This window comes from Elephas maximus, chromosome 27 (assembly GCF_024166365.1).
Source record: "Elephas maximus indicus isolate mEleMax1 chromosome 27, mEleMax1 primary haplotype, whole genome shotgun sequence".
Classification (NCBI taxonomy): Eukaryota; Metazoa; Chordata; class Mammalia; order Proboscidea; family Elephantidae; genus Elephas; species Elephas maximus.
The window spans coordinates 27,371,459-27,443,547 of record NC_064845.1 but is presented as its reverse complement, the minus strand read 5'-3'; the positions used below and the strand labels follow the sequence as shown (position 1 = coordinate 27,443,547).

Genomic DNA, 72,089 nt, shown 5'->3' with positions numbered 1-72,089 from the left:
TTTCTCTTTGTTAAAGCCGTCTACTTGTAGTATTTTTGTTATAGTGGCACTGGACAACTAAGGCACCTCCCCTTTCCATTGTTCCCTCTTATCATCAGGATCCTTAGCCTGATGACTAGTCAAGTCATGCCAAACAGCAATTTTTTGTCTACACTCTTCAATCAGTAAATTGGTGGGTGTATCTAAAGGGCAGTCGCTGCAAAGGTGAAATTTGTTATGAATGGAGGATTTGTTGGGACAATGTCAGTAAGAAGGGCTATCGAGGTCCGAGCGATAAGCACTCAGCATCATAAATGTTCTTGACCTGTAAGAAGATGTGGAGCTAAAAGATATGTTGTTGGCAGTGGACTCAAAATGTCCCCAAAAATGCCGTTCCAAGAAATCAATGAGGCTTTCCCCAGGCAAATTGATCTTCTCGATTAAAGAGGCTCAAAGTAAGGGGACATGAAGGCAAGGAACCAAAACAGAATCTGTCCACAGGACCAGCCCACAAGCATATAGTAGGATCCGGATAACATTCGTTCCATGCCCATTCCTTAATCTCTTCCTCAGAGGTCAGCTGCTGATATTTACTAAGGACGCCCAAGAAATCAGGAAAACAGGAAAGATCAAAGGTTTGAGTTAAGTTTTGCCAGGCCCAACTCTACTTGATTTATCTTTCTTAAGAAATTAGACTTTGAAAAAGTGAAAGAAGACCCCCATTTTATTTACCTAATTTCCTTTTGCCCTCCTTCTCGTCCTGATCGCAACTGAGGCCGTCACAATCCAGAGGTAATTGGGAAGCAGCCTGTCTGGCGGTTGTGTCAGCTAAGATATTCCCTTTAGTTTCTTTGGTCTGGGAACATTTTTAGGTTGGTGTGCCTGACTTTTTCCAATAATAGCATATGCCAGGAACTACTGATTGAGGAACCCTGGGTCTATTCCCAAACTGGGGTTTGAGTCCTTTATTACAACCTGGAGATTGTAATTGTTGTAACTGTAATGCCATTAATTTATTCTGCCAGGTTTTATCCTTCTGCTCCAATTCCCCAGCTCTTTGTTCTAAGGTTTGGGCTAATTTATAAGCCAAGATCAATCCTGAAGTTTCAACATTTCCTGATTTAATTGATGATGTCTAATTGAATCGGACAGTTTGGGGGGGAGCCCTCCAAAAAAATAGAATTGAAAGAGATCTGGCTCCAGCATCTTCTAAATTTAACACTAATGATCCACAAAAAGTTTAGTTAAATAATCCCTATAGTTACAAACATTTTCATCTTTGTCCTGTTTATAAGGTTGAACCTTAGCCCAGTTTATCTTCTGGGGAAAGATCTGCAAAAATAACTTTATTCTAAGTTAGTAATTCTAGACCTGGGACATTAGGTTGTATAGGTAATGGTTTCTCAGGTTTTTTCTATTTAGCCTCACACCTTTGATGGAGCCCTGGTGATGCAGTGGGTAAGAGCTTGGCTGGTAACCAAGAGGTTGGTAGCTCAAATCCACCAGCCACCCCTTGGAAACCCTATGGGGTGGTTCTACTCTGTCCTGTAGCTCGCTATGAGTCAGAATTGACTCGATGGCAATCATTTGGGGTTTTTTGATCCACTTTTGAGCATCCCCAGGGTTCTAGTAACATGTGTAATAGATTACATAAATCTGCTCATCCAGATTCGTAAGTTTTTGACAAAACCTTAAACTTCTGACAAAACTTTTGATGCTCTTCGCAAGGATCAAGAAATTCTTTCACAATGGCATGAGGTTTCACTTTAGTCCAGGGGGCAAAAGCAACCTCAGGAGGTTTTCCCCCTGCCTTTGGATATTTTATTTTGAAAGGCATCTCAATGACTGCTTTAGTCTCTCTTGTAGCTACTAGTTTGGTTTCTTTTGAGGATTCCCTGGAGTAACAAGGAAGCTCACACAAAGTATTATCAGGACAAGAAGGTATAGATGGATACAGAGAAGCAGCCTCCAGAGGAGCAGTGGGAGGAGGAGAAAATGCTGTAGTGACAGTAGAACTTTGGCATTGCAATTCTGTAATTTATTTTGCTTGCCTGAACACTGTGTCTTGGAGTAGACAAAAGTGTCATCATTTTGCCTCTTGGAAGCTTCCAAAAATGAATTAAAATAGTCTTCCCACTGGTTCTGATTGGTCCAAGAGCCTTTAGCCTCTAACTCGCTGCTCAGAAAAGTTAATTTAGTGAGCTCAAAACTCCCCCAAATTGGCCAGGGATTTTCTGTAGTAAGCACATGCTACCACCAAAGATACTGAACTGAAATGGGGGTCACAGTTTTTGGCCATGTAAGTGGCAGGAGTCACAGAAAGAGGTCCGCTATGGTCTTTGGAGGTGGCATTCCCCGTCTTACTAAACACTTGTACGTGCTGACAACCAAAGAGTGCGTTAAGCTTAATACACCTTTAGAGGAAAAAAAAGGAAACATTTGCACAGGGAGTTATATTTTTCATCCACTAGATGGTGGACTTGTCATGCTCAAGATTTCTGCAAAATGTCCAGACCATGAAAAGAAACAACTGACCAAAAACTTAAAAGGTACACTGAGAACTTCGACACCTTCAGGGTTTGAAAAAAATCTATGGACTTGTCATGCTCAAGATTTCTGCAAAATGTCCAGACCATGAAAAGAAACAACTGACCAAAAACTTAAAAGGTACACTGAGAACTTCGACACCTTCAGGGTTTGAAAAAAATCTATGAGTATTTTGCTGCAGTTGAGATGTGTTTTCTTGTGGCATTTAAGAGGTTGAGTTGTGCCCTAATTTTATTTATTTGTTTATTTTTTCAGCTTGTAAAATCCGAAAGCACCTCAGTAGACAGTCATTCAAATCATGAATTAGATTGTAAATGAGACCAAATGGGCAACACCTGCCCAAAAGCAAAGGCGAGAAGGCAGAAAGTGTCAGAAAACCGGGATAAATGGAAACGGGAACCCAAGGTGGAGAAGGGGAGACTGTTGACACATTATGGGGATTGCACCAATGTCACAAAACAATTTGTGTATAAACTGTTGAATGAGAAACTAATTTGCTCTGTACACTCTCACCTAAAGTGCACACACACGCACACGAACACACACACACACACAAATCAAAACTCATGAATTAGAAATAGGCAAACAGAAAACAAAAGAAAGATGAGCATGAATACACTTAACAGAATACAGCCAGTAAGTGGCAACTTCGTAACACCCGAACTGTAGTTGAAAACACAATCCTCCAACAAACTTGTTCAGTAGCAAATGGGAAAGTGGAAGTTGAGAAATAGCTTTGATAAATCCCAAAGATCCATCCCGAAATCCTTGGGGCTCACTCTTGGGAGCTCTCACGTCTGGACAGGTCCCAAGGGGTCCGAGAAAGCAGGAGCTTGTCAGTGCCTGACTCTGGCTTTTCAGCTCCTCCTGGTCCACTGGGGAAGACATCACCGAATCCCACCAAGACTATGCCAAATGTTGTAGAGAAAATACTCTCCGATTCTGTTAAAGTAAAATAAAAAACACGTATTGAAGGCAGTATGTCATTCGAATGGAGATCATGAAAACCTCAGAGTTTGAAGCTCACAGATCCAAGGGAGGGGGTACAAAGCACATATAGGCATAGTGTCATAGAAGGAGATAGAAAACACAATATTCTGATTGGTTTACAGTGACTGAGGTTAATCAAAGGTGAGACAAAGCAAAGCATGATTTTTAACATCACTGGTTACATTAACACAACTGGAATACGTTGGCTAAAGGACAAAATTGCAAGGTATGTGTTTGCAGAGGGGGGTCTCAGGACCGTCAAAAAATGATGACATGATGATGGCATGACAGATACTGTCAGGAATAGGTTGTTAAACATTACCTCACTCAGAATATAAGATTTTCTGAAGAGATCTAACACAAAGCATTTCGATAAGGTTTGGTTACAGACCCCAGGACACGTAGTATCCACATCCTTAGCCGGACCACAGAGAAAAGGATTTCGTTAATGACAGGGTTGGTTCCTAAGCAACAGGGTTTGAATCTATGTGAAAGGTCATACTGAGCCTTAGCATTAGTTCAGCCATTTTATTTTAGGTCAGGTGCGTCTTTGGATTTTATGTCCCACGTCGTGCTTTAGGTTGTTAAGTGAATACAAGTTGAAGATTTTATGTTTTCTTCGTGACTTTTTCTTTTTACAATTACTACATTCCACCCCTTTATCCTACCAATCCTTCTTAACTTAAATTCTTATGCCTGATATTAATGTCTAATTCATTTATATTTATAGTGATTAATATACTTGGACTTCTTTCTACAAACTTATTTGGGTTTTTCTATTTACCATGCTTTTAATTTGCTTCCATTTTTCTTCTTTCTTACGTGCTAATCAATTCACTAAATTTTCTCTCTGTAATGTTTTTATTCTGTATAGGTTTGGAAATTACACATTCTATTTTTCTTATTTTGGTGAATACTCTTAAGTATTTAGCATGCGCATCAGTAATGAAAAGTGCCTGAGTGGCACAAACAGCTTGCACTTGACTACTGACCTAAGTCACCCTCTGGCCCTGTGGAAGAAAGGCCTGGCGATACGCTTACATAAAGACTACAGCCGAGAAAACCCTATGGAACAGTTCTGGTGTGTAACACTGGGGGTTGCCAGGAGACAGGGGCTGCCTCAACGGTCACTAACGAGAACATCAGTAGTGGACTCCTGTCATATTCAGGACTGCCATAATCATTTAAACAGCCTTTCTATATTTGCGTTATTGATCCCACCTCTCTAGTATACAAGTCAGAACTCAGATTTTCTGCGTCCCTTGCAGCTAGGCTGCAGAGCTATAACTTAGTCTCTGGTAACCAGAAGCACCTGTCAGAGAAAGCGATGTAAGCTATGCAAGCTGTGCCTTCGGCTTCCATTTTCCTGGTAGAGGAAGAGGAATTCAGCTCGCGGAGGTGGCCGTGGTTGCAAGATCGACCTCCTGATGCAGAGTTGACATTGATGCTGACAGCAGGGGCCGATGAAGAAGAGTTGAGCTCCTGCCATTTGGTGTTCCATGGGGGCAGTAGCAGTTTCTTAATCACGCTCATTCTGTTGCATGGTTTAGGGCACTTCTAGGACCTTAGCCAAAGCTTTGTTTTTCTAGGCCTTCCAATGACTCAGAGAGCTGCCAAAGAGAATTTTAAGAAATTCCTTCATGGATTCTGTTAATTGCAACAAAGAACCTATAATAACTTGTTAAAATCAAAAGTTAAGGAATATTTCACTCCTCCTTCTGAATAAAAGGAGGCTACCACCAGACGAGTTGTGGAATGACATCGAGGACATCATAAATGAAGAAAGCAAGAGGTCGTAAGGAAAGAAAGAAAAGACCAAGATGGATATCAGAGGAGACTCTGAAACTTGCTCTTGAACGTCGAGCACCTACAGGAAAAGGAAGAATTGATGAAGTAAAAGAACTGAATAGAAGATTTCGCAGGGCCTCTCGAGAAGACAAAGTATTATAATGACATGTGCAAAGAGCTGGAGATGGAAAACCAAAAGAGAAGAACATGCTCGGCGTTTCTCAAGCTGAAAGAACTGAAGAAAAAATTCAAGTCTCGAGTTGCAATAGTAAAGGATTCTACGGTGAAAATATTAAACGACGCAGGAAGCATCAAAAGAAAATGGAAGGAATACACAGAGTCATTGTACCAAAAAGAATTAGTTGATGTTCAACCATTTCAAGAGGTGGCATATGATTGGGAACCGATGGTACAGAAGGAAGAAGTCTAAGCTGCTCTGAAGGCATTGGCGAAAAACAAGGCTCCAGGAATTGATGGAATATCAATTGAGATGTTTCAACAAACAGATGCAGCGCTGGAAGTGCTCACTCTTCTATGCCAAGAAATATGGCAGACAGCTTCCTGGCCAACTGACTGGAAGAGATCCATATTTATGCCTATTTCCAAGAAAGGTGATCCAACTGAATGTGGAAACTATAGAACAATATCATAAATATCACATGCAAGCAAAATTTTGCTGAAGATCATTCAAAAACGGCTGCAGCAGTATATCGACAGAGAACTGACAGAAATTCAGGCTGGTTTCAGAAGAGGACATGGAACCAGAGATATCATTGCTGATGTCAGATGGATCCTGGCTGAAAGCAGAGAATACCAGAAGGATGTTTACCTGTGTTTTATTGACTATGCAAAGGCATTCGACTGTGTGGATCATAACAAATTATGGATAACATTGTGAAGAATGGGAATTCCAGAGCACTTAATTGTGCTCATGAGGAATCTGTACATAGATCAAGAGGCAGTTGTATGGACAGAACAAGGGGATACTGACTGGTTTAAAGTCAGGAAAGGTGTGCGTCAGGGTTGTATTCTTTCACCATACCTATTCAATCTGTACGCTGAGCAAATAATCCGAGAAGCTGGACTCTATGAAGAAGAACGGGGCATCAGGATTGGAGGAAGACTCAATAACAACCTGCATTATGCAGATGACACAACCTTGCTTGCCGAAAATGATGAGGACTTGAAGCACTTACTAATGAAGATCAAAGACCACAGCCTTCAGTATGGATTGCACCTCAACAAAAAGAAAACAAAAATCCTATCAACTGGACCAATGAGCAACATCATGATAAACAGAGAAAACACTTAAGTTGTCAAGGATTTCATTTTACTTGGATCCACAATCAACAGCCATGGAAGCAGTAGTCAAGAAATCAAAAGACACACTGCATTGGGTAAATCTGCTGCAAAGGACCTCTTTAAAGTGGAAGAGCAAAGATGTCACCTTGAAGAGTAACTTGCACCTCACTCAAGCCATGGTATTTTCAATTGCATCATCTGCACGTGAAAGCTGGACAATGAATAAGGAAGACTGAAAAAGAGTTGACGCCTTTGAATTGTGGTGTTGGAGAAGAATACTGAATATACCATGGACTGCCAAAAGAATGAACAAATCTGTCTTGGAAGAAGTACAATCAGAATGCTCCTTAGAAGCAAGGATGGCGAGACTGCATCTTACACACTTTGGACATGTTGTCAGGAGGGATCAGTCCCTGGAGAAGGACGTCATGCTTGGCAGAATACAGCATCAGCAGAAAAGAGGAAGACCCTCAATGAGGAAGACCCTCAATGAGGTGGAGTGACACAGTGGCTGCAACAACAAGCTCAAGCATAACGACGATTGTAAGGACGGCTCAGGACCGGGCAGTGTTTCATTCTGTTGTGCATGGGGTCGCTATGAGTCAGAACCAACTCGGTGGCCCCTAACAACAACAACAACCCACCAACCACTGCTGTCGAGTCGATTACGACTCACAGTGACCCTATAGGACAGAGCAGAACTGAACCATAGAGTTTCCAAGGAGCACCTGGCGGATTTGAACTGTGGACCTCTTGGTTAGCAGCCGTAGCACTTAACTACTATGCCACCAGGGTTTCCAAAAGGAGTTTAGAATGTTTTAATTCAGAACTCCTTCCTGCTACCATCTACCATATTTTTGATGACTAATACTTTTATTTCACCTTGTTTTTACATTCTAAAATACTGGCTCTTAAAAAAGAATAATACTTATTTGGATTAACCAGGATGTTTGCTAATTTATTGGTTCACCCTTTCGTCTCCCATCTCACTTGTTCCTTTAGGGTTCAGTTTGTTTCTGGTTCAGGTATGTCCTTTAATATTTCTTTCAGTGAGGGACTGTGAGTCCCAAATGTGAAAATGTATTTTGTCCTTCCTTCTGAAATACAGCCTAGCTCGGTATGGAATTGTTTCTCAGTTCTGGTTTCTCAACACTTTGAAGATATTTTCCATCTTCTGTCACGTCTTTTCGCTGATAAGTCTGATGGCATGTCCCTGTCATTCCTTTTAGGGTAATTTGACTTCTTTCAGGGGTAATTTTTAACATTTTCTTATTGGGTTTGGTGTCCTGTAGTTTCGCTGTTATGCGTAGGTCTCAGTTTTTACAATTATTCTGCCTGAGACTTAACGTCTACCTTCGATCTGATGACTCATGCTTTTCTTCAAATCTGAAAAATTCTCAGCCATGATCTCCGTGAATAGTAGCTCTTCTTCATTTTCTGTTCTCTTTCCAATGAAACTTTTAGATCTATGTTGGATCTTCTAATTTTATCTCTTAAGTCTCTGAACTTTTGATTTTTGTATCTCCTTTTTCTCTGTGCTGCTTTGGCAGTCTATTATATCCATTCTCCATGTCTTTCAGACTCTTTATAAAGCTCATTTTATTAAGACAGGTAGAGGGTCAGTGGATTGACACAGTGGCTGCAACAACGGGCTCAAGCTTAGCAGCAATTGTGAAGATGGTGCAGGGCTGGGCACTGTTTCACTCAGTTGTACACAGGGCTGCTAGGAGTAGGAACTGACTCGACCGCACCTAACAACAACAATGGGGATTATCTGGCTGAAAGGCATCAATAGTTGCCTATTTCCTACTTTATTAGCTACCCTTCTTGGCTTCCAAAGCCCTCATGAATCCAGGCCTGCCATTTACTAGCTGGGTAACTCTGGGCACACTTCTGAGGCTATTGAAAACTGAAATGAGATAAAGGATATACAGTGCAGAGCAAGTACCTGACGTGGTAGTATCCAAAAACCTGCTGCCATCAAGTAGATTCTGACTTACAGTGACCGTATAGGACAGAGTACAGCTGCCCCATAAGGTTTCTTAGCTTGTAGTCTTTGCGGAAGCAGACTGCCACATCTTTCTCCCCTGGAGCGGTTGGTGAGTTTGAACTGCTGACCTTTAGGTTAGTACCCAAGCCCTTAACCACTGTACCACCGGGGCTCCTTATGTAGTAGTATCCAAACCATACCAAACCCATGGCCACTGAGTTAATCCCAACTGACAGCGACCTACACAACAGAGTAGAACTGCCCTGTAGAGTGTCCAAGGAGTCCTGGTGGATTTGAACTGGCAGCCTTTTGGTTAGCAGCTATGGCCACCACTACGCCACCAGGGTTTCCATGTAGTAGTACAGGAAATAAAATTTGTTGTGATTGTCCAGCTCACAGCAATTCTGTGTGATATTTGTCCTCAAACCATTTTAGACATGGCTTCTTTCAAGACCTTGCTTCTCTGGCTGTAGTGATTGGCTAAGACATGGTCATATGACTCTAACCCAACCAGTTAATCATTCCTTTCTCCCGTGCACTGGCTGGTGGCTTGGAACCCCCGACCTTTCAGTTAGCAGCCCATTGCTTAACTACTGTTCCACCAGGCCTCCGCTTCAAATCTGAGGTCAGGAATATTGGTTTTTTTCCTTTATCATTGCAGAGTACTTAAAATGTGTTAGTAGAGGTCTTGGTTGTAATAAAGGAGAATGAAAGTGACCTGGAGAAAAGAGGAGGTAGGTAAGGGTGGCAGACAGAGGGATTACTGACAACATTCAAGTTTCTAGTTTCACTGGCTTTGATGATACGGGACTTTACTTTCAGTATTATAAATTTCTTTCTTTTTTTTAATTGTGCTTTAGGTGAAAGTTTACAGCTCAAGTTAATTTCTCATACAAAAATTTATACACATATTGCTATTGGACCCTAGTTGCAATCCCTAAAATATGACAGCACACTCTGCCTTTCCACCCCGCGTTTCCAGTGTCCGTTCAACCAGCTCCTGTCCCCTTCTGTCTTCTCATCCCACCTCCATACAGGAGCTGCCCATTTAGTCTTTTGTATCAACTTGAACTAAGAAGCACCCTGTTCACGAGTATTATTTTATATTTTATAGTCCATCAGTTCTATGTCTGAAGAGTTGGCCTAGGGAATGGTTTTAGTTCTAGGTTAATGGAAAGCCCAGGGGCCATGTCTTTGGGGGTCCTCTAGTCTCAGTCGGACCATTAAGTCTGGTCTTTTTATATGAATTTGAGTTCTGCACCACACTTTTGCTGTCAGAGACTCTCTGTTATGTTCCCTGTCAGGGTGGTCATTGGTGGTAGTCAGGCACCATCTAGTTCTTCTGGTCTCAGGCCAATGGAGTCTCTGGTTTATCTGGCCGTTTTGTCTTTTGGGTTAATATTTTTCTTGTGTCTGGTGTTCTTCATTCTCCTTTGCTCCAGGTGGGTTGGGACCAATTGATGCATCTTAGATGGCCTCTCGCAAGCTTTTAAGACCCCCAGATGCCACCACCAAAGTGGGATGCAGAACATTTTCTTTGTTATGCCAATTGACCTAGATATCCCCTGAAACCATGGTACCCAGACACCTGCCCCTGCTACTCTGTCCCACGAAGTGTTTGGTTATGTTCAGGAAACTTCTTAGCTTTTGTTTTAGTCCCGTTGTGCTGACTTCCCGTGTGTTGTGTGTTGTCCTTCCCTTCACCTAAGATAATTCCTGTCTACTCTCTAGTTAGTGAATTCCCCTCTCCCTCCCTCCCCACCCTTGTAATCATCAAAGAATGTTTTCTTCTGTTTGACTTTCTTCTTGAGTTCTTATAATAGTGGTCTCATACAATATTTGTCCTTTTTTGACTAATTTCACTCAGCATAATGCCTTCCAGATTCATCCACGTCGTGAGATAATTTTCAGACTCATCATTGTTCTTTATCTTTGCATCGGATTCCATTGTGTGTATATATCATAATTTGTTTATCCATTCGTCTGTTTATGAGCACCTAGGTTGTTTCTGTCCTTTTGCTGTAGTGAACAGTGCTGCAGTGAACAGGGGTGTGCATGTATCTGTTCATGTAAAGGCTCTTATTTCTCTGGGATATATTCCAAGAAGTGGGATTGCTGGATCATATGGTACTCCTTTTTCTACCTTTTTAAGGAAGAACCAAATCGATTTCCAAAGTGGCCATACCATTTCACATTCCCACCAGCAGTGTATAAGTGTTCCAGTCTCTCCACAACCTCTCCAACATTTACTAACTTGTGGTTTTTGGATTAATGCCAGCCTTGTTGGGGTGAGATGGTATCTCATTGCAGTTTTGGTTTGCATTTCTCTAGTGGCTAAAGATCGTGAGCATTTCCTCATGTATCTGTTAGCTGCCTGAATGCCTTCTTTGGTGAAGTTCCTGTACATATCCTTTGCCCATTTTTTAATTGGGTTATTTGTCTTTTTGTTGTTGAGGGTTTGCAGTATCTTGTAGATTTTAGAGATTGGATCCTGATCAGATATGTCGTAGCCAAAAATTTTTTCCCAGTCTGTAGGCTGTCTTTTTAACTCTGGTGAAGTCTTCTGATGAGCCTAAGTGTGTGATTTTTAGGAGTGCTCCCAGTTATCTAGTTTCTCTTCTGGTGTTTGTACATTGTTAGTTATGGTTTGTATTCTGTTTATGACATATATTAGGGCTCCTAGCATTGTCCCTATTTTTTCTTCCATGATCTTTATCATTTCAGATTTTATATTTAGTTCTTTGATCCATTTTGAGTTAGTTTTTGTACATGGTGTGAGGTATGGGTCTTGCTTCATTTTTTTTGCATATGGATATGCAGTTATGCCAGCACCATAAGTTAAAGAGGCTGTATTTTCCCTATATAATGGACTTTGGACCTTTGTCCAATATGAGATGCTCATAGGCAGAAGGATTTACATCTGGGTTCTCAATTCTGTTCCATTGGTCAATCTGTCGTTGTATGAGTACCAGGCTGTTTTGATTACTATGGTGGTATAATATGTTCTAAAATCAGGTAGTATGAGGCCTCCCACTTTGTTCTTCTTTTTCAGTAATGCTTTACTTATCCAGGGCCTCTCCCTTTTCCATATGAAGTTGGTGATTTGTTTCTCCATCTTGTTAAAAAATGTTGTTGGAATTTGGATCAGGATTGCATTGTATCTGTAGATCGCTTTGGGTAGAATTGACATTTTTAAAATGTTGCGTCTTCCTATCCATGAGCAAGTTATGTTTTTCCGCTTATGTAGGTCTCTTGGTTTTTTGCAGTAGAGCCTTGTAGTTTTCTTTGTATAGGTCCTTTATGTCTCTGGTTAGATTTATTCCTAAGTATTTTAAGCTCTTGGGGGCTACTGTAAATGGTATTGATTTGGTGATTTCCTCTTTGAAGTTCTCTTCGTTAGTGTAGAGGAATCCAACTGATTTTTGTCAGTACTGTACATTTCTACATTTCTTTAATATTTGAGTATTTTATAATAAGCAGGAGAAATCTTATAATTTTTTTTTAAATCAGAATTCAACATGAATTTTATTTTGTTGCTCAATTCCTTAAATTTTTTATTTCTATGTTGTAGAATAAATGGTTATTACCCTCTTGCCAGCTATGGAAATGTAGTTGCTGTAATAATAACATTAAATTTGTACAGCCCTTCAGAGTTCCCAGAGCCTTTCATGTCATCTTACTTGATTCTGGGAGATAAGCAGGCCAGGTCAGGTAAGGTTAAGTTTAGATTTTACGAATGATGTTCAGAGTCAGGAAGGGTGAGAACCCAGCTCGGTCTTAAACATTCTCTGGCAGGAGAGTTGTCAGATTTGGTGCATTATAAAACATAGTCATTAATTGTTGGTAATTAGAAAAATTCAGAGGAGCCCTGAAAAGTTTCATTAGATCAATCACAAAACCTACAAAAATACATACTTGGTCCATAATTTTAATTCATGTTCTCAAAAGCACTTACGTTTTCCCAAAAGTTAATCTTCACCATGTTCCTAATCAAGTTCCCACTCTGCTTTTAAATTCTAGAACTTTAATCTAGAGGAGGGATGATTGGGGGGAATTTATTGACTTCTGACTAGACATCCACAGTGGTTAACAGGTTTATGTATGCATGAAGCTAAATTCTTAAGGTAGAATTCTGTATCCCACATAGCACATGGGGAACTATTTACAAAGGTGACCTGTAATTACAAAGTGCTTTAGTAATTTTCTTTTTTTTTTTTAGTAATATTATCAGAACTTTGATTTGCAGAACTCAAATGCTTTCATAACATTAACTCATTCACTTTCACTGAACAGATAGGGAGAGGTTGGGGGACAAATAGCATCCCTATTTTGTCTGCTGGAGTTGATGAAGTAAAGGGAAAGGAGTGAGGTACTGAAGATAATACAAAGCAAGAGCAGTTGGACTTCTTCTTTAGTTTTGTCATGATTGTTGCATTCACTGTTATGAGAATGTCTGCATTTTAAGTAGAAAATGTAATTTATGATGACGAATGTAATTTTAGGTAGAAATTGTTTCTAGAGCACCAAGGCACAGATATGTCAAAGAATACTGGAAGGCTTGTACTATTAATCTGCATTGTTTTTGATCTTTCAGATTCTGATATTTTCATTTTTTATGGGGCTAAGGATTTTTTTTTTTATTTAAGGATAAGCTTTTTGTTTTTTAAGGATAAGCTTTTTGTTATAAGTGAAGCATTATAATAATCTGACAGTTCTGGCGTAGGTCCCCTTTCCTGCATCCAGACTGCCCTTGGACTGAAATCGATCCTCTAAATATGAAGTCTATGCCAAGAGATACAACTGATGTGGGGAAAACGGGACTTTTAAAAACCAAGTCTGACGTCACACATTCGTGTTCTAACCATCTGTACCTTTTATTAACCGGGGGCTGGTCCCCCCTGGGAGGACAGACGCAAGCATCTGTACCTTTTATTAACCAGGGGCTGGTGCCGCCTGGGAGGACAGACACAAGCGCACAACAGTCTTCTCCCACACAATCCTGGAATGGGAACAGTGTGCAGCTGCCTAAGAAAGAGAAGCAGTTTCAGAGCTGTGGGGTGGCGTGGAGGGGCAGGGGGTTGGGGGGTAGGGAGTGTATGTGTGTGTGGCAGGGTAAGGGAGTTATTCCTCTTCTCCATCCAAGGACGATACGTATTAGAAATTTTGCACATCGTTTTTTATATTTAATTGATTTTTCTCGCGTGGGAGACAGAATCCTTCAGGTGCTTAAGAAGAATGGGAGAAAAAAAGCAAGCCTGGCAGGGGAGCTTTCCGAGAGGGGGTCCACAGCCTTGCTTAGGATTGGGACTGCAGGCAAAAAAAAAGCTCAGGCGTCCACAACCTGTTTGGCTGCAAATACACCTCCCTTCCTTCTGGAGAGCCAGTATCGTCCCTCTCCCCCTGGATTGCAGCCCCCAGGCGTTACCTCACACCCTTCCAGTGCCTCCACCATCCTCCCCAAATCCCGGACCTTTGGGGTCGGGGGAGAGGGGAGACAGAAGGGTCTCCATTCTACCTCGACATGCAAGTAGCGGCCAGTTCGCCTTCCCCATCTCCCTCTGGCCTTGGTCACCGCCCAGGTGAGGGCAGCAGCCCCCAAAACCACTTCTCACCCCACTCCCTGGGCTCCTTCGACCCTGCCCCACCCAAGCCCAGGGGCGCATCCTCACTCTTCTCCAAATGCGAGTCCAGGTCACCCCCCAACCCAGGCCGCTATGGAGAAGGCAGCAGCCCCCACGTTCCCACCCCTCACGCCTGCCCATTCCCGCCCGTCACCCAGCTCCTTCATCCTCCAAGGCTGGAGGCGCATCTACACTCTACCTCCACGTGTGAATCCCGGGCCGTTAGCCCCACCCCCTGTCCCCTTCAGCCCCGGGCTCCGCCCACCGCACTAGGCCGCGCGCCCAGGAGCCCGTACACCTGGCCGTCCCACTCCCGGCTCCGCCACGTTCCCGACTCCCCCGCCCACGGCAGCCGCAGCTCCGCGCCCACCCCTCGCGGCTTCCTCCTCCCCGCCCTCTCCTCTCCGGCAGGCGGGAGGGGCCACCAGCGAGCGCAATGGCGTAGCCAATGGGCGCTCAGCTTACTCTGGACTCTCGGGCGGCGGCCAATCGCGGCGGGCGGTGGTGGCAATATTGGGGAGTGGAGTGTGGAGCCGCTGCTGTGTTGCTGCATTTTGTTTTCTTCTAGTTTTGTAAAATACAGCCTAATATGTACAAGCTGTAGATGGGTAGTCGTCATTTTTTCATTGTGCGTTTAAGCATCAGGAGACTTAGAGATGGTTTAAATATAAAATCACTGAGCAAATAAAGCAGTTTGTTCAAATACCGAATCAGTAATCTGAATGAGAGCTTTCCTTCATCTTATGCCAGTACCTAATTATGTGGGTAAAAAGTTATTACTTTTACTGTGTATTAATTGGTGAAAATAATTTAAGACTTTTTAAACTAAAATTAATTTCTTATTCTTTGTACAGTAAAAGCATGAACTTTTCCCCCAGATTATTTCGCTTTAGTTTACACAGCATGAATCTGTAATAGTTGTAGGGTTTTATTCAACAGGTGTTGCTGTCAGTATTTTTCTCTTTGAAGTTAATAAAAATGTAATCCTACATGACTGCATTTTAACTTATTAGTGGTTCATAGGACATTCATTATAATAAGAAAGATAGACGATCTTTGTTTAGATCAGGGATCACAAATTCACATGCCTGTAGGGACTACATTAGGGAGTGATGTCTGGAGATCACAGCATATAGGAGCAGGTATGTTACTTGCTGCCATTGTTAACTGTGCAGGTATGCCTAGTGTCTTTAGAACTCCTTTTTTTTTTTTTTTTTTAAGGAATTCAGCACTCTGGATTCTTAATACAAAATCTCTGTATAAGAATTTAATGCTATGGCTTTAAAAACGGGCTTGTAGGGAACTAGCTTGCACCCTGTAGTTTTAATCAGCTTGAGAAAACAAAGTCCTAAGTAAGATTCCTATTAAAAAGTTTTCTTCAAGGTAAAATGACCAAATTGGTCATTGGTCATAAACTTCAAAAAAAAATTGAGATATAATTTAAAAAAAAAAAACATTGAAAGCTATATATATATTGACTCGTGGTGACCCCATGTGTAGAGAGTAGAACTGTGCTCCATAGGGTTTTCAAGGCTCTGACCTTTCAGAAGCAGATCGCCAGGCCTGTCTTCTTAGGCTCCTTTCGGTGGGTACGGACCACCAACTTTTGGCTGGTAGTTGAGGGCTTAAACATTTGCGCCACCCAAAACTGTGAGATGTAATTTATATAACGTGAAACTCACCCTTTTAAAGTGTACAGTTCAGCGATTTTAAGTATATTCACAAAGTTGTGCGGTTATTACCACTGTCTAATTTCAGGTCATTTTCATTACTCTGAAAAGAAACCCCATATCCCATTAGCAGTCACTCCCTATTTGTTCCTCCCTTCAGCCTCTGGCAATCACTAATCTGCTATCTGTCTCTACGGATTTCCTTATTCTGATTATGTCACATAAACAAAGTACTATAACATGTGGTTCTTTCTGTCTGACTTCCTTCATTTAACATACTATTTTTAAGGTTCACGTATGTCGTAGTATCAGTCAGTTGGTTGTAAACTTTTATATTATGTTTCCATTGCCATCGAGTCGATTCCAACTCATAGTGACCCTATAGGACAGACTAGAACTTCCCCATAGGGTTTCCAAGGACTGGCCGGTGGATTCAAACTGCTCACCTTTTGGTTAGCAGCCTCTGTAGCTCCATATCGTGTTTAAAACCAAACCCAGTGCTGTCGAGTCGATTCCGACTCATAGCGACCCTATAGGACAGAGTAGAGCTGCCCCATAGAGTTCCCAAGGAGCGCCAGGCAGATTGGAACTGCTGAGCCTTTGGTTAGCAGTCGTAGCACTTATCACTACGCCACCAGGGTTTCCATATCATGTTTAGGGGTTCCTAAAAAAGTTCCTATATTTGTATGCTATTTCACTGCTTCCTGTAGTGTTTGTTGATGTTGTTGTAAGGTGCTGTCAGATCAGTTCTGACTCATAGTAACCCTGCGTACAACAGAACGAAACATGTCTGGGCCTGTGCCATCCTCATGATGGTTGTTATCCTTGAGCCCATTCTTGCAGCCACTGTGTCAGTCCATCTCATTAAGAGTCTTCTTCTTTTTTGCCGGTCCTCCCCTTTACCCTGGCAAACAGGTTTCATGTCACCTTCCAGACTAAGACAGACTAGGAAGAAGGACCTGGCAGTCTACTTCTGAAAAGAATTAGCCAGTGAAAACCTTATGAATAGCAGCAGAACATTGCCTAATATAGTGCTGGAAGATGAGCCCCCCAGGTTGGAAGGCACTGAAAAGATGACTAGGGAAGAGCTGCCTCCTCAAAGTAGAGTCCACCTTAATGATGTGGTTGGAGTCAAGCTTTCAGAACCTTCATTTCCTGATGTAGCACGATGTCTTACATACTTTGGACGTGTTATCAGGAGGGACCAGTCCCTGGAGAAGGACATGATGCTTGGTAAAGAGAGGGTCAGCAAAAAAGAGGAAGACCCTCAATGAGATGGATTGACACAGTGGCTGCAGCAATGGGCTCAAGCATAAAAATGGTTGTGAGGATGGTGCAGACCGGGCAGTGTTTCGTTTTGTAGTACGTAGGGTCACTGTGAGTTCAGAGCCGACTTCACGGCACCTAACGACAGGAATCACTTTACCAAGCATGATGTCCTTTTCCAGGGACTGGTCTCTCCTGATAACTTGTTCAAAATATGTGAGATGAAGTCTCATCATCCTCCCTTCTAAGACGCATTCTGGCTGTACTTCTTCTAAGATGGATTTGTTCATTCTTTTGGCAGTCCATGGTATAGTCAACATTCTTTGCCAACACCACAACTCAAAGGCATATATATACACATAAAATGTATATATTGCATATGTAATTTGGGAAGTTGTTATGTATGTTTTCTGAATCTGTTTTATAACTGGGGCTCCCTTCTGGGTTAGTGGTCATTAGGTGAGGATTCTTGATATGTTGAAGGTTTTTATGAACAAGCTTTTTAGTTATCTAGTGCTCCTATGACAGGTACCATAAGTGGATGGCTTTAACAGGCAGAAATTTATTCTGTCAGAGTTTATGAGGCTAGAAGTCTGAATTCAGGGCTCCAGCTCCAAGGGAAGGTTTTCTCTTTTTATCAGCTCTGGGGAAAGATCCTTGTCATCAATCTCCCCCTGGTCTAGGACCTTCTCAGTGCAGGGAACCTGGATCCAAAGGATGCACCCTTTCCTGTCTCTTCTTTTGGCGATAATGAGGTCTGTCTCCTCTCTGCTCCCGTCTCTCTTTTATATCTCAAAAGGGGCAACCCAATCCTGTAGATCATGTCCTGCCTCATTAATATTGTTGTTTTTGTTGTTAGGTGCCGTCGAGTCGGTTCCAACTCATAGCGCCCCTATGCACAACAGAGCGAAACACTGCCGGGTCCTGCGCCATCCTTACAATCGTTGTTATGCTTGAGCTCATTGTTGCAACCACTGTGTCAGTATGCCTCGTTGAGGGTCTTCCTCTTTTCCCCTGACCCTGTACTCTGCCAAGCATGATGTCCTTCTCCAGGGACTGATCCCTCCTGACAACATGTCCAAAGTATGTAAGACGCAGCCTCGCCATCCTTACTTCTAATGAGCATTCTGGTTGTACTTCTTCTAAGACAGATTTGTTCATTCTTTTGGCAGTCCATGGTATATTCAATATTCTTTGCCATCACCACGGTTCAAAGGCATCAGCTCTTCTTCGGTCTTCCTTATTCATTGTCCAGCTTTCACGTGCATATGATGCAATTGAAAATACCATGGCTTGGGTCAGGTGCACCTTAGTCTTCAGGGTGACATCTTTGCTCTTCAACACCTTGAAGACGTCCTTTACAGCAGATTTGCCCAATGCAATGTGTCTTTTGACTGCTTGACTGCTGCTTCCATGGCTGTTGATTATGGAACCAAGTAAAATGAAATCCTTGACAACTTCAGTCTTTTCTCCTTTTATCATGATGTTGCTCATTGGTCTAGTTGTGAGGATTTTTGTTTTCTTTATGTTGATGTATAATCCATACTGAAGGCCGTGGTCTTTGATCTTCATTAGTAAGTGCTTCAAGTCCTCTTCACTTTCAGCAAGCAAGGTTGTGTCATCTGCATAACGCAGGTTGTTAATGAGTCTTCCTCCAATCCTGATGCCCCGTTCTTCTTCATATAGTCCAGCTTCTCGGATTATTTGTTCAGCATACAGATTGAATAGGTATGGTGAAAGAATACAATCCTGACACACACCTTCCCTGACTTTAAACCAACCAGTATCCCCTTGTTCTGTCCAAACAACTTCCTCTTGATCTATGTAAAGGTTCCTCATGAGCACAATTAAGTGTTCTGGAATTCCTATTCTTCGCAGTGTCATCCATAGTTTGTTATGATCCACACAGTCAAATGCCTTTGCATAGTCAATAAAACACAGGTTAACATCCTTCTGGTATTCTCTGCTTTCAGCCAGGATCCATCTGACATATCGTAGCAGTTAGGATTTACGACACATAGGATAATCACATCAGATCACAAAATGGTGGGCAATCACACAGTACTGGGAATCATGGTTTACCCAAGTTGACACACGTTTTATGGGGACACATTTCAATCCATAATAGTAGGGTTGGCATATCTCAGTGAGTAGAGAGAATAACTTAACTACTATTTTAGTGAGTTCACAGTTGATCTAGTACCCACCAAGAGGGTAGAACAGTGTACTTTGAACTTTGTTTATGGAGGCACAGGGGAAGATGATCCTTGAAAAATCTTGTAATTTGGCATACAGAATGCATGAAGTGTCTGAAGAACACTGAGGCCCAGATATTGAGGTACTTTATATCAAAGGTACTCCTTTTCTGCTGGTGACTGTGGGACACCCAAGAGTACATTAGCTACTGTCTCTGCCCTTAAGGATCTTATTGGCTATGAGAGGAGACAAGATACACATAAATACAGAGTGTGTGAGATACTTCACATGAAAAGCATTGTGGAGGTCGAAGGCAAACATAAAAAGCATATTATTTGACAATGTAATGAACAAGTGTATTTTATGTTTCCTAACTTTATGAGTAGCTTGTATAATACAAGGAAACCCTGGTGCTATAGTGGTTAAGGGCTATGGCTGCCAACCAAGAGGTTGGAAGTTCTAATCCACCAGGTGCTCCTTGGAAACCCTATTGGGCAGTTCTACTCTGTCCTATAGGGTCACCATGAGTCAGAAATCGACTCGACGGCAACAAGAGTTTTGGTATAATACAAGGTAGAACATGGTGAACTCTATAAGAGATGTAGGTAACTTGTTTCAGAATTCAGAAAGGAGCAGATGATCTGATCATTGACAGAGGGACACCGTCACGGCAGGGGAGGTTTTTTAGGTTTACCTGGAAGTATTTGTAAAAAGCAGACAGTTGTGCATTTAAGCAACAAGAGGGAACCATAAGGTCAAGCCAGAAAGAGGATGGTGTGCCTATGCTGGGATAGTAAAGAGAGAGAGAGCGCCCTGATTGGTGCATGTAGTTGAAAAAGAATGGGAGATAAATTACCTAGGTTAACTGTGACTACATTATGAAGTACTTTAAATATCAGGCTAAGAAGTTTGGATTTGATCGGTAGGCAATGAGAAGTCATTATAGCTGTGCTTTCTTAGAGTCTGTGAAGGACTTGGAGAGAAATGTGCATATATGTACTTAAGAGGGCCCATAACTTGCATTAGATTCTCAGAGGGGCCTATGACCCCTGAAAGTTAAATTACCACTGTATTACAGGTTTTAGAAGAGTAGATTACAAAAGACAGATAAACACCCAAGGCCAGTTGGGTGGCTATTGCTGTAATTCAGAGTGTATGTAATATGTTTGAGTATAAACTGAGGACATTAAGTACTAAGCAAAAGTTTGAACGGAAGTGAGTATATGTTTAAAGGTCCCACATAGCCATATTAATGGCTCACTTGTAAGTACAATTGAGAGTACTATCATATATTTTGGAAACCCTAGTGGCGTAGTAGTTAAGTGCTATGGCTGCTAACCAAAGGGTTGGCAGTTCGAATCCGCCAGGTGCTCCTTGGGAACTCTATAGTGCAGTTCTGCTCTGTCCTATAGGGCTGCTATGAGTCAGAATTGACTCGATGGCACAGGGTTTGGTTTGGGGTTTTTTTTTTTTTTTAATCATATGTTTTTGTTGTTGTCGTTGTTATTTAGTCCCAGTAGGATAAATTAAACTTTATGAAAATGAAGTCAAACATTGATTATGGCAGTAAAAAGGAATCAGAGAATCCAGGTGTTTAGATTTGGGTTGTGTTAGGTTTTTCAGCATTTTATCTTGTTATTTGGTTTTTATTATTCTAGTCTAACATAAAATTGATATTTAGCAAACGTACTCTGGGGTGAAGTGACCCTGGAAAAATGCCGTGTGTCTGGACAGAGTAGTTCGGGATGAAGTCTTTTTGTTTTGGATAATGTTCCTCGTAGACAGCCACATGAAATCAAATCACTCACACAGTAACACTTCTGATTGAAAACAAAATTTAATGAAATCTCTGGTTACTAGTATGTTGTGTGCAAATAAAAAGTTAAAATGATTACAATTATCAAATACTTTCTAGTTTTTATTTCCACCATTCCCCATTCTTATTTATATGATAACTATCCTCCTTATTTGAAGCTCATGAAAAAAAAAAAGAAAGAAAGAAAAAAAATTACTAGCATGCTTCTCTGTATTTGCTGATTGGCATAGAAAATAGTCTGGATACAGTTATTACTTCACGGCTTTAGGGAAAAGGCCACTTAGTTTATTAGTTTATTATCAACTTAAAAGTTAATCTTTTGTACTTGTAAGGATTTAAGGCCACAGATAACATTAAAACATGCAGCATAGGATAATTAAAATACTTAAGTAAAATCAGGTAAGAAATATTTGTTCTAAAACTTAGAATGAGAATTATTACAATTGAGCGCTACATTTAACTTTATTTCCTGTTATCTAAGGTATAAAAAAAAAAAGAGATTGATTTTATATTTTATAGTATAAAAAATAAATAAAAGTTTTTAAATATTTTATTTTTTTTAATATTTTATAGTAGGGAGCACAAATTACATTGGAGAGGTAGCCTTTTCCCTTGCATCAGTTTCTGGATTGAAAAATTTGATCACTTTTTCTTTTTTAGATAGCTTTATTGAGATATATTCACCTACCATATAATTTACCAATTTAAATTATACAGTTCAGTTCACAGAACTGGACAAGTATCATTACGATCAGTTTTAGAACATTTTTATCATACCAAAAAGAAACCCCTCACCTCTAAGCTGTCACTCCCTAAATCCGTATCCTCTCCAGCTGTAGATGACCACTGAACTGTTTTTGTCTGTGTAGATTAGCCTTTTCTGGATATTTTGTATAAATGGGATTAAATAACATATGTCCTTTGTGATTGTCTTCTTATCTTTGGAGATGTATCTATTAAGAGCCTTTTTTCATTTTTTAATTGGGCTATTCGTCTTTTCATTATTGAGTTGTAGGAGTTCTTTATATATTCTAGATACAAGTCCATTATGCGATACAACATTTATCAGATTTTTCTACCAGTCTGTAACCTGTCTTTTCACTTTTGTGATGGTGTCCTTTGAAGCATAAAAGTATTTAATTTTGATTAAGCCCAATTTATTTTTTCTTTGGTTACTTGTTAGTTTGTTGTCATATTTAAGAAATATTTGCCTAACTCAAAGTCATGAAGAGTGTAGTGGGTTGAACACTGGTCTTGAAAAAGACACGTCCAAGTCCTTACCTGAGAATCCTGTAAATGTGATCTTACCTGGACAGAGGGTCTTTGTAGATGTAATTAAGGAAATGATCTCGAGATGAGGTCACCCTGATTAGCATGGGCTCCAAATCCAGTGGAATGTCCTTGTAAGAGATAGAAAAGGAAAAGACTGAGAGACCTAGAAACACATGGGAGAAGGCAATGTGAAGATGGAGGCAGAGACTGAACTCACGTACCCTCAAGCCAAGGAACGACTGGAGCCTGAGATGCTGAAAGAGGCAAGAAAGAAGTCTCCCCTAAAACCTTTGGAGGGAGGGCAGCTGTGTGGACACCTTGATTTTAGACTTCTGGCCTCAGCTGTGAGAAAATAAATTTTTGTTGTAAGCTACCAAGTTGTCATTTGTTATGGCAGTCCTAGGAAACTAGTACAAAGAGTTGTGTAGTTACAGCTCTTACATTTTGGTCTGTGATCCATTTTGAGTAAGTTTTGCATATGCTATGAGGTAGGAGTTTAACTTCATTTTTTTGTGTGTCTAGACTATTCTTTTCCCATTAAATTGTCTTGGTATCCTTGTCAAAAATCAACTGACTGTAAATGTGAGGATTTATTTCTGGCCTCTTAATTCTGTTCCACTGGGCTATATCAGTACCATACTGTCTTAATTACTTGTAGCTTTGTAGTAAGTTTGGAACTGAAAAGCATGAGTCCCCCAACTTTATTCTTCTTCTTCAAGATTATTTTGGCTTTCCTGGGTTACTTGCATTTCCACATAAATTTTAAGATCAACTTGTTAATTTCTGCCAAAAAGGCTGTTGGACTTTAATGGGAATTGTATTGAATCTGTGGATCAGTCTGAGGAATACTGCCATCTTAGCAATATTATCTTTCAGCCCATGAACATGGGATGTTTTTCCATTTATTTAGTTTTTTTTTTAATATTATTTCTTTCAATGATGTTGTTTCCAGAGTACAAGTTTCTTAATTTTATTTTCAGATTGTTTATTGTGTATACAAATACAGTTGTCTTTTGTATATTGCTCTTGTACCCTGCAACTTTGTTGAACTTGTTTATTAGTACTAATAGTTTTGAATGGATTCCTGAGCATTTTCTGTATATGAGATCATGTCATCTGTGAATAGAGAGAGTTTTACTTCTCTCCAGCCTAGGCTTTTATCTCTTCCTCTTGATGAATTGACCTGAGCAGAATCTCCAGGACAGTGTTGAATAGAAGTGGTGAGAGTGGACATCCTTATCTTGTTCCTGATCTTCTGGGGAAAGCATTCAGTCTTTTATTTTAAGTATGATGCTAGCTGTGAGTTTTTCATAGATGGCCTTTATCAGTTTCAGGAAGTTCCCTTCTATCTCTAGTTCGTTGACTGGTAGCTTCTTATACATGGATAAGAAGTTCCCACCTTGGGTCCATGATGTAGCCATATAACTAGAAGGAAAGATCCCCTGGCTTTAGCCAAGGTCGTATATTGTCGGAACTTGTCCATTCTCAAGACTTCTAAATATTGCTTTTTTATTAGTGATTCTCAAATTTGTGATTCTGGTTTTGAATTGTCGCCTAAGTTCTAATCTCTCTGACATTTGCTTATTTGATGGTTCCAATTAGCTACCAGTCTGCCATTCCAAATTCAGCACGACTTTATTCATGCATTCATTTGATTGATTCATTTACTGTACATTGAGTGCTATTCCAGACTCCAAAGGATACGAGAATATGTTTGGAGAAATGTCTGGGGTAACAATGGCTCTAACACAGAGGACCTGGCGTGTCAACAGAGGACCCTCTTGGAGATATGCAGGGGCCGTATCACGAAGATTCTGTGAGCTAAGTTCTAAGGAGTTAGAACTTTATTCTGAAAGTAGTAGTAAGCCACTGAAAGATCTGAAGCAGGAAATCAGTGTCAGATGTGAATCTTGAACAAATCGTGAGGAAGGAGAGCTGGTGTAGAATACATAGATTGATGTTGAAAATGAAGCTGGAGGTTGGGGAACTGGTAGTTCTATCATTTGAAAAGAAAAGAAAGCCTGAAATAAGACAGTGGCAGTGGAGCTCTGGTGGCACAGTGACTAAGAGCTACAGTGAGCCGTGGCTCCTAACCAAAAGGTTGGCAGTTCAAATCCACCAGCTGCTCCTTGGAAACACTGTGGGGAAGCTCTACTCTGTCCTATAGGGTTGCTGAGTCAGAATTAACTCGATGACAATGTTGGTTTTTTGTTTTTTAAGTGGGGATAGATCGTAGATTTTTAGGAAGTCAAAAGTGGATAGTACTTGGTAACTGGATTATAGAGGCTGAAGGAGCAGGACAGTACCTCCATGATTCCTATGGTTTTAACTAGGCGGCCTAGGTGGTTAGGGAACAAACAGAGGGAACTGGTTTGGCAGGAAGATGAATTCATATTTGGATATGTTGGGGTACTAGCAGGACATCTACATTGGAGAAGTGTTATAGTTGTTGTTAGTTGCCATCAAGTTGATTCCGACTCATGGCGACTCCATGTGTGCAAAGTAGAACTGGGTTTTCAAGGCTGTCGTATTTCATAAGCCGGTCATCAGGCCTGTCATCCAAGGCACATCTGGGTGAGTTCAAACTGTCAACCTTTCGGTTAGTATTCGAGTGTTTTCAGCGTCTGCACCACCTTGGGAATCCTAGGCAGTTAAATGTGAGGCTGGATTCAGAGAAAAATGTTTTAGGTGATAATTAATGTGAATGAGGTCACTCAAGGAATGAGCAGAGCTCGTGGTCAATGAGAGTGTAATGGAGACTATAGGATGAATAGAGGAAAGGAAACCTGAAATGAAGCTACAAGAGGTAGGAAGAAAGCTACGAGAGGCTGCTGTTACAGGCCAAAGTAGGGAAGAATTAGCTCAATTTTTCGTTAGCCTCTAGTTTTCCTTTTATCTAGTACATTGTTTTAAACTTTAACATGAAATTTTTTTGTTTTGCTTTTCCCATTTGCCTCATGGTCTTTACTACCTAAGCCAGTGTTTCCTAACTTGGACATATATCAGAGTCACTTGGTGAGATTAAATGCAGGTTCTTTGGGTCCTGGTAGACCTACTGAATGAGAATCACCTGGGATGATACCTTAGAATCTGTATTTTTTAAAAACTTCTGTGATAAAGACTTGCTCTTTACCAAGCTTGTTTCTTTGTATCCCTGATGCCAGCTAACCTATATTTACTAGTCCCTTTGCTGTTGGGGATGGCCATATGATTGGGATCTTTCCATAGGAAATTAAGCAGAAGTGTTGAGTGTCACTTTATCCACTGCAAATATGAAGCCCCCTTGATCGATCCTCTCTCTTCCCCACCTGCTATCTGGCAGTTGTAGGTATGACAGAGCAACATTGGAAACGAGGGGTCAAATAGAGCTGAGCATCTGTCAGCCTGCGTCGTCTCCACCCTCCTCAAACTGATCATTAACACTGATTTTGGTCTTTCTGTATGCAGGGATTAAAAATAAACTATTGTGTTATGCCACAGTTTTGGAATTTACGTATTATACCATCCATTGTTACATTAGCCAGTATGGTTTCTTAGATTACTATTGAAGGATCAGAGTTTGGGAACCATGGCCCTTTGTCTATGCCATTTGTATTTTTAAACTCATTTATATGGTAGGGTAGTCTTCAGTTTCAAACAACATATTGCATTAGGCAAATCTGCTGCAAAGACCTCTTTAAATTATTAAAAAACAAAGATGTCACTTTGGGGACTAAGGTGCACCTGACCCAAGCCATGGTATTTTCATTTGCCTCATATACATGTGAAAACTGGACAATGAATAAGGAAGGCTGAGAAAGAATTGATGCCTTTGAAGTACGGTGTTGACGAAGAATATTTAATATACCGTGAACTGACAGAAGAGCAGACAAATATGTCTTGGAAGAAGTAGCAGCCAGAATGCTCCCTAGAAGCGAGGATGGTGAGATCGTGTACTTCTGGCATGTTATCAGGAAGGACCAGTCCCTAGAGAAGGATATCATGCTTGGTAAAGTAGAGTGTCAGCAAAAAAGAAGACCCTCAACAAGATCGACAGGCACAGTGGCTACAACAGTGGGCTTAAACATAGCAAGGGTTGTGAGGATGGCACATTACTGGACAGTATTTCATTCTGTTGTACATAGGGTCGCTGTGAGTTGGAACTAACTCGATGGCACCTGATGACAATAGTCTTCAGTTGTTGACTTACAGGGACTGCAGGTAAATATTGTGTTTTTTCTGTAATAATTTTAATGGAAATGGTTTTGTTAACATCCTGATAATTTTATTAAATGACAAACATTTGCATGCTTACTGCCTCCTGGTCTTTGATGCTGGAGATACATCTATATATAAAACAAAGGGTCTGCCTTCTGGTATGGAATAAGGTGGACTCAGATAAGGGCAAGTGTCTTACCTGTACTTTGGAGCGCCAAGGGAGAAGTGGCTAATTGAACCCAAGGTGGAGTGGGTGGAGTCCTTCTCGATGTTTATATCCCTTTTGTAATATTGTTCTCTTTTGTACTCGTTGGACAGGAGTCATACATAACCTCTTTAAAATATCCCTTTAAACGAAAAAAAAAAAACCAAACCTGCTTCCATTGAATCGATTCCAACTCCTAGTGACCTTATAGGACAGAGTTTCCAAGGAGCGCTTGGTGGATTCCCTTTAGAAGATCAAAAACCACAAGGACATGTTTGGTAGATTTGTGTTCCGTGGGGTGTGCCGAATATGTGCCTTTTCTTAATCTCCATCACTAAGAAAATTATTTAAGAGAACTATAAATTTTAGTCTTGATGCAGATTATATTGTTAAATGTTGCCTGCAATTAACAAAGAAAAAAATGTAAAGAAAACCTTATTGATGATATTTACTCTTTCCCTCTTCCTTTGTAGGGAAATTTTGGATTGGGAATGGTGGAAGTCAGAAAGAACCTACTTTCTTCATAAACATGGTATGCGAAATCTGTGTAAGTTCCATAGGGTAAAATCACACAATTAATCAAACAGGACTTGGAAAGATCTATCTATCTGTCTCGACAAACCCATGGCTGTCCAGTTGATTCTGACATGACGACTCCATGTGTGTAGAGTAGAACTGCACCCTGTAGGATTTTCTCGGATGTAGTCTTTATGGAAGCAGATCTCCAGGTTTTTCTTCCGTAGTGCCACTGGGTGGGTCCGAACCTCCACCCTTATTTTTTTTTTTTAGTCTTTATGGAAGCAGATTGCCAGGTTTTTCTTCCGTAGTGCCACTGGGTGGGTCTGAACCTCCACCCTTAAGGTTAGTAGCTGTGTGTGTGTGTGTGTGTGTGTGTATGCATGCATGTGTGTGTGTAGACGGGTGCATTTGTATATGAATAAACAAGAGTCTTCTATATTGCATAGTTCTCTAAATACTTAAGGATTTCCCCCAGTTTTGAAAGCTTACACGCTAGGCAGTGTGTGGTTGCAGTGTCAAACTGGATCTTTACCAGCGTGTGGAAAGTGTTCCCAGGAGAACTATAAAAGGTTGAGCAAGTGAGAGCCACAACCTGGAGAAATAGGCGTGGCATGTTCTTGGAGTTTGTTGGACTTGTTTGTTAACAACAGTTGGCTTTTAAAGGGTATGTAAGCGACTGCAGCGTCAGTAGGGTTGAAACCAGGTGACTAGATCCAAGTAGCAAGTGTAATATTAGTTAGGCAAGACAGATAATTAGCCTAATCCGAGGTACGAGCAAGTAGTTAGAAACTAGCGTGTCTGTGAGAGCCTGCAGGATTCAAATAGGGAAGATGTCTGGGATCGAGAGACTTGAGTAAACGAGGCCAAGGAGCTATGTGACCTTGCAGACATTTTCATGTGATCTTATAGCAGGGACACTGAGAGAGAACCTGGTTAGAGTATTTCCTAATAGAGAAGCTAGTCAAGGGGGAAAATGAAATATGGGCCGTATGTCCTATAGAAATGTTTCTGTGTGATTGTGTATATGTTCAGTAACGGCGAATCTACTCACTTAACAATGGATGAACTTGTTATTTTAAAGAAACTTACTGTAAATGATTTAAAATATGAAGTCCTTTAATAGAATAAGTTATCTTTTAGCTTATCTTTTATCATAAAACTGAATTTCTGTATATCACCTTCACTTAAATTTAGCTGCTCTGACGGTTTGACTGTTAGAGTTGATCACTACGGAGACTATTTTGCATGTTCTCATGAATTACTGGAGTCCTGGTGCCATAGTGTTTAAGAACCCAGCTGCTAACCAAAAGGTCAGCAGTTTGAATCTACCAGCCACTCCTAGGAAACGCTGTGGGGCAGTTGTGCTCTGTCCTGTTGGGTCGTTATGAGTCAGAATCGACTCGACAGCCTCAAGTTTCAGGTTTGGTAAGTTATTGGCTTTAGAACCACCTATGTATTGGCTGTTGAACTGTTGCTTTTTAAATGTTCGTAATTAACTCGTTTGTATTTTCTCCTTACTGACAATATTTCACCTTCTAAGGCTTACAGATTCAATTAATTTTTTTTTTTTTTAAGGCTTAGAGATTCAATTAATGTCAAATGAGCTCCTTACCTGCTCACCTTGTGCCTCTCTTTGCTCCTTGGAGCCGCAGTTCTGAACTTGAAATTTCTTTTCTCTGACCACAGTTTCTTTCATTCTTGGTTCTTGCAGTGAACCTGAGCTTTGCTGTATTAAGCCTACTTCACTTAGTCGCTCGGTTCAGTTTGGCCACAAACTGACCTCTGGAGAAGCCTTGACCTTTTGATTTGCACAGTCCTGGTTAGAGCAGTGTTTTTCAAAGTGTATGCACTGCTAAAGGGGCAAGGTGGGCAAACCTCACCTTTGTCATTTCCTTGTCACCACTTACATGGCACTTTGTCTCTCTTACCCTGACCACCCAGAGTTAAACTAGACCTCATCCCTGGCCACCTAGGGCCAGGTCATTGGGTACCAGCCGTAGGCTCAGAAGTCTGCACAACTCCCATCACTTCAGACCAGCTGGCCCCTCTCTCTCTCTCTCTCTCTCGTCCCCTAGGACTAGCCTGTGTAACCTTTCTCTGTCACCCAGATGCCCAGACCTGGGTCGTCACAAATCTCTGTCCTGCTAGCCCCTGCTGGCTTATTGCCCCCTGGGTTTGCTAATTCTCTATAACTGCTTACAAAATTCACAGAAACTTTTTAATTTGTTGTTGTTGTGTGCTGCTGAGTTGATTCCAACTCAGAGCAACCCTTTTGACAGAGTATAACTGCCCTATAGGGTTTCCTAGGCCATAATCTTTATGGGAGCAGATTGCCAGGTCTTTTCTCCTGCGGAACCACTGGGTGGGCTCAAACCACTGGTTAGCAGCAGAGAGCTTAACCATTGTGCCACTAGGGCTCCTTTACTTGTACCTACATTTACCCATTTGTTATAATAAGAAAGAATACAAGCAAAGAAAGACTTCAGATAAGGTCTGGGAGAGGGCCTTGTGGCGCAGCGCAGAGACAGTCTCTGACTCTCATCTTTATCCTCCCATCTTGTCACCTGAGGATTATGTGCCTGATGATTTTATACATGGTGTTAGTTGATGAGGACTGAGGAGGGATGGCAGGAGCTGAGACTGGGGGAGGAAGAGTATATAGGGGCAATTCTAAACTAAGGGGCTTGAAATTTATTCTTACAGCTGTGGGGTGGTAGCCATTGGAAACGTTTATTTAGAGTTTTGTTGTTCAATTTGAGCCTTTAGGAACCGACTTTGCAAAGACTGGGCTCTGAATGCTTAGAGATGGCAGTGACAAATCACAGGTTCAAAGAGGAAGGTGAATCTGCCTTTTTCTCTGGAATTGGTCCTTCATTCTTTTGGGCAGTTAAAAGCTGTTTGTATCCAAAAAGCTACTTCATTGCAAGCACGAAATATTTACAAATTTGTGACAGAGTGATGTATAGTATATGGAGAGGGAATCATGAGAGCTCTCTGTGAGGTTTGTGCAGCAACAGTTTGAGAAAACCACTATTAAAGGAGACCCCGGCTGGTGCAAATGGTTAACGTGCTCAGCTCCTAACGGAAAGATTGGAGGTTGGAGTCCACCCAGAGGTGCTTTGGAAGAAAGGCCTGACAATCTTCTTACAAAAAAAAAGCCGTCGATAACCCTGTGGAGCACAGCTCTGCTCTGACATACGTGGGGTTGCCATGAGTTGGAATTGACTGGACAGCAACTGGTGTTTTGGTTTGTTACAGGCTGAACAGATTGCTTATTGTTTGTGTGTATGGAGTGGGGTGTGTACTGAAAGCCTAAACATCCTCTGGCATCTTATTTATTTTTGACTGTTCAAGGAAGGCTGGGCTGATAATAGCAGTGCCTTTTAGTAGTTGACATAACAGGGAAGTGTTTGGCCTTTTACTTCCCTGGAACCCACAGCTTTTTTTTTTTTTTTTTTTTTTAAACCATAGGTAAGCTAGGTAAGAGGCTTTGTACTTGCTTCTTAGAAGAAATTTAAGAGCAGTAAATTGACTGCCTTCAAATTTTTGCTACCAGTTCTTCACAGAAGTACAAAATGCAGAACCCTGCCTGATTCCTTTGTAAACAATCCTTGTGATTGTCAGCTTGCCAAGGAATGCTTTTTTCTTTTGAGTAATTTCTGGGGAATACCTTGCTTTGGATCACCCTTAGTTATTGCCCAAAGTTGCCTTCGGGAGTACAGGTGCTCTTTTCCCCGCTTATTCATAAAACCATTAAATTCTACTGTTTTCAGGAATTTAACATTGTTTTCATTGAACTGATGTAAGTTAAAATTGAAACGGTGAGAGAATTTACCTATTTAGTCTTGAGCTTAAAATTTCCCAAAGAGTAGGAGCCATAGTTTTGCCCACCACCAAACATAGAACAAGTAATTTTGAATGTATGGACATGATTATGTCATGGCCTTTCTAAATACAAAAATACAACTTTCACTTAGAACATTGAGTACTTTGATAATATCTTTACTGATATTGGTGAGAATGTAGTGAAATTGGTCCCATTATAGTTTTTTCTATTTGCCTTTTTTTTTTTTAGTTATGTTTTAGGTGAAAGTTTACAGAGCAAATTAGTTTCTCATTAAAGAATTAATAGACAAATTGTTTTAGGACATTGGGTGCCAACGCTTTGATGTGTCAACACTCTCCCCTTCACGCCGGGTTCCCTGTTTCCATTTGTTCGCTTGCCTGTCCCTTCCTGCTTTCTTTATCTTTGCTTTTGGGCTGGTGTGTTCATTTAGTCTCATAAACATGGTTAAATTATGCAGCCAGTCCCTCAGGTGTGTTATTGTCTGCCATATAGACTTGTCTCATCTTTGGCCTAAGAGGGAGCCTCTGGAGTACTTTTGTACTGAGTTAAAAGGGTATCCGGGGGCCATAGGCTTGTGGTTTCTCAAGGTTCTGTCAGACCAGCAAGTCTGGTGTTTTTTTGTATGTTTGAATTTGAATTTTGTTCTACATTTTTCTCCTGCTCTGTCCAAGGACCCTGTATTGTGATTCCTATCAGAGCAGTTGGTGGTGGAAGCCAGGCACCATCTAGTTGTTCTGGGCTCAGCCTGGCAGAGATTGTGGTAGTTGTGGTCCATTCGTCCTTTGGACTAAACTTTCCCTCGTGTTTTGTTTTTTTAATAGACTGAGGTAATCCTGTTTATTTGTCTACATGTTTATGGTGTCTCCCTGTACTGGAGTGTGAACTTTAAGAGGACAGGGACCATGTGTCTTTTATATATTGCTGTATCCCTGTCATGGATTGAATTATGTCCCCCTCAAAAATGTGTGTGTTTACTTGGTTAGGCCATGATTCCAGTATTGTGTGGTTGTCCTCCATTTTGTGATTGTAATTTTATGTTAAAGAGGATTAGGGTGGGATTTTAACACCCTTACCAGGTCACATCCCTGATCCAGTATAAAGGAAGTTCCCCAGGGATGTGGCCTGCACCACCTTTCATCTCTGAAGAGATGAAAGGGAGGTAAGCAGAGAGTTGGGGACCTCCTACCACCAAGAAAGCAGTGCCAGGAGCAGAGCTTGTCCTTTGGACCCAAGGTTCCTGTGTGAGATGCTCCCAGACCAGGGAAAGACTGATGACAAGGACCTTCCTCCAGAGCTGACAGAGAGAGAAAGCCTTCCTCTGGATCTAGCGCCCTGAATTTAGACTTTTAGCCTACTAGACAGTGAGAGAATGAATTTCTTTTTGTTAAACCCGTGCACTTGTGGTATTTCTGTTACGGCAGCACTAGATGTCTGAGACAATCCCTATCACTTATTATAGTGCTTTGTGTATAGTGGACACTCAAGTCATTGCTGAATGAATTCTGATCTGGTGTGGCTTACATGGTATCCTGACATATATTAAAAAAGCACCTCAGGTTATTTTGATGTGCACTCCCATGGTTGAGAAACCTTGGTCTATCTTCCCTCTCTAATCTGCGTTAAGATATAGAAGATATCACTCTTGAAATTGGTAATCTCATTTCCCTAGTAGGAAAAGTTTAATTTGGTAATGTTATTCAGGTGTTGTTTGTAGGTGGAACTCAGAATGGACAATTGCATTCCATCATCAAATAATTAAGTTTAGGAAAGGTGGGAAGATAGACCTAAAATTGAGTTTATTCCTTTTTTTTTTTTTTTTTTGTAAAAAAAAAAAACAGTCAAGGTTAGACTTCTTAGATGGTTTTCCTTCAAAACACTACTTCTCAATGTTGGGTAGGTTAGGATTTTGCTTCTGGGGGACATTTTGACGTCTGGAGACGTTTTAGATCCCTTGTGGTCAGTGGTTAAGCGATCAGCTGCTAACCAAGAGGTCAGCATTTCAAACCCAGCCCCTCTGCGGGAGAAGGATGTGGTAGTCTGCTTTTGTAAAGACTAAGAAAAAAGACTACAGCCTTGAAAACCTGATGGGACAGTTTTACTCTATCTTATAGGGTCACTATGAGTCGAAATGGTCTCCACTGGCAATAGGCTTTTTAGTTTTAATTTAAATATGCACATATCTTACATTTTAAAGACTTGTTTGTATATGTAAGTCAGTAGTTTTCAAAGTGTAGTCCTTGAACCCTTAGGAGTAAAACCTGTTCATATTAATACTAAAATATTATATGCCCTTTTCTCTTTGATGTTTGGATGAAAGATACAAAAGCAATGCTGAGTAAAACAGCTGATACCTTAGCAGGAAATCAAGGCAGTGGCACTGAATTGTCTAGTAGTGTGTATTCTTCTCTGTCATGAATACTTCACGTCATACAGTTAAAAAAAAAAAACCTCATTTTTCCTTCAGATTCTTTTTCAGTACAAATTAAATTTTACTCTACTTGGCTCTAGAGTATCTGTGTGATAAAATGGGTATGTGCTGCAGAGGAAAAGAATTTGTGTGATTGAGTTGCTAGCTCAGCTACCCTCCTCCCCATTTTCATGTAATATCTTCTTTAATTGAAAGAACAACTGAAAAACCATGGTTATTCAGACTTGGGTATTTGACAAACATTTCTTTGAAAATGAACAAAATGAACTTGTTACTAATAAAATTGGAGCTTTCAGGCAAAAATTAGAATTTGGGGAAATCTGTATGGGCCACCTTGAGCTTGATAGCATTCTAGTAAAGATATTTGTGGTAATAATGATAGTAATAGTGATATTATATAATGAACTGTGTCAACATTTGGAAGAACTGAATAACTCGGTAAACCAACATTTTCCAGATGGCGTTACGAAATCACACGTAGGTAAAGATCCCATTCAAAGAGCACGTTAGACAAATGGATTTTGTATGTGTGTGTGGTAAAATACGTATAACAAAACATTTGGCATTTCAACCATTTGTATGTATACAATTCAGTGACATTTATTACATTCACCATACTGTGCAGTTGTCATCCCTATCCATTTCCAAATTTTTTTGTTATCATCCTTAACAGAAACTCCGTACTCCTTAAGGAATAACTTTCCATTTTCCCCTCCCACCTGCCCTTAGTAAGCTCTAATAAACATTGATCTCTATGCATTTGCCTGTTCTAGGTATTTTATATAGGTGGGTCATACAATATTGTCCAGTGGTGTCTGACTTAGTTCACTCAGTATAATCTTTTCAAGGTTCATCCATGTTTTAACATGTATCAGAACTTCATATTTCTTCATGGCTGAATTACTGCATTGTATGGATTTCCCACATTTTATCCATTCATCTGTTGATGGATACTTAGGTTGTTTCCACTTTTTGGCAGTTGTTAATAATGCTTCCCCCACGTGTCTGTCATTTTGTCGTACTGTGGGGGCTTGCATGTTGCTGTCATGCTGGAAGCTCTGCCACTGGTATTCAGATACCAGCAGGGTCACCGATGGCAGACAGGTTTTAGTGGAGCTTCCAGACTGAGACAGACTAGGAAGAAGGACGTAGTGGTCTATTTCTGAAAAGAATTAGCCAGTGAAAACCTTATGGATAGCAGTGGAACATTGTCAGAGACTGTCCCAGAAGATGAGCTGCCTCCTCAGAGTAGAGTTAACTTAATGATGTGGATCGAGTCAAGCTTTTAGAACCTTCATTTCCTGATGTGGCACGACTCAAAATGAGAAGAAACAGCTGCGAACATCCATTAATAATTGGAACCTGGAATGTACAAAGTATGAATCTAGGAAAATTGGAAATCATAAAAAAAAAAAAATAGAACACGTAAGCATCAATGTCCTAGGCATTAGTGAGCTGAAAAGGACTGGTATTGGCCATTTTGAATCGGACAGTCGTATGGTCTGCTATGCCAGCAGCAACAACCTGAAGAGGAATAGCATTGCATTCATCATCAAAAAACGTTTCAGGATCTATCCTGAAGTACAATGCTGTGGGTGATAGGATAATATCCATACGCCTGCAAGGAAGATCAGTTAATGTGACCTACTTTTCAAATTTACGCACCAACCACTAAGGTCAAAGACGAAGAAATTAAAGATTTTTTACCAACTTCTGCAGTCTCCAATTGATTGAACATGCAATCAGGATGCATCGATAATTACTGGTGATTGGAATGCAAAAGGTGGAAACAAAGAAGGATTGGTTGTTGGAAAATATGGCCTCGGTGATAGAAACGACCCTGGAGATGGCAGGATAGAATTTTGCGAGACCAATGACTTTTTCATTGCAAGTATCTTTTTTGAATGACATAAGTGGCGATTATACACCCGGGCCTCACCAGATGGAATACACAGGAATCAAATCAACTACATCTGTGTAAAGAGATGATGGAGAAGCTCAGTATCATCAGTTAGAACAAGACCAAGGGCTGACTGCAGAACAGACGATCAACTGTTCATATATAAGTTCAAGTTGAAGCTGAAGAAAATAAGAACAAGTCCAAGAGAGCCAAAGTACAGACTTGAATATATCCCACCTGAATTTAGAGACCATCTCAAGAATAGATTTGACACATTGAACACTAATGACCAGACAAGTTGTGGAATGACATCAAGGACATCATACGTGAAAAAAGCAAGAGGTCATTAAAACAACAAGAAAGAAAGAAAAGACCAAAATGGATGTTAAAAGAGACTCTGAAACTTGCTCTTGAACATCAGGTATCTAAAGCAAATGGAAGAAGTGATGAAGTAAAAGAGCCGCACAGAAGATTTCAAAGGGTGGCTCCAGAAGACAAAGTAAAGTAACCTGGAGTTAGGAAACCAAAAGGGAAGAACATGCCGGATGTTTCTCAAGCTGAAAGATCTGAAGAAAAAATTCAAGCCTGGAGATGCCATACTGAAGGCTTCTTCTACAAGGAACATATTAGGTAACACAGGAAGCATCAAAAGACAATGGAAGGAATACACAGAGTCACTGTACCAAAAAGAATTGGTCAACAGAACCGATGGTACTGAAGGAAGAGGCTCAAGCTGCACTGAAGGTATTGGCAGAAAAACAAGGCTCCAGGAATTGATGGACTACCAGTTGAGATGTTTCAACAAACAGATGCAGTGCTGCAAGTGCTCACTTGTCTATGCCAAGAAATTTTGGAAGACAGCTTCTTGGCCAGCCAACTGGAAGAGATCGGTATTTGTGCTCCTTCCAAATAAAGGTGATCCAACTGAATGCAGAAATTATCCAACAGTATTATTAATATCACACGCAAGTAAAATTTTGCTGAAAATCATTTAGAATGAGCTGCAGCAGTATATCAACAGGGAACTGCCAGAAATTCAAGCCAGATTCAGAAGACGAGGTGGAAAGAGGGATATCATTGCTGATGGCAGATGAATCTTGGTTGAAGTCAGAGATAACCAGAAAGATGTTTACCTCTGTTTTACATTCACTGAGCAGAGGCATTTGACTGTGTGGATTATAACAAATTATGGATGATTGCCAAGAATGGGGATTCCAGAACACTTAATTGTGCTTGCGAGGAATCCGTACATAGATAAAGAGGCAGTCGTTGGAACTGAACAAGGGGATACCGCGTTGTTCAAAGTCAGGAAAGGTGTGTGTCAGGGTTGTATGCTTTCACCATATTTATTCAATCTGTATGCTGAGGAAATAATCCAAAAAGATGGACCATATTAAGAAGAATGAGGCAACAGGATTGGAGGAAGACTAGTTAAACAATCTGCAATATGCAAATGACAAAACCTTGCTTGCCGAAAGTGAAGAAGACTTGAAGCACTTACTGATGAAGATCAAAGACTACAGTCTTCAGTATGGATTATACCTCAACATAAAGAAAACAAAAATCCTCACAACTGGGCCAGTAAGCAGCATCATCATAAACAGAGAAACAATTGAAGTTGTCAAGGATTTCATTTTACTGGATCCATAATCAACACCCATGGAAGCAGCAGTCAGGAAATCAAAGGACACGTTGAGTAAATCTGCTGCAAAAGACCTTTTTAAAGTGTTAAAAAGCAAAGATGTCACCTTATAGACTAAGGTGGGTCTGACCCAAGCCATGGTGTTTTAAATTGCATCTGCATGCGAAAGCTGAACAGTGAATATGGAAGACTGAAGAAGAATCAATGCCTTTGAATTAATGGTGTTGGTGAAGAATATTGAGTATACCATGGACTGCCAGAGGAACGAACAAATCTCTCACGGAAGAAGTACAACCAGAGTTCTCCTTGGAAGCAAGGATGGCAAGACTTCTCTCATGCTTTGGATATGTTCTCAGGAAGGATCAGTCCCTGGAGAAGGACATCACGCTTGGTAAGGTGGATGGAGGGTCAGTGAAAGACCCTCAACGAGGTGGATTGACACAGTGGCTGCAACAATGGGCTCAAACATAGCAACAATTGTTAGAATGGCACAGGACTACACAATTTTTCGTTCTGTTTTCCATAGGGTCACCATTAGTTGGAACCAACTCGATGGCATTTAACAACAACAACAACAATAATAATGCTCCAGTGAACATTGGTAAGCAGGAAACTAAGACCCTGAGTCTTAGGCTGGGTGTTCTAGAGAAGCAAATCCAGTAAAGCGGATAAGTACATATAGAGAGAGATTTGTGTGAAGGAAATGGCTGATGTGGTCGTAGAGGCTGGAACATCCTAAATCCGTGGATTAGGCTGGAGACTTCTCATGAATCACATAGCGGCAGGGCTGGGGAACCCAAAATGGGCAGGCAAGACGGCAGGTAAGCTGCTAGCTCAAGTCCCAACAACTGGAGGTCAGACAAACAGGAGCCACCTGCAGAGTCCAGAATGAGCAAAAGTCCATGACCCTTGCCAGAAAGTCTACCTATATTGGTTACAGGCCACACCCCCAAGGAAACTCCCTTTCAACTGATTGGCGACTCACAGCAGATCCCATCATTGAGATGATTACATTACATCAGATCTTATCATGGAAGTGATTACATCATTATACGACTGCCAAACCACTGAAAGTCACGGCCCAATCAATTTGAAACACAACCATAATGATCACACCCTGCTTTCAAGTCTTTTGGGTAGGTATATACCTAACAGTGCAACGGCGGAGTCATATGGTAATTCTGTTTAACTTTATGAGGAACCACCAAAGTTTTCCACAGCAACTACACCATTTTACATTCCCACCAACAATTGATTAGGGTTCCAATTTTTCCATATCTTTGCCAACACTTCTTATCTTCCATTTTTCTGGTAATAGTTATCCTAGTGAGAGTGAAGTGGTATTGTGGTTTTGATTTGCGTTTCCCTAATGATTAATGACGTGTCAAGCATCTTTTTTTCCCTTAAGTTAAAATATTTTTTTGTTTATTGTACTTTAGGTGAAGATTTACAGAGCGAACTAGTTTCTCATTTAACATTTAATACACATACTGTTCTGTGACATTGGTTGCCAACCCCATGACATGTCAACACTCTCCCCTTCTCAGTCTTGGGTTCCCCATTACCAGCTTTCCTGTCCCCTGCTGCCTTCTTGTCCTTGCCCCTGGGGTGGTGTGCCCTGTTAAGTCTCCTTTTGTTTTATGGGCTTGTTTAATCTTTGGCTGATGGGTGAACCTCAGGAATGATGACTTCATTACTGAGCTAAAAGTGTGTCTGTGGCCATACTCTAGGGGTTTCTCCAGTCTCTGTCAGGCCAATAAGTCTGGTCTTTTTTTGTGAGTTAGAATTTTGTTCTGCATTTCTCTCCAACTCTGTCTGGAACCCTCTGTTGTGATCCCTGTCAGAGCAGTTGGTGATGGTAGGTGGGTACCATCTAGTTGTGCTGGACTTAGTCTGGTGGAGGCTGTGGTAGTTGTGTTCCATTAGTTCTTTGAGTTAATCTTTCCCTTGTGTCTTTGGTTTCCTTTATTCTCCCTTGTGTTGAGCGTCTTTTTATGTGCTTATTGACTGTATGTTCTTTAGAGAAATGTCTGTTCAAATCCTTTGCCCATTTTTAAATTTGGTGGTTTGTTTTTTGTTGTTAAGTTGTAGGGTTTTGTTTTTTTTTTTAATATTCTGGGTACTAAACCCTTATCAGATACATGGTTCCTAAATATTTTCTCGGATTCTGTAGGTTGTTTCTTAACTTCCTTGATAAAATCCTTTGGAAGTTTTTACATTTGGAGAACTGGATTTATCTGTTTTATCTTTTGTTACGAATGCTTTTGGTGTTATATCTTAGAATCCACTGTCGGAAACTGGATCCCAAAGCATGTTTTATTCTTAGCATTTTAAGCTTTTAGTTCTGACATTTAGATCATTGATCTATTTTGAGTTAATTTTCATACATGGTGTGTGGTATGGGTCCAATGTCATTCTTTTGCAATCTTTTTCTCAGCACCATTTATTAAAAACTATTCCCCAATTGAATGCAGTTGGCACCTTGTAAAAAAATCAGTTGACCATAGAAAATGAATTTATTTCTGGACTCCCAATTCTATTTAATTTCTTTATATCTTTGTCATTATAAAAAAAAAATAAAAAAAGTTGTCATTATACCAGCACCAAATTGTTTTGATTACTGTAGCTTTATACTAGTTTTTGAAATAGAGAAGTTTGAGTCCTCTTTGTTTTTATTTTTCAGGGTTGCTTTGGCTATTCGGAGCCCCTTGCAGTTTCATATGAATTCAAGGATTGAGTTTCCCATTTCTGCCAAGAAACTGTTGGAATTTGTGTAAGGATTGCATTGAATCTGTTGATTGGTTTGAGTAGTATTGACATTTTAACAATATTAAGAACGTGGAGTGTGTTTTCATTTATTTAGGTGTTTAATTTCGTTCAGCAATGTTTTATGGTGTTCAGTTAAAAGTCTTTGTCCTCCCTGGTTAAATTAATTCCTAGGTATTTTATTCTTTTAGATGTTTTTGTCTATGAAATAGTTCTCTTTTTTTTCCTTGCCTCTTTAAAATAGTCTTTTGTTGTTCTTGTTGCTGAGAGTATATGCAGCAAAATATATACCAATTCAACACTTTCTGCGTGTACAATTTAGTGACACTGATTACATTCTTTGAATTGTGTAAGCATTCTCACCCTCCTTTTCTGAGATAATCCTCCCCCATAAGCATAAACCCTAAGACTCCTACATAATCTTTTGAATCGTGTTGTCAGTTTGATCCCACATAAATAAGTCTTCAAAGAACATAATGCTCAAGGCATTCTTTACTAGTTAAGCTAAAGTATTGTTTGGTTTTAAGAAGACTTCAGGGGATATTTTTGGTTTTAAGTTTAAAGGTTATCTTAGGGTAGTGATTTCAGAAGTTTGTCCATCCCCCATGGCTCCACAAAGTCTGGAGTCTCTGAGATTTGAAGTTGTGTTCTGCATTTTTCCCACTTTTGATCAGAATTCTTCTGTAGAATCTTGGATCAAAATGTTCAGTAGTGATAGTCAGGCACCATCCAGTTCTTCTGGTCGCCTGGCAAATGAGAGAGTTGTTCATGGGCGCAATTATCCATGCATTCCATTTCCACCTCCTGTGCCTGACTCTCCTTCTTCTCTTTCTCCTGGCAAATAGTTACCAGTTGTTGTGCCTTGGATGGCAGATTGCAAGCTTTGAAGACCCCAGCCACTACACAGCAAACAGGAAGGTAGAACAAAAGCACTGAACACAGTATTAGGCCAGTTAACTTGGATGTCGCATGAAACCATGACCCTAAACTTCTGAACCAAGGAACCAAATCCCAGGAGGTATTTGGTTGTACAGAAGCAGCCTTAGCAGCTCCTCTCTTTTTGTCGTTGTTTTGCTGTTTTTGTAAACATATCTGTTGCACAACTTTTGCCAATTCAGCTTTTTACAGGTATGCACCTTAATGACAGCAGTTTCATTAATTGGCTGTGTAACTTTGACTTTAACGAATATAATTTTTCCATCTCCGTAACCCAAACCTTGGTTCCTTATAAGCAGTGACCCTCTTTTTTCCCCTGCTTCCTGCCCCAGTAGCCACTAAGGAACTTTGGTCTGTATGCTTTTGCCTTTTCTTATCTTTTTCTATAAGTGAGGTCATACAATATTTATCTTTTTATGATCGACTTGTTTCACTCAGCATAATGTCTTTAAGCTCCATCCATATTAAAGCATGTATCAAGACTTCATTTCTCTTACTGACTGAATGGTATTCCATTGTATGTATGCACCACATTTTTGTTTATACATTCATCTGTTGATGGGCATTTAAGTTGTTTTGGCTGTTCTAAATAGTGCTGCAATATACATTGGTGTACAAGTCTCTCTTTGAGTCTCTGTTTTAAAGTCTTTGTGGTATATGCCTAGGGGTGGAATTGCCAGGTTATCTGATAGTGTTTTGAGGAACTGCTACATTGTTTTCCACAGTGGTCCTACCATTTTGCATTCCACCAGCAATGGATAAAGGTTCCAATTTCCCCACATCCTTGCCCTGCCCATATTTGCTACTTTGGTTTTTTTTTTTTAAGCCAACCTAAACAAACAAAAACCCGTTGCCTTTGAGTAGATTCCAACTCATTGCAGCCCTATAGGACAAAATAGAACTACCTCATAGGGTTTCCAAGGACCAATTGGTGGATTCGAACTGCTGACCTTTTGGTGAGCAGCTGAGCTCTTAGCCATTATGCCACCAACCTGACAGAAGTGAAATGCACCCTCACTGTGATTTTGATTTGCATCTCTTGATGACTAATGATGTTGAGTATCTACTCATGCGTTTGTTGACCATTTGAATGTCTTTTTTGGTGAAATGTCTATTCAAGACCTTTGCCCATTTTTTGATTGGGTTGTCTTTTTGTTGTTAGATTGTTGAGACTTTATATGTATTTTGGGTTTTAGATTCTTCTCAAATATATGGCTTCCGAAGATATTCTCCCAGTCGATAGCTTGCCTTTTCACTTTTTGGTAAAGTGTTTTGATGAACAGAAACCTTTAATTTTTATGAGGTCCCATTTATCTATTTTACCTTTTGCTGTTTGTGTTCCTGTTATTGTTTGGGTAATCCACTGTTCAAAACTAGGCCCAACAGCATTGCCTCTGCATTTTCTTCTAACAATGTTATGGCTTTAGTTTTCACATTTAGGTTCTTACTCCATTTTGAATTTGTTTTTGTATATGGTGTGAGGCATGGATCCTGTTTCATTTTTCTGCATGTGGAAATTCAATTTTCCTAACACCATTCATAGAGGAGACTTTTCTTTCCGTATCGAATGGAACTTAGTTAGCACCCTTATCCAAAATCAGTTGATCACAGATGTGTGGATTTATTTCTGGACTCTCAATTCTATCCCATTGATTCGTGTTCTGTTGTTACACTAGTACCAGACCGTTTTGATTGCTGTAGCTGTATAATATGTTTTCTATTGGTCAAATTTTGATGTCCTATCAAAGAAGAATATCCACAGTCTGAAAAGGCTGTTTCCTGTGAGTACAGATTTTCTGCATGTTCTTGAATGAAGACAATTTATTTCAACACATTAAATGAAGAAATGGCTATGAGACACCAACTTTTTTCTTTTGAGACATTAAAGAGTTTTTTAAAAATGTGAAACTGTGCTACTCTTTTCACAAAATTCTTTTGAAGGTAATTATTTTCACAGAAAATTTATTTCTGTTAATAGGTAAATGATATTTTATTATGAAATGAATTTAAAAATAGTTTTAAAAAATGTTTAGTTTCAATTTGGAGTACAGTAAACATTAGTAGATACAACCCACATGAGCAAACTTCTTTGAGGAACTCAGTAATCTGTACATGTGGAAGGGTCCTCTTAACAACCGTTTTTAAACCAGATAGTCTCCTAAGAGTTGTCCCTCAGATATTGTTGAACGTCAGTTTGTGTCTCTTGTTAGGCTAGTCTGCCATTGATGAGGCGATTGAATTGGGCTTTGAAGGAAAGTTTTGGCCTTTCATTTAAGACTTGAATATAGTTTTAACATACAAAATACATGACGGAACTTAAATTGATGGTTACGTTTTGAGTTCATATGGCTAAAGAAAGTGTTACCTGCAGAGCAAATGAGTGGATAATTATATCCGGAAGAAAAAGAAAAGAATTTCAGAAAGTGATGAATAAAAAATACTGAACTGTGAACTGCAAGTAATTGTGGAACAAGCATTGTCTGAAACTGTTGGATTCTGGCTCATAGTGACCCTAAGCATTATCTTAATGGGAATCTTAATTAGACAAACAAGATTAGGTTTAGTAAACACCTTAAATGAAAGAGATTGCAAAGTATAAGTGGGGGCACAATAGGAGTATTTTAATTACTGATAACACTACAGATTTACCCAACAATAAAGAAATAGAAGTAATAGTTTATTTGTTTCTATGAACTAACTCTGTGTTTGAGTAAATTGTTGGTAGGTACTATGAAAGTTAATTGTGGGGAACATTTATGAGAACCTTACTGAAGGTAATTTAGAGAAGAGACTTCACAGATTTTTTTTTTTTAATCTGTATAAAATTAATCAGGATTACCTTGACTTAAGGAGTCCTGATCGTGCAATGGTTAAGGACGCAGCTGCTAGCTAAAAGCAATGAACAATCTGACAAGGAAATTTAGAAAACAATTCCATTTTCAATGATATCTTAAATAATACAATACCAAGGAATTAATTTAACCAGAAAGGTGAAAACAGTGTACGCTGAAAACTGTAGAAAAACATCATTGAAAGAAATTAAAGAAGATCTGAATAAAGGGAAAGACGCTTCTTGGATTGGAAGGCTTAATATTGTTAAGATAGAAATACTACCCAAAGTGACTTAGAGATTCAACATGATTCCTATCAAAATGCCAATAGTCTTTATTGCAGAAGTAAAAAAGCCAATCCTCAAATTCATATGGAATTGCAAAGAGCCCCCAATAGCCAAAGCAATCTTGAAAAAGAACAACAAAGTAGGAGGACTCACACTTCTATTTCAAAATGTACTATAAAGCTATAGTAATCCAAACAGTCTGGTACCAGTATACAGATAGAGATGTAGAGCAACAGGCTAGAATTGGGAGTCCAGAAATAAACGCATGTATCTGTGGGCAACTAGTGTTGAACTACGGTGCCAAGTCCCTTCAGTGGGGGAAAAAACAGTCTCTTCAACAAAGATGCTGGGACCGTTGGATCTCTCTATCCACAAGATTGAAGTTTGACTCGTATCTCATACCATATATAAAGATTAAACCAAAATGGATCAATGACTAAGTGTAAAAACTAAAACCGTGAAACTCTTAGAATAGGGATAATGCTTCAGGGCCTAGTTTTTGACAGTGGATTCTTACATATGACACCAAAAGCATGAACACTAAAAGATAAAATAGATAAATTGGACTTCATCAAAATTAAAAGCTTCTGTGCATCAGAGAAATTTATCAAGGAAGTAAAGAAACAACCTACAGAATGGGAGAAAATATTTGGGAAGCATGTAATATCCAGAATATATATTAAGGCACAGTGGTTAAGAGCTAAGGCTGCTAACCAAAAGGCTGGCCGTTTGAATCCACCACTTACTCTTTGGAAACCCTGTGGGGCAGTTCTACTTTGTCCTATAGAATCGCTGTCAGTCAGAATCAACTTGATGGCAACGGGTTTGGGTTTTATCTGTGGTGACTCAGTGGTAAAATTCTCAACCTCGATGTGGGAGACCCCTGTCTGTCAATGGAGATTTGCTGAATATGATGCCGAATAGGTTTCCGTGGAGCTTCCAGACTAAGATGAACTAAGAAAGGCCGGTGGCAATCTTCTGAAAAATCAGCTAATGAAAACCCCATGGATCACAGCGGTCCATTCTGCAACCGATCATGTGAGTGGTGTAGGACTAGGCAGTATTTTATTCCGTTGTGCATGGGGTCTCCATGAATCAGAGGCAGACTCAACAACAGCTGACAGCAAGAACAACAGCAACAACTCAACAACAAAAAGACGAACAACTCAGTTAAAAAATGGGCAAAGGACTTGACTAGACATTTCATTAAAGAACTATCCAAATGGGCAATAAGCATATGAAAAGATGCTCAAAGGCCATTAGTCATGGTTGTTAGTGGCCATTGAGTCAAGTTGCTAGCATTCCACCCTGACTTACGGAGACCTCATCCACAACAGAATGAAATGCTGCCTGGTCTTGTGCCGTCCCGTCCCCATGATGAGTTGCAGATCGGCAGGCTTTTCCTCCTAGTCCGTCTTAGTCGGGAAGCTCCACTGAAACGTATTCAGCATCATAGCAACACACAAGCCTCCGCTGACAGACAGGCGGTAGCTGCACATGAGGTGCATTGGCCTGGAATCAAACCTGGGTCTCCTGCATGGAGGGCAAGAATTCTACCCCAGAACCGCCACTACCCCCTTATAATGTTTCATGGCATCTTCAGATTTCGTGTGCTTGAAATTAAATTTATCGTCTTCCTTTCCCCGAAAATTCTGTTACTCTCTGTGTTTGCCTCGTTGGTGAATGGTGCTATCATCTGCTCAGTTCCAGAAGTCATAAATTCAAAAGTCGTTCTTAACTCCTCCTTCCATCACCCTCCCATAGTCACTTGATTACTAAGTTCTGTTAATTCTGTCTTAATATCCTAGAAATCGTGCCTCTGCTTTCATCCCTTCTGCTATGGTTCAGGTTCTTATTTGAACCATTGACTACTGCATCAGCCTCTTAATTGCCGTTCTGGACTTTAGGCTGACTCTTTGTTCTTTCTTGTTAGTGTATTCAATTATTAATATTTCTGAGATACAAATTTCAAGAGTCACATCCATGGTTAAAATTTTCAATTATTGGCCATCACCTTCATGATAATAGTGGCATTAAATATAGCTAAGTGCATAACTTATTGTGGTGCAGTGAATAAATATGGCCCTTGTAGCATGGTCTTTGTAACTCCTACCAAATGACTGGGTGAGACTATGCGAATGAGGTGCTTGTGACCCACCAAACGGATTGGCAAGTTTGCTAACTATATAAATAAGGCGCATGGCACCTTGTGGGGGTACAACCATGCAGATAGGTGTATGCAGCCCTAATGAGGGGATTGGTCAGTTTTTCCATCTGACTAGGCTTAAAATGAGCCATCCCGGAGGTGGGAAGAGAGGATTTCAACACCACCAGGAAAGAAGAGTCAAGAGTGGAGTGCATCCTTGGACCCAGGATCCTTGTGCTGAGATCCTCCTAGATTCAGGAGACAGACAGAGAGCTGTGACACCAGAGATGGTGAGAAACAGCCGCAGAGAAATGGTGGCAGCAGAGGCAGCAGAACCAGGAGACTGGCAGGAGACGGCGAAGTGGGCTTCCCAAGCCACAGAGCAAGAGAGTTGAGCACCTTTGGACTGGAGGCTTACTGGCAGAGTGGGGTGCCTCCGGCTACTTATCGGCAGAGCTAAAAGAGCTTTGTAACACTTACCTGAATAGGGCAGAGGCCAAGGGGCCAGAGAAAGATGTGCCTGCAAAGACACTGAGAAGAGACTGTCCTGATCAAAGAACTGTATCCTGAGCATTCCTGAACCTGAATTGTAACCTGTTACTTCCCTAATAAACTCCATAATTATGAATATTGTCTGTGAGTTCTTTGTGGTCATTGCAACAAATTATTAAACCCAGCAGAGGAGTAGAGAGTGCCGTGGAAGGGACGGTTGGTGTCATAATTGGTAAAAAGGTTGAAAGGTGGAGGCATGTCTGATTCCTGCCTTGTAAGAACCAGCATGGGCTGTTGATTTTGATTCTCCTTCTCGTATGTGAAGTTAGAGGAGGTCAGATGCCCCGCCATGCCATTTTTACACTTGTGTTGTCTGATTTTATTCTTTGAACAGTCCTTTGCTACTTTCCTGGTTGCACAGATGAGGAAATTGAGACCTAGATTTAAACCCAGGACTGTCTGTCTTTAGTTTATGCTCTTAGGCACTTTCTTATGCTACTTATGTAGGATATTCCAGACCCCTTGTGTTGTGGCCCTTACCCACTTGTCTAGTGTCTACTTGACATTTTTTAAGGTAACTTCCTTGAGGGCAGAGATCATATCCCACACCAAGCATTTTCTTAAAACATAGTTCCACTACCCACTGCCGTCGAGTCGATTCCGACTCATAGTGACCCTGTAGGACAGAGTAGAACTGCCCCATCGAGTTTCCAAGGAAACATAGTAGGCACTTGGTAAATTTTTGTTGAATGAGTGTTAAGCAGTGATGAATAACAGGGGACAGTGAGACTAGCCCAGTGTAGAAAGACATGAAAGAGGCATCTGAAGAAAAGGATTCCTCTGGCTGGCCATGCTCATAAACTGTCAGCCTTTGGGTTAAAGCAAAATAGTGAGAGGTAACCAAATGAGGGAAATGAAATCCAGAAGGGGTGATTAAAAGAGAGAAACTTTCTGTTTTTGACTTGAATGAATTGTGTCCTAGGGTTGTAAGAACCTGAAAATGAAGCCTCTAAATACCCTTTTATGTTTTTAGGACTTGTGGAATTAAAGAGAGAGATGCCTGAAAACTAGAGACAGAGAAGTATATTTTTCAGAAAGGGGAAGAAGGAAGACTATAGAGCTTGATATGGTCCTCAGGTGAGAATCTAGAATAAATTACTTAAAGGATAAATTGTTTCCAGGAGAGGTGAAGCACTAATCATTAAGAAATAGCCTGAATTCATTAAGAAATAAACAAAACAGCGGAGCCTTCTTTTTGCACATGGAGCCTGTTGTTTTCCGTCCATTGGATGAGATATAAGGTTTACTCATCAAAAGCACAGATGGCACAGATCATGGGAGGGAGAGGGTGTTAGCTAGGATGGGCTAGATTCTGCTGTAGTAATAACCTCAAATTTTGGTGCTTAAAAACAAAAGAGATTTATTTTTTAAATAATATATTTTTGGTGATTCCAATTCAACAGGTTTCACACATACTACTTAATGACATTGGTTACATTCTTGTTTTCCCCCCCATTATTGCATAGGGTGTATTTGTTTTTACAAAAGTAGAATGACTATAACAACACCGATCTACAATGCGTGATATGGTCACTGTGCCCCATCCATACTTCTTGGGACCACAATATCATTTTTAAAATTTTATATTGTTGTTGAGAATATGTACAGCAAAACATACACCCATTCACCACAATTCAGTAACATTGATTACATTCTTTGAGTTATGTAACTCTTCTCACTCTCCTTTTCGTTTCTGAGTTGTTCCTCCCACATTAACATAAGCTCACTGCCCCCTAAAGTTCCTATCTAATCTTTTGAGTTGCTTTTGTTACTTTGATCCCATATAGTCCTTCAAAGAGCACAATGCTCAAAGCAGACATTTTTTTACTAGTTAAGCTAGACTATTGTTCAGTTTTAGGAAGACTTCAGGAGATTTTTTTTGGTTTAAGGTTTAAAGATTATCTCGGAGCATTAGTTTCAGGGATTCATTCAGCCTCCATGGCTCCAGAAATTCTGGATTCCATGAGAATTTTAAATTCTTTTCTGCATTTTAAATTTTAAATTCTTTGCTGCTAACCAAAAGGTCTGTGGTTCAAATCTACCAGGTGGTCCTTGGAAACCATATGGGGCAGTTCTACTCTGTCCTATAGGGTCACTATGAGTCGGAATCAACTCGACGGTAACTTTTTTTTCCTGCATTTACCCTGTTTTGATCAGGATTCTTCTATAGACTTTTTGCTCAAAATGTTTGGTCATAGTAGCCAGGTACCATCCAGTTCTTATGGTCTCATGGCAACCAAAAAAAAAAACCCTGATGCCCTCAAGTCTATTCTGACTGATAGCAACCCTGTAGGACAGAGTAGAACTGCCTCATAGGGTTTCCAAGGAGTGGCTGGTAGATTTCAACTGCCAACCTTTTTGGTTAGCAGCTGAGCTCCCCACCAGTTATTCATGGAGGCAATTAGCAACTCATTCCATATCTCCTCCTGTTCCTTATTCTCCTTCTTCCTCTGTTGCTCTAGGCGAATAGAGACCAATTGTTGTGCCTTGAATGACCACTTGCAAGCTTTTAAGAACCCAGGCACTATGCAAGGAACCAGGAGGTAGAAAAGAAGCACTAAACATGTTATTAGGCCAATTAACGGGGATGTCGTGTGAAACTGCGACTCATGATGACCCAGTATATGCAGAGTAAAACTGTTCTCCACAAGGTTTTCAAGACTGTGGCCTTTCTGAAGCAGATCACCAGGCCTATCTTTCAAGGTACCTCTGAGTGGGTTTGAACTGCCAGTCTTTCAGTTAGCAGTCAAGCACTTAATCGTTTGCACCACCCAGGGACTCCTGAGATATCGTACCCACTGTTTTTAATGACCTCAGGAGATGGTGAATTTTATCTCTCTGGGTAATCTCTCTGGCATTAACCAGAATTTTTTTTTTTTTTCTTTAGCTTTAAGGCCGTACAACCCACCATACATTGGGCCACCTCACAGGAAACTGATCAAGAGAACAGGAGACATTCAATGAGAGTTTTCTTTCTTGGTGTTTCAGGAGAACTAGAAAGAGTCACAGCCTTTCCTTAATGTTGATGTATTTATTGAGGAGGAAAGAAATTATGTAACAGGGAAGTGCGGGGCACTGTTTGAGAACTTGGTCTTACCTGGCTAGTTATGGAACATTCTTATGCCTTGTTTAAGGATTTCTTTTTTATTTTTCAGGATTTGTTTTCAGGAAGACAGGAGGAAAGGAAGACATCTCAGGATCCCATTTCAAGGGTCCTTTGGCTACATTTCCACTGTCAGAACGTTTTCTCCAAGAGTTCTGGGCCAGACACCTGGATTTCCAGATGGGTTTTGTAGCCAAGGAGATTTTAGAGAGGGGAGGTATTTCAGTTATGTAGAAAAGTTCAGTTATCTAAAGAATTTATTTTATAAAATACCATAAATCTTTGTGACCTAAAACAACAGCCATTTATTACTTTTCATGATTTTGTGGACTGACTGGTATCAACTGAGTGGTTTTGTTCTGCATGGTGTAGCTGAGGTCACTCATGGGCTACATTTAGCTGGAAGCCCGGCTGGGACTAGGACATCTAAGATGGCCTCTCATCCTCTAATACCTCTCACCATTTGGCAATGTAGCCCAAGTTTCTTCATACCATGGCATTTAGCTTCCAAGAAGGAATATTTCAAGAGGACAAGCCCCAATATGCAAGCACTAATCAAGCCTCTGCTGGCATCATTTTGCTAATGTCTCATTGGCCAAAGCAAGTCACATGATCAAGTCTAGAGTCAGTGTGGGAGGGGGCTACACAAGGGTGCAAACACCAGGAGGTTTTGTTCACTGGAGGCCACCACTATAATGATTTACCACAAGTGAGCAGGGCAGTTTTGCACACTGGATCCTCAGTTGTCAGTGCTTAGGTATGGATGCGTAACCTAAGATCTGGTCCTTGACTTTGCAGTTCCAGAAACTCTATGTGACTAGGAGTTCATGCTTAGCCCCGTGCGTTTATCTGAAATTGCTTCTCATCATCACTCGAAGACGTGAATTTAGGCTGTCATAGTTTTATCTCAAGATTCTGTCGTCTTGGCCACAGATGGTTGAACCAGAGTGGACACCCGACCTATGACTCTGTTGGCTGAGCTGGCCCAATTGGACTTTCTCTTAAGACTTTGGAATGGGAATACTGAGAGACTAAGATCCAAACTGGTGAAGAGATTATAGAAAATCTCGTAGATAGTCTAAAACGAGTTCAGAAATATATCTAAACTCCTGAGATGACTAGAAAATGAGACTGCTAAACCATAGTTTAAGTGGTTACGTGCTATGGCTGCCAACCAAAAGGTCGGTAGTTTGAATCCGCCAGGCGCTCCTTGGAAACTCTATGGGGCAGTTCTACTCTGTCCTCTAGGGTCGCTATGAGTCAGAATCAACTCAGCGGTTTTAAACCATAGCTATTAAGAGATTGGCTGCTAACCAAAAGATTGGCAGTTTGAATCCACCAGCTGCTTCTTGGAAACCCTATGGGCAGTTCTACTTTGTCCTATAGGGTCGCTATGAGTTGGAATCAACTTAATGGCAACAGGTATTCACTAGTGGATATATGTTTCTGCTCATTCTCTTACACTCCATGACATTATCTAGCTGCAAGGGAGGCTGGGAAATGTTATATCTAGCTGAGTAGCCATGCACCCAACTACTATGGAAGAAGGAGAAAGTGTATTTTAGTGAAGACTTAGCTGCTGCCTCCTTCCCCCTACCCCCTCCCCACACAGCATAGTGTTCAATTCCTGGTTACCTTTCAGGAGGGAGAAAGACAAGAGTGTATTTACAGGGAGTAAACAGGATGATGAAGGCCTCAAAATCAGGCCATAAACAGATTGGTTAAAAACTTGGGGATCGTTATATTGAATATTTAGGAAATGAAATGGCTGCTTTTGAATGTTTTACGTGCAAAAAGAGATAAATGTTATTCTGTAAAGGCTCCAGGAGTAAATATAATAAGAGGAAGCTAAGCAGTAACCAGTTGCCATCAAGTCAGTTCTTGACTCATGGCTCAGAGAAATGTATTTATGTTCATTATAAGAAAAGAAGATTCTAGCAGAGTTGTCCAGAATGATTTACACCTCAGGTACATTGTGAACTAGAAGAAGAGACCAAAAAAAAAAAAAAAAAAATTTTTTATTGAGTACCTATTATGTGCTCAACACTATTGAGGCACTTTCACAGATTTGTTCCTTCGAACTCTGAGAGTCTGTTGCAGCTCCACATACTTTTCTCCAAACCCTATTTTTCGTGACTCACTGACAAGCCTGCAAAGAGCATATATGAGTTAAATTTGTGGGGTAGAACATCCTAGGGGATAAACCCTGGAGGGTGTTGTGTATGTTCAAGTTGTGAGTTCTGTGGTAGATGGAGAAGTTGGCCAGGGTGCAGAAAGAAGGAAGCATATCACTTAGTTATTTTCTGATTCTTAGCAGCAACCTGAGATCTTCCAGAAGGGGTTATATAGTCCTGACCAGCATACCTTTGTGGCGGCCCTCCTGTCTGCCGTATTACCACACTGGTGAGCCCAGAGAATGCTGCCAAGAAGTATGAGAGGGCTGCTTTAAAAGCTCTGTCCAATGTAAGAATGTCCGGTGTCTTCCATATAGCTCCTGTGGGTTCTGGTGGGAGACAAGATGCCTTTCTTGATATGAGTTCCTGGTTGTTTACTGGAGTCAACAAGAGTGTTTTGTCATTCCTTGTACTTCTGGATCCAAAGATCTAAGAGAACAGAGGGGCCCCCAAATCTGCAATTCACATAAACAAAGTGACAGAGTAACAGGAAATGGGCCAGGGCACAGAAACGAAGACATTCCCCAGAACAATGGGGCAGGGTATCAGAAACTAGCCCACGAACTTCTTTAAAGTTGTCTCTCAGAAGCAACCAGATGAAACGAGCCCCAAAGACATGCGTTGAACATCCACCTGTGACCCCTGTGTGACCTTTCACCAGGGGCAGTGAAGGGCTGCAGCTGCAGCTGGGGAATCCAACTCAGAGTGAGAGACTGCGCAGGCATGACACCCCATAAGTCCTACTATGAATTCCAGAGGCCTGTGGGACAGGAGCCATCTTAGAAAGCAGCTGCGCGTGCACCTTCGGTAGCCTATCCCCACCCAAAACTGGCTAGTTACTGGAAAACCCCGCCTGTACCTCTGAATAAACATGAATCTTTTTCACACTCAAGTATTTAAAAGCCTGTGCAAGTCCTCCGTTCTGTGAGACGGGCGGTAAGCATTGCCTAGGCCTTCCTTACCTCTGCTTGCAAGCCTCTTCAGTAAAGCTTTGCTGGTGTGCCTTACCTGCTCATTCTTGACCAGTGAGAGGCAAGAACCTTATTTAGTTAAAGGCATAGAGACTCTGGCAACAGTTCTGAATGTCCTCAATATTCTACTTGTTTCTCTTTAATTGAACACTCACCTCAGTCAATCCTAAGCTCTAATGTTATGCTGGTCTACCAGTGTGGACACTTAAGTGACAAAGTTTTAGGAAGAGACCCTAAAACTTTAAACCTCCTTGAAGCTTGTGATAAACTTTATGTGCTGCAGCAAGTAAGAATTTCCACACTTCCCTGGGAAGTTGGAGGAGAGCTAAGAGATTGAAGTAGAAATGTATTTGGACATAAAAATATTTTAGTCAAGCTGTGAAGAAGCAGCACAGGGGATGATTTGAGGCCCCTGGAGCCATCAAGTAGCATGATTGGCAATACCGTTTGGAGAACAAGGGTGTTCTGTGTGAACAGTTTCTCACACTTACCCACACTCCACCTTCCAGCCCTGTCTCTGTGTCTTTTAAATCTAGTGCCTCAGATTTAGTCAGATGATAATAGACACTTGTCATGCCTGAGTGAAAGGTTCCAAAGGGAGGTTGGAAGGGTCTTATAACCCTGAGGAAGAAAGGATGTTTACAGTCGAGTTGAACCTATCCACCTAAAGAGCTTTAGCCAGCTTCCTCCCAGTTCGTCTAATGGAAAGCACACTTCATCACGGCAGGTGACAATTTTTTCCCAAAAAAACACAAATGAGAAAGGCATATTCTTTCAATTGACTTCCTAAGGTGCTCTAACCTTTTGTCTTTAGCCTACTTGTAATAAGTGCCATCAAATTAGCCAAGAATGACTCTATCTGAGCATCCAAGAGTAGGGGCCTGTCTAGAAAAATGAGTGCCTATGGCAATTAGTTTTAAATTGCTGAATGATCTCACAGCTGGCAATGGAAACTTCGATGGCCAATAGAAACTGCTCATTAGAGCCCTTCCTCAAGCAGTACTCAGGGTACACGTCCTACTTGCGATACCTTAGGTACACCTCTGTCAAGAGGAGTGAAACCAAAGAGAGTGTGGGTGGGTATGATGTCATTTCTCCTCATAAGGATTATTTCCTTGTTCTAGATCGCAAAAAGTGAAATTATGTTAAAAGATATGAACATTGTGAAGGACCTTGTTGCCGAACTGCCTTCTTGAAAAGTAGTACCAGATCATGACACTGAACTCAAGTTCCTTATAGATCCACTGCTGTCTTTGGACAATTTCTCATAGAAATACACAACGCTAAGGTACTAGGTATAGTACCTTAGCGTTGTGTATTTCTAAAGCTAACAGCTGTACTATATTCCTGAATCTTACTACCAGCTCCCATTCTTACAATTTAACCCTAACATTGATACTTAGAACTCTTTGCCCCACTCACTCTAGGGACTGAGTGTACTTGAAAAATAATTTTAGAGTAAGTCCTTATATGTAAAGCTCCCATTCCAGGATTATACGAGCCTGAATATATACCCACTACACTAGGCATACTCTTGACATGAGCTTGGCACATCAACTGGCAGCATTTTGTTGGAGAAAATAAAGACATGTTCCTAAGGAATCTCAGGGTGCCTCCTACACGTACTTTTAAAAATGTACTTGTCGTTAAAGTATTTGCATTGTGTGTAGTCCCTTGATGTGGAAATAGACAAAGGAAAAAGGGAGAGAGACTTTGTCACTGTTATTCATTGCTGTATTTCAGCACCAAAAACAATGCCTGGCACGTAGTAGAAGCTCAATAAATATTTGTTAAATGACTGAGTGAAATTTTCCTTCTTTTGTTGAGAAGTTGTCTCATAGGGCATTTGTTTGGATGGTCTAAGGGTCATAAAAAGGATGCCTTTTGGGGTTTCTTCCTCATCCACTTTTCAGGGAATCAGGCATCCATTTGATACCAGCTGTGCAGTCCCAGGAACCTTGTTTATATAATATGATGTAGCCTTGCTATAGATGATTGGCTCAGATATACTTTCTCTTATTTTGGAATTGCACTAAGAGATTTCTATTTGTGACTGTACTGGTCTTTGGAAAGACCTCTCAGGAAGTGGGAGTGAAGTCATGGTCTCTTCTAGGTGGAGATGGAGAGCCGAGAAAGGCCATTTGCAGAAAGAGACAACAGAAAGGAGTAAAGGAGAAGTACAGTAAAAATGAGCTTAGATTCCACTGTGTACCCACTAGAATTGCTAAAATGAGGACAGACAATACCAAGTGTTGGTAAAAATATGGAGCAACTGGAACTCACTGCTAGTTGAAATGTAAAATGGTACAACTACTTTGGAAAACAGCGGCAGTTTCTTACAAACGCACACTTGGCCATGTAACGCAGAAACCCTATTCCGTGTATATTCACAACATACAGATTTCGTCCAAGATATATGTGCTGGAATGTTTCCTGAAGCACCATTTTAAATAGTCCCAAATGGGAAACAACTCAAATGCCCAGCATTAGCAGCCTGAATAACTAAATTGTGGTATATTCACAGAACGGAATACTCCACAGCGGTAAGAATGAATGAATTACTGTGACATATGGATGACATTAATGAATCTCATAAGTAGAATGCTGAATAAAGAAAGTGTAAAAAACAATCAAAATTAATGCATGCTGTTAGATGTCAGGACTGTGGCTAGCCTTGGGGAATGATGAGTGGAGGAGTGGGAGCTTCTGAGGTGCTGGCAATGCTCTGTTTCTTGATCTGGTGCTGGTTACATTGCTGTGTTTAGTTTGTGAAAATTTATTGAGCTGTGCACTTATGACGTGCACTTTCCATATTCATATTTCAGTAAAAAGATTCAGGAAAAATTTTAATCTAAAAATTTAAAAATCAGTCTAGAAACAGAGATGAATGCCTGCTAATGTCAGCAGCATTCCTTAGATTCCATGAGAAACCCGAACTGTTGTTTAAAATTTCTTTTCTGGATGTAAGGTATCTTGTCTGGGTTTGTTCAGTCTGGGTATCCAGCCATTGATTCCCAAGCCTCTTCCACTGGACGGAAGCTCTCCTAGTGAGATAGATTTTTGGCCCACAAATATCCCTTTCCCCTCCCCCATCCTGGCCATCTTCGAAAGTGGATGAATCTGTTCTCTGCAGGAAATTAAGTACATAGTCATCAAATAAACAATTTGCAGATGTTTAGTCTAAACTAACCCACCAAATCTGCTTGCCCAGAAAGGAAGCAGCATTTCCTACCTGCCTGGGATGAAAGATGGAGAATGCTGGCATCCAGATCACCAGCCAACAGTCTTGGGACACAGTCTGGGATGTCTTGTAGTCAGCAGAGACACTACGGATTGTGGTTAAAACTATGCTCAGAAGTTTGGTGATTTATCCCCCAGCTCAGTCTCCTAGATGGTTTCCTGAGAAAACAGATGCCAACTCAGTCCAGTTCCTCCCACACAGCTTCAAAAGGACAAACACCTAGCCCATGAAGTGGAGGTTATGGAGCAATGAGGTGCTCGCAGCTTAGTAAAGATTGGGCCCTTGGCAATGAGCCCTAATCTTTGCCACATGGCTCATCTACCCAGCTCTAGTTCAAACCTAGACAATGGAAGTAGCATCTTTATCTAGACAGGCTCAGATTTTTCCAACTTCATTCAATACAATAAAGGATCATTGTGAAGCCAAAGTTCTGGATGTCAACTCTTTACATCTGTTCAGCGTCTTCTGTGACTATTTTCCCTCTGACCTTTCTTCTTGGATGGAATGGATGACCTCACTTGCCTCTAACCACAATGACCAGGACTCAAAGATGATGTCTGCTTGGAAATAAAATTTGGCTTCGGTAGCACCTTTCTGCCTCTGTATGGTTTAGACATCTCCAGACTTTTTTGTACCAGAAGACAGGAGAGGGAGATCTGGCGATTGGGCACTTCTGGAAAGCCTGCTTAGTGTCAGTGCAAAGTGAGAATTTCATTCATTTACCCAACAGATGTTTACTGAATACCTGTTATGTCCGTGAATCATCTTATGTAATGACTGAGAATACAGCCATAAGCAAGATAGATAAAAATCTCTTCCCTCACGGGGTTTATATTCTAGAAGAAAGGAGATAGACAATGAACGTATAAACAGATAAAAGGATAATTTCAGATAGCCATAGAGCTATGAGTAAAAGTGAAAAAATGTGATGAGAGAAAGAATTGCTAAGACTAAGATGGGAGCAAGCTGCTTTGGTAGGGTGGTAGGAGAAGACCGCTCTGGGGAACATTACATTTAAGCTGAGACTTGAATAATAACATGATTTGGGGACATGGACAGAAAAAACAGCAAGTACAAAGTCCTTAAGGTGGGGACAAGTTTAGTTGTTCAGGAACAGAAAGGACAGTGTGGCTGGAGTGAAAGAGAAAGGGATTTCAGATGAAGCCAAAGAGGTATGCAGGGGCTAGATCATGTGAGATCGTAGGCTGTGATATGGAATAAAATTTGCTTGCCTGATGTAGACAGATGATTCAAATTCTTGGAAAGCCTCAAAGGGAAATAAAATACAGTAGTAATTGTGGGAGAGGTAGTATAACCTAGTGGCTAGGGGTTTAGACTCTGGAAACAACTCTCTGGGACTACATCCCAGCTGTACCACTATGCTGTGTGAGTTTAGCAAAGTGACTTAACCTCTCTGGGCCTTGGTTCCTTCACCTTTAAGGTGGGAATAATAATTCATCCTCACAGATACTATTTTGCATTGAGGATTAAATAAATTTATATCTCTAAGATGCTTAGAACAGGGCCTGGCATTTACTATTTGCTTAAGTATTTTAGTTGTTGCATTGTTGTTGATGTTATTAATATTGTACACTTATTACTAATGGGAAAAGGACTTTCAATGAGCTCTTCACTATGTTCTACTTTAGTTTTAAAAATGATTCGTGGAATTACATTGTCATAGATTGCTTTATCTGTCTCTAACTCTTCCCTCCCTTCTCCTGTCATGACCTCTCTGGGTGGAGTACATCTCCTTATTCTACTGACTTTGGCCTTGGTCATGGGTTAGAGATTGAATTGTGTCCCCCTCAAATATATATGTGTTGGAATCCTAACCTTATACCTGTGGGTGTAATTCTTTTGGGAATAGGGTTTTCTTGTTAATGAAGCCATGTCAGTGTAGGGCGTGGCATAAGCCTAATCACTTCTGAGTTATGAAAAGAGTAGATTAGACTCTTACAAAGCTGATTAGACTTAGAAGCAAGCACAGATGGAGGGAGGATAGATGCCACATGAAGACTGCCAAGGAACCAAGGAACACTGGGGCTACAGAGGCTGAGAAAAGGATCTTCCCCCAGAACAGCAAAGAGAGCCTTCTCCTACAGACAGCGCCCAAATCCATTCTCCGCCATCTTTGCCCTTTGCATCTCTTGTTTTAGCTTAAAATTTCTGAGTGGGTACATCTTATTAAGTGAGCCTAAGTTGTGTGTTTCAGCTTTCAGGATAACCTGGGAATTGCCGCATAGTGGGCAGTAACATCTGTGACCACCAACCTTGACCTAGTGCACAGCTATTAATTCAGCTGAAACACAAGAATACAGTCAAACCAGCTGTTAAAATATTTCCATGCCACTTGTAAGTTATCACTACCCCTAGTCCCCCAAGTCCCCCACCAACATGCAGGAAATCCCAGCCCTCCCCCAAGACATCCTAGACCACTCCCTTGATTCAGCAACTGAAGGGTTAATGCTTGGAGCAATAAGGAGCCTTTGGGATTCTCCCCTAGCTGCTGTGGCAGAGAGTCAGTAATGCCAGCAATCTCTGGTTATGAAATATTTTGGTTTCCCCTCTGCATATGGGCCTTCTGCTACACCAGGTAAGCACTCTAGTGGGCATGGGGTAGAATGGAAGAAGAGTCATGGGTCTGGCCTTCCACATCATGCCAGGTCCCATCCATCCTGCTCCAAGATGAGGCTGTTTTTCTGCCATCCCAACATCAGTACCTGCTTGTCAGGCTTGAGCCAAAATGCTTCCATAAGTCATGGCCATCTGTGAGTGGAATCTAACAAGGGGAAACCAGGACCGTGGAGAAGTGATGATCTGTGGTGCTTACTAGGAAATGCGTATGCCACAGGTATTTGGCTTGCAATAATTTGTGTTTGAGATCCAGATCCAGTACCTATAAAACCCTGTACCTAGAGCCCACATGAAAGGAAAGCTAAACTTTGTCCTCTTTCTTGCCAGACCCATTCACACACAGGCTTATATGGGAAGGAACTGCGTGGTCTTTTCCATTCTGTGTATATTTTCCAGTATAGTCAGATGTAGAAGGAAAATGTATTTAACTCAGTGAGGGAGTTGAGTTTGTGAGAGAAAACTCCTGTGGGAGGGGGAAAGACTGACAAGTCACAGGGAATTAGACAAGCTCTCCAAGTCTGCAGAGGAGCTGCAGTTCCAGCTTCCCTTATGCTGTGGCCCATCTCAGGAAATAAAGTGGTCAAGTTCGTTCAGGGACCACTGCCCACACTCCATCACTGAAGTGTGGCCCAATGGTCAGGAAGGTTCAGGAAAGTAAGGACTGCTCCGACATGAGACCCCCATCCCTTCTAAACAGACTGCTGAGCAGTAAAACAGTTCCAACATTGAGGGACTTTGTTTTTCATCATCACTTGTTGCCTGTGAACATGGGCTCGGCTGTAGTCATAAGGCCTCTGGGTGGGGTTATTCTACGCGAAGATGGACTGAAAAAGTGGGGGTGCCTGTATGTGTCCTGAGCTAAAAGAGAGAGGAAGGAGGGGAGAAAGACAATGTGGAAAAGAAAACGAAAGCAGTATTTGAGGCATATGAAGGGAGAAAGACTAAGAAATTTTCTTTCTTGGCTTAACTGAAACAATGAAACAGAGCTAAGCTTTCAGTACCCAAAGACCACTGTATAAGGGGACCTCAAGGGAATCACTCGATGGTGATCAGTGAGGTAGAGCAACCCAGCCCGGGTTTGGGACAGAGGCCATGAGGCTCCTGTGTTGGCCACTTTCTGTCCTCTTTCATCTCGAGGTTGGACCTGATGACCAGCATCTAACACCTAGTGTTCCCTGACAAGCTGGAGATAGCCTGTTGTTTTTCAGTCTATTTTTTTTTTTATTGTCATTTGTACTCAGACCTTTTGCAAAACACCTCTTTAAAGCATTAAAAAGCAAAGATATCACTTTGAGGACTAAGGTGTGCCTAAACCATGCCATGATATTTTTAATGGCCTCATATGCATGCCAAATCTGTACGATGAGTAAGGAAGACAGAAGGAATATCTCAACATGCCCCACATAACTGGACCCCTAGAAATTTCAGGCCTAGAATAATCCCTGAATTTTTGTGGGATTAATTTGCCACCCTATGGCATGCAACCATTTTTTTTTATTAACTTTTATTGAGCTTCAAGTGAATGTTTACAAATCAAGTCAGTCATAAGTTTATATACACCTTACTCCGTACTCCCACTTGCTCTCCCCCTAATGAGTCAACCCTTCCAGTCTCTCGTGACAATTTTGCCAGCTTCCAACTCTCTCTATTCTCCCATCCCCCCTCCAGACAGGAGATGGCAACACAGTCTCAAGTGTCCACCTGATACAAATAGCTCACTCTTCATCAGCATCTCTCTCCTACCCACTGTCCAGCCCCTTTCATGTCTGATGAGTTGTCTTTGGGAATGGTTCCTGTCCTGGGCCAACAGAAGGTTTGGGAACCATGACGGCCGGGATTCCTCTAGTCTCAGTCAGACCATTAAGTATGGTCTTTTTGTGAGAATTTGGGGTCTGCATCCCACTGATCTCCTGCTGCCTCAGGGATTCTCTGTTGTGCTCCCTGTCAGGGCAGTCATCGGTTGTAGCCGGGCACCAACTAGTTCTTCTGGTCTCGGGATGATGTAGGTCTCTGGTTCATGTGGCCCTTTCTGTCTCTTGGGCTCTTAGTTATCTTGTGACCCTGGTGTTCTTCATTCTCCTTTGATCCAGGTGGGTTGAGACCAATTGATGCATATTAGATGGCCGCTGGTTAGCATTTAAGACCCCAGACGCCTCATTTCAAAGTGGGATGCAGAATGTTTTCATAATAGAATTATTTTGCCAATTGACTTAGAAGTCCCCTTAAACCATGGTTCCCAAACCACCGCCCTTGCTCTGCTGACCTTTGAAGCATTCAGTTTATCCCAGAAACTTCTTTGCTTTTGGTCCAGTCCAGTTGAGTTGACCTTCCATGTATTGAGTATTGTCCTTCTCTTCACCTAAAGCAGTTCTTATCTACTAACTAATCAGTAAAAAACCCTCTCCCACCCTCCGCCCCCCTGTAACCACAAAAGTATGTGTTCTTCTCAGTTTATACTATTTCTCAAGATCTTATAATAGTGGTCTTATACAATATTTGTCCTTTTGCCTCTGACTAATTTCGCTCAGCATAATGCCTTCCAGGTTCCTCTATGTTATGAAATGTTTCACAGATTCGTCACTGTTCTTTATCGATGCATAGTATTCCATTGTGTGAATATACCAGAATTTATTTAACCATTCATCTGTTGATTGACACCTTGGTTGCTTCCAGCTTTTTGCTATTGTAAACAGAGCTGCAGTAAACATGGGTGTGCATATATCTGCTTGTGTGAAGGCTCTTATTTCTTTAGGGCATATTCCGAGGAGTGGGATTTCTGGGTTGTATGGTAGTTCTAACTGTTTAAGGTAACACCACATATATTTCCAAAGTGGTTGTACCATTTTACATTCCCACCAGCAGTGTATAAGAGTTCCAATCTCTCTGCAGCCTCTCCAACATTTATTATTTTGTGTTTTTTGGCTTAATGCCAGCCTTGTTGGAGTGAGATGGAATCTCATCGTAGTTTGAATTTGCATTTCTCTAATGGCTAATGATCGAGAACATTTTCTCATGTATCTATTAGCTGCCTGAATATCTTCTTTAGTGAAGTGTGTGTTCATGTCCTTTGCCCACTTCTTGATTGGGTTGTTTGTCTTTTTGTGGTTGAATTTTGACAGAATCATATAGATTTTAGAGATCAGGCGCTGGTCGGAGATGTCATAGCTGAAAATTCTTTCCCAGTCTGTAGGTGGTCTTTTTACTCTTTTGGTGAAGTCTTTAGATGACCATAGGTGTTTGATTTTTGGAGCTCCCAGTTATCTGGTTTCTCTTCGTCATTTTTGGTAATGTTTTCTATTCTATTTATGCCTTGTATTAGGGTTCCTAAGGTTGCCCCTATTTTTTCTTCCATGATCTTTATCGTTTTAGTCTTTATGTTTAGGTCTTTGATCCACTTGGAGTTAGTTTTTGTGCTTGGTGTGACGTATGGGTCCTGTTTCATTTTTTTGCAAATGGATATCCAGTTATGCCAGCACCATTTGTTAAAAAGAATATCTTTTCCCCAATTAACTGACACTGGGCCTTTGTCAAATATCAGCTGCTCATATGTGGATGGATTTATATCTGGGTTCTCAATTCTGTTCCATTGGTCTATGTGCCTGTTGTTGTACCAGTACCAGGCTGTTTTGACTACTGTGGCTGTATAATAGGTTCTGAAATCAGGTAGAGTGAGGCCTCCCACTTTCTTCTTCTTTTTCAGTAATGCTTTGCTTATCCGAGGCGCCTTTCCCTTCCATATGAAGTTGGTGATTTGTTTCTCCATCACATTAAAAAATGACATTGGAATTTGGATGGGAAGTGCATTGTATGTATAGATGGCTTTTGGTAGAATAGACATTTTTACTATGTTAAGTCTTCCTATCCATGAGCAAGGTATGTTTTTCCACTTAAGTAGGTCCTTCTTTTTAGTTTCTTGTGGTAGTACTTTGTAGTTTTCTTTGTATAGGTCTTTTACATCTTAGGTAAGATTTATTCCTAAGTATTTTATCTTCTTGGGGACTACTGTGAATGGTATTGATTTGGTGATTTCCTCTTCGATGTTCTTTTTGTTGATGTAGAGGAATCCAAGTGATTTTTGTATGTTTATCTTATAACCTGAGACTGCCAAACTCTTCTATTAGTTTCAGTATTTTTCTGGAGGATTCCTTAGGGTTTTCTGTGTATAAGATCATGTCATCTGCAAATAGAGATAATTTGACTTCCTCCTTGCCAATCTGGATGCCCTTTATTTCTTTGTCTAGCCTAATTGCTCTGGCTAGGACCTCTAGCACAATGTTGAATAAGAGCTGTGATAAAGGGCATCCTTGTCTGGTTCCCGTTCTCAAGGGAAATGCTTTCAGGTTCTCTCCATTTAGAGTGATGTTGGCTGTTGGCTTTGTATAGATGCCCTTTATTATGTTGAGGAATTTTCCTTCAATTCCTATTTTGGTGAGAGTTTTTATCATAAATGGGTGTTGGACTTTGTCAAATGCCTTTTCTGCATCAGTTGATAAGATCATGTGGTTTTTGTCTTTTGTTTTATTTATATAGTGGATTACATTAATGGTTTTTCTGATATTAAACCAGCCTTGCATACCTGGTATAAATCCCACTTGGTCATGGTGGATTAATTTTTTGATATGTTGTTGAATTCTATTGGCTAGAATTTTGTTGAGGATTTTTGCATCTATGTTCATGATGGATATAGGTCTGTAATTTTCTTTTTTTGTGATGTTTTTACCTGGTTTGGTATCAGGGAAATGGTGGCTTCATAGAATGAGTTAGGTAGTATTCCGTCATTTTCTGTGCTTTGAAATACCTTTAGTAGTAGTGGTGTTATCCCTTCTCTGAAAGTGTGGTAGAACTCTGCAGTATAGCCATCCGGGCCAGGGATGTTGGGAGTTTTTTGATTACCGTTTCAATCTCTTTTTTTGTTATGGGTCTATTTAGTTGTTCTACTTCTGATTGTGTTAGTTTAGGTAGGTAGTGTTTTTCCAGGAATTCATCCATTTCTTCTAGGATTGCAAATTTGTTAGAGTACAATTTTTTGTAATAATCTGATATCATTCTTTTAATTTCAGTTGGGTCTGTTGTGATGTGGCCCATCTCGTTTCTTATTTGGGTTATTTGTTTCCTGTATTTCTTAAGTCAGTCTGGCCAATGGTTTATCAATTTTGTTAATTTTTTCGAAGAACCAGCTTTTGGCTTTTTAATTCTTTGAATTGTTTTTCTGTTCTCTAATTCCTTTAGTTCAGCTCTAATTTTTATTATTTGTTTGCTTTTGGTGCCTGATGGATTCTTTTGTTGCTCACTTTCTATTTGTTCAAGTTGTAGGGACAGTTCTCTGATTTGGGCTCTTTCTTCTTTTTGTATGTGTGCATTTATCGATATAAATTGGCCTCTGAGCACTGCTTTTGCTGTGTCCCAGGGGTTTTGATAGGAAGTATTTTCATTCTCGTTGCATTCTATGAATTTCCTTATTCCCTCCTTGATGTCTTCTATAACCCAGTCTTTTTTCAGGAGGGTATTGTTCCGTTTCCAAGTATTTGATTTCTTTTCCCTAATTTTTCTGTTATTGATTTCTACTTTTATGGCCCTGTGGTCTGAAAAGATGCTTTGTAATATTTCGATGTTTTGGATTCTGCAAAGGTTTGTTTTATGACCTAATATGTGGTCTATTCTAGAGAACATTCCATGTGCACTAGAAAAAAAGGTATACTTTGCAGCAGTTGGGTAGAGAGTTCTGTATAAGTCAATGAGGTCAAGTTGGTTGATTGTTGTAACTAGGTCTTCCGTGTCTCTATTGAGCTTCTTACTGGATGTCCTGTCCTTTTCCAAAAGTGGTGTGTTGAAGTCTCCTAGTATAATTGTGAAGGTGTCTCTCTCACTTTTCAGTTCTGTTAAAATTTGATTTATGTATCTTGCAGCCCTGTCATTGGGTGCGTAAATATTTAATATGGTTTTGTCTTCCTGGTCAACTGTCCCTTTTATCATTATGTAGTGTCCTTCTTTATCCTTTGTGGTGGATTTAAGTTTAAAGTCTCTTTTGTCAGAAATTAATATTGCTACTCCAGTTCTTTTTTGCTTATTGTTTGCTTGATATATTTTTTTACATCCTTTGAGTTTTAGTTTGTTTCTGTCTCTAAGTCTAAGGTGTGTCTCTTGTAGGCAGCATATAGACGGATCGTGTTTCTTTATCCAGTCTGAGACTCTCTCTTTATTGTTTCATTTAGTCCATTTACATTCAGTGCAATTATAGATAAGTATGTGTTTAGTGTTGTCATTTTGATGCCTTTTTATGTGTGTTGTTGACAATTTAATTTTTCCACTTACTTTTTTGTGGTGAGACGTTTTTCTTTGTAAATTGTGTGTTCCTCATTTTTATAGTATTTGCTTTTATGTTTGCTGAGTCGTTACATTTTTCTTGGTTTTTATTCTGAGTTATGGAGTTGTTATACCTCTTTGTGGTTACCTTAATATTTACCCCTATTTTTCTAAGTAAAAACCTAACTTGTATTGTCCTATATCGCCTTGTATCCCTCTCCATAGCAACCATTTTTTTTTTTTATAGCATGTAACCATTTTACCAATAAGTCCAGAGTCACTGGCACATCTTCCTTACTAGGTCCAGTCAGTGTAATGGGCCCATGTGATAGCTTGTGGAAGGGAAAGGTAATAAAGTTCCCTGCCGTGTAAATTAGGATGTATGGCTGGAGAGTTGTAGCCATGAGGTAGGGAACTGAAGGTGTATTGGTCATGCAGTTGTTGTTTTGTGTTGTTGTTAGGTGCCATTGAATCGGTTCCAACTCATAGCGACCCTATGCACAACAGAACGAAACACTGCTCGGTCCTGCACTATCCTTACAATCGTTGTTATGCTTGAGCTCATTGTTGCAGCCACTGTGTCAATCCACCTCATTGAGGGTCTTCTTCTTTTCAGCTGACCCTGTACTCTGCCAAGCATGATGTCCTTCTCCAGGGATGGGTCCCTCCTGACAACATGTCCAAATTATGTAAGATGCAGTCTCGCCATCCTTGCCTCTAAGGAGCATTCTGGTTCTTTTGGCAGTCCATGGTATATTCAATATTCTTCATCAACACCACAATTCAAAAGCATCAACTCTTCTTCAGTCTTCCTTATTCATTGTCCAGCTTTCACATGCATTTGATGCAATTGAAAATACCATGGCTTGAGTCAGGCACATCTTAGTCTTCAGGGTGACATCTTTGGTCTTCAACACTTTGAAAAGGTCCTTTGCAGCAGATTTGCCCAATGGAATGTGTCTTTTGATTTCTTGACTTTTCTTCCATGGCTGTTGATTGTGGATCCAAGTAAAATGAAATCCTTGACAACTTCAATCTTTTCTCCATTTATCATGATGTTCCTCATTGGTCCAGTTGTGAGGATTTTTGTTTTCTTTATGTTGAGGTGTAATCCATACTGAAGGCTGTGGTCTTTGATCTTCCTCAGTAAGTGCTCCAAGTCCTCTTCACTTTCAACAAGCAAGGTTGTGTCATCTGCATAATGCAGGTTGTTAATCAGTCCTCCTACAATTCTGTTGCCACGTTCTTCTTCATATAGTCCAGCTTCTTGTATTATTTGTTCAGCATACAGATTAAATAGGTATGGTGAAAGAATACAACCCTGACTTAGAGACACACCTTTCCAGACTTTAAACCAATCAGTATCCCCTTGTTCTGTCCGAACAACTGCCTCTTGATCTATGTAAAGGTTCCTTATGAGCACAATTAAGTGTTCCGGAATTCCCATTCTTCGCAGTGTTATCCATAGTTTGTTATGATCCACACAGTCGAATGCCTTTGCATAGTCAATAAAACACAGGTAAACATCCTTCTGGTATTCTCTGCTTTCAGCCAGGATCCATCTGACATCAGCAATGATATCCCTGGTTCCATGTCCTCTTCTGAAACCAGCCTGAATTTCTGGCAGTTGTAGAGATGGGAATGTCCCAAGTCCACGGGTCAGGAAAGCACCCTCTGATTCACATAGGCATAGGAGCTGTAAACCCAAGACTGGCAGGCCTGAGAGCAGGGCTCTTGCTCACAGTCTGTGAAAATGGGCAAATCTCAAGATTGGCAGGAAGACCACAGGTAAGCTACTAGCTCAAGTCCCAAGAACTGGAGGTCAGAGAAATGGCAGCCAGCTGCAGAGTCCAGAATGAGCAAAAGCCCCCGAGCCCTTTTGAATGTCTGCCCACACTTGATGCAGGCTACATGCCCAAGGAAGCTCCCTTCAACTGATTGGCTACTCGCAGCAGATCCCATCATGGGGCTGATCACGTATTAAATCTCAATAGGGAAGTGATCACAACATTATAGGACTGCCAAAACACTGAGAATCATGGCCCAGCCACATTAACACACAATCGTAACCGTCACAGATCTTGATCTCCTTGCCCTTCCACAAGACACCACACTGGTCCATTACATTGATGACATTATGCTGATTGGACCTAGTAAGAAATAAGTATCAATGACGCTAAACTTATTGGTAAGACATTTGTATGCTAAAGGGTGGGAAATTATTCCAACCAAAATTCATTTTCCCTATACCTCAGTGAAATTTCTAGGGCTCCAGTGGTATGGGGCCTGTCAAGATATTCCTTGCAAAGTGAAGGAAAAGTTGGTGTATCTGGCCCCTCCCACAACTAAAAAGGAGGCATAGCACCTGTTGGGCCAGTTTGGATTTTGGAGGCAACATATCCCTCATTTGGGTGTGCTATTCTAGCCTATTTATCAAGTGACTTGAAAAGCTGGTAGTTTTGAGTGGGGCCCAGAACAAGGAAAGGCCTTGCACCAGGTTCAGGCTGATGTCCAAGCTGCTCTGCCACTTGGGCCATGTGATCTGGCATATGCAACGCTTTTGGAAATGTCCATGGCAGATAGAGATGCTGTTTGGGGTATTTGGCAGTCTCCTGTTGGATTTTGGAAAAAAGCCCTGCCATCCTCCACAGAAACTTGTTTCTCCCATAGCCAGGATTCATGGGTCCAGGAATCAAGAGATGGAAACGGAAGTGGCACCATTCACTATTACCCCTGGGGACTCACTTGCAAAATTTTTGCTTCCTATCCCCAAGACCCTAGGGATCTTAGTTTCAAAGTGAAGAGTGATCCCAGCAGGAGAAAAACATTGATCGAACTAGAAGTTAAGAATGCCACCTAGCCACTTTGGGCTCCTCGGCCTCTGGATCAGCAGGCAAAGAAAGGGGTTACCATATTGGCTGGCGTGATTGATCCTGATTACCAAGGGAAAATCAGAGTGATATTGCATAATAAAGGTAAAGAAGAGGATTTCTGGAATACAGGAGATTCCTTCGGACGCCATGTAGTACTACCATGCCCTGTGATAAAAGGCAATGGAAAACTACAGCAACCCAATTCTGACATGATTGCTAATAGCCCAGACCATTCAGAAATGAAGGTATGATTCACCCACCAGGCAAAGAACTATAATCAGTTGAGGTGCTTGCTGAGGGTAAAGGGAAAACAGAAGGGGTGGTAGAAGAAGGTAGTTTTAAATACCAGTTATGACCACATGATCAGTTGCAGAAATGAGGACTATAATTGTTATGAGTATTTCTTCCTTGTATGTGTGCATCAAACATTTTTGTTTTCTTCACTCAAAAAATAGAAGATGTAAATGGTACTAGTGCAGTTAGGCCAAGAGGGGGAGTGACTTTCCCAAGATCACAGCACCAGTACCCAGCCCTGTTTGAAGGTGTACTCCATGCATGCTGCTTCCCACCCCTGCTTGAAATTCTTCCATCTCTGAGTTTGTGCATTAGCTACAGGGCAGATATCCCAAAAGGCAAGGTAAGCGTGGTGAACACCACACCTTTGATGTGGTAAAGCGTATGTGAAATTGTTCACTACAGATTTGTAAGTAAGCACAAGTTTACTTGTGCTTACCTTGCTTACTGGGTCATCTGCCCCCATCAGGGATTGTAAATTGAAAAAGAGGCTTTGATTCCGTAGGAAGGTGCTGTGGGGTTCGGAGAGAGACAGAGGCCAGCCATACCTAGAAGCAGAGTCTTTGATGTGGTGAAAAACTATGAAAATGTTCACTACAGATGATCTGGTAACCAGTAAGCCCTGTACTTACCTTGCCTATTGAATAATCTGCCCCTGATTAGCTAAATGCAACATCAGCCCATGGGTTCTTATCTCACAAACACTTGCTGATATCCCTAAGAAGAAGATGCTAGAATGATGCCCACTGTGTGGAGTGGGGGACTGGGGAGGCTCTGAGAAGCACAAAGACTTGTCTAGGGTTGCACATTGCTTAAGAGGGATGAGCTGTGTCTGAACCCAGCTCTGTCTGCTGCACCCAGGCCCTCCCCAGGTTCTGTGGGGGAAGGGGAGGGGGCTGTGTTAGTGTCACTGTGTACAGTTATGGAGATGGCCTGGGGAGAGGTGAGCAATCAGCAGCCCAGAGGAGACTTTGGGGAGGTCTCATGTGAGGTTGGGCCCAGGTCAGGGGACCCAGAACATGACCTCACTTCCTTCACACCAGAGTACATAGAACTTGGAACCGTGGTAACCAGGCACCCACATTGTAAACAAAGCCCCCTACCCAACTCACTTGAGTGGAAATGCTTGAACTGAGAACATGTTTTCTTGTTGTTTCTCATCCCCTGTTGAACCGAAGCTTGAGAAATCCAGGAGTTCGACCCTGTCCCGAAGGCTGAGACATGGTCTCATATCCCACCCCCGAAGGCTCTGGCCACTTTCCAAAAGGAACCCAAAGGTAACACAGGGTGGCCCAGAGCTGCCAGTCCAAGCCAGGCCACCACTGTGATCCCACCTGGGCAGCCTCACATCCCTCTCCCAGATCATACCAGCCCCCAGGCCATGCCAGCCCTTGTCCTCATGGGGTCCCTGCTAAACAGGGGCAGGGAGGAAATGTGGACAGAACTGATGAGACAGAAAGTTGTTGGATAAGGCAGGGTCCATTTGGGAGGGAGGAGGATGGGAATCAGAGAAGGAGGGCCATGTGATCTGGGGAGATTTGGGAGGGGAGAAGTGATGATGAGGATGATGAAAATGGTGCTGTTGCTTGAGGGCAACCCCAAGCTCCAGCCCCACAGCCCCTCACCATCACTGGGCTCACGGGGCTGGGTCTGACCTGCACTGGGGTGGTGGCTGGGCCTAGTCCAGCAGGTTGGGTGCCTTGGAGACTGGGAGCTGGGGCATCAAGGCAGAGACCTCCTTCAAGTCCCTGTCCCAACCCCACTGATCACATAGAACTGTCTGGAACCTAAGCCTGCCCAGAGGTCCCAGTTCAGACCAGGGCTTTAGGGAGGGACTGTCAGGGTCACAGACTGAGTCAGCACTCTCACCTGGGACTGCTCTGAGATGCAGCTCGCCTGAGTGGGGCAGTCAAATCACAGTCCTAACTACTGGAATTGCCTGGGCCACTGCTGACCCTATGCTAGTCCGGCTTCTCCCAGATCCTGCTGCAAAACTCAAAGGTTGATTTTTCTATCCGTGGGCTTGGCCAGGGCTGGATGGTGCACCCCTAGGCCGACCCACTCATCACATGGCGACAGATGGGAAACTGGGAGCTCCTCCAAGGCCCAGGGGGCACAAGGGTCTGAAGGGGCAGAAAACGAAGGAGGTGGCTCAGAGGGGCCCTTGATGCCTCCTGGGCCACTGCCACCACTGTCTCTCCAGAACCAGGTGCAGAAGATCCCCAAAGAAAAGGAGAATGGCATCACCCAGCCAGGGTCCAGGAAGGGCTGGTGTAGGCTCAGGGTAAGTGCAGGGAAGGGGTCTGGGTCCCTGGGTGGGACCCTAGATGACCAGAGGGTGCCTGGGGCCCAGACAGCGCCCTGGAGACCCCCAGTTCTCTCCCAGGAGTTTCCCACTTGAGGGCCCCCAGTCCCCTCTCAATGAAATTGACCACCACCCTTTCCTGTCCTCCTACCCCCCTGCCACTGCCCTCCCTGCCCTGGCCAGCTACAAAGCCTCTTTTCCCATATTTGTAAGAATATCAGAAAGGAGTTTTTTATACTATCATCCCTTCACATAAGCCCATGGGTCTTTTTGCATGTTGCTGCTGTTTTAGTGTTTAACTTCCAATCCCAGGGCCCTGGGCAGCAGTCGGCTGGGCTGTCCTTCCACACCTTCTCCCAGCCTCACACATCGTCATGCTTAGCAGGCTTCTTCTACCCTAAAATGCAGGGCTCAGGCTATGACACATCTTCTTCTGCCACTGCAAGCTCAAGAAACACATCATGTGACCCGTCCCGTTCAGGAGCTGTGTCCTTACCACAGAATGTTCCAGAAGGGAGACCAGCCCCCACAGTGACATCTAGTGCAAGCTCACTCCTTCCCGGCTGGGGACAGTGCACAGAGCAAACACACCCATGAGACTGGCCCTGGACTGATTCCTTGTGCTGCCCTTTCAGCAGGGCTACAGGAATGCTTACATGTGTCCTCATACACAGACCCGCTCAGGACAGACTCCCAGGAGTGGCATGCTGGGGGAAGGATGTGCACATTTCAAGTTAGGATCACTAAAGCCAGACTCCTTCCCAAAACAAAAGTCGCAGTCCCGTGGCCCAAAAGTCTTGACAACGGCTGTGTCCCTACATCGAGCCAGTTCTGGGTATTAGGGTTCTTTTCCGTTTTGCCAATCTGCTGTCAGGGTGGCCAATGGAACTGCAGGGTGGCTTTGAGGTGCTTTTTGGCCCTGAGAAGCCAAGCCCCTTCTCAGTCCTTCACTGGCCATTCAGTTTCACTCTTTCTGAGTCATTTGTTCAGATCCTGGATCCTGTGGGGGTCTTTCTCCCACCCAAGGATCTCCAGGTTCTCACCCTTGGCTGGATCTGGGTACTCCATAGCTTCAGGTTCTCAAACCCCCCTTTGATGTACAGAAAGAAATATCCGTGTCCTGCTTATCTCATGGGTGTGTTTGCTCTGTGCACTGTCCCCAGCCGGGAAGGAGTGAGCTTGCACTAGATGTTCCCCTCTGAGCCAGGAGCAGAGCAGGCCTTACGCAGCACAGAGGGAACATCACAGAGCCCTAGTTTTGGACAGTTCTGGGGGCTGACCATGTGACTTTGAGGAAACACTGGACATCACCAAGCCTCTGTTTTCTCATCACTGGAATGGGGTGTTTTGTGAGGACTCACTGGAACACTGCTCTTCCTCCAGGGAGACACCATGGTTACTTAGTTAACAAAATAACTTCAGGTTCCTAATGTTTGTAATCATCTCTCCACCTCCAAATGTGCTTGGAAAGCCCAGCCCTGTTTTCTGCTGAAGG

The 72,089-nt window shown here is 41.3% G+C and overlaps 1 long non-coding RNA gene across 1 annotated transcript; it reads left to right on the top strand.

The window, feature by feature from the left end:
• The first annotated feature begins 26,654 nt into the window (after nucleotides 1-26,654).
• LOC126068362 (uncharacterized) lies at nucleotides 26,655-49,926 on the top strand. Its single transcript, XR_007515640.1, has 4 exons — nucleotides 26,655-27,371; nucleotides 39,859-39,948; nucleotides 47,667-47,770; nucleotides 49,581-49,926. It is a non-coding gene; the product is annotated as an uncharacterized LOC126068362 (long non-coding RNA).
• The last annotated feature ends 22,163 nt before the right edge of the window (nucleotides 49,927-72,089 follow it).